At 35.5% G+C, this 72089-nt stretch overlaps 3 protein-coding genes across 19 annotated transcripts; all 3 read left to right on the forward strand.

Annotated features, from left to right (window-relative positions):
• The first annotated feature begins 11938 nt into the window (after positions 1 to 11938).
• Positions 11939 to 18048, forward strand: LOC111015167 (uncharacterized). 2 transcript variants are annotated; one of them, XM_022290095.2, is made up of 12 exons: positions 11939 to 12169; positions 12348 to 12374; positions 12584 to 12710; positions 12809 to 12942; positions 13651 to 13853; positions 14540 to 14821; positions 15514 to 15572; positions 15674 to 15710; positions 15831 to 15902; positions 16384 to 16534; positions 16616 to 16747; positions 17387 to 18048. In XM_022290095.2, exons 3-12 carry the CDS (start codon positions 12584 to 12586, stop codon positions 17762 to 17764), a joined length of 1575 nt encoding a protein of 524 aa, XP_022145787.1. In that variant the 5' UTR covers positions 11939 to 12169; positions 12348 to 12374; the 3' UTR covers positions 17765 to 18048. The 2 variants fall into 2 exon arrangements, with proteins under 2 accessions (XP_022145787.1, XP_022145786.1); XM_022290094.2 differs by lacking the exon at positions 12348 to 12374.
• A 15556-nt stretch (positions 18049 to 33604) lies between these two features.
• On the forward strand, positions 33605 to 51700 carry LOC111015172 (RNA-binding ASCH domain protein). Of its 15 annotated transcripts, none has more exons than XM_088123766.1 (11): positions 33605 to 33822; positions 34396 to 34553; positions 34798 to 34858; positions 34993 to 35041; positions 35738 to 35792; positions 35873 to 35960; positions 38294 to 38445; positions 50257 to 50450; positions 50537 to 50624; positions 50910 to 51069; positions 51144 to 51700. In XM_088123766.1, exons 1-10 carry the CDS (start codon positions 33636 to 33638, stop codon positions 51054 to 51056), a joined length of 1179 nt encoding a protein of 392 aa, XP_087979892.1. In that variant the 5' UTR covers positions 33605 to 33635; the 3' UTR covers positions 51057 to 51069; positions 51144 to 51700. The 15 variants fall into 15 exon arrangements, 12 of the variants coding, with proteins under 12 accessions (XP_087979892.1, XP_087979893.1, XP_087979894.1 ...); XM_088123767.1 differs by having other exon boundaries at positions 38327 to 38445; XM_088123768.1 differs by having other exon boundaries at positions 34489 to 34553.
• Positions 51701 to 55049: 3349 nt separating this feature from the next.
• On the forward strand, positions 55050 to 58604 carry LOC111015224 (inositol polyphosphate multikinase beta). Of its 2 annotated transcripts, none has more exons than XM_088124668.1 (2): positions 55050 to 55071; positions 57321 to 58604. In XM_088124668.1, the coding sequence occupies exon 2, from the start codon at positions 57324 to 57326 to the stop codon at positions 58227 to 58229; it is 906 nt and encodes a 301-aa protein (XP_087980794.1). In that variant the 5' UTR covers positions 55050 to 55071; positions 57321 to 57323; the 3' UTR covers positions 58230 to 58604. The 2 variants fall into 2 exon arrangements, with proteins under 2 accessions (XP_087980794.1, XP_022145873.1); XM_022290181.2 differs by lacking the exon at positions 55050 to 55071 and adding an exon at positions 56512 to 56714.
• The last annotated feature ends 13485 nt before the right edge of the window (positions 58605 to 72089 follow it).

A 72089-nucleotide genomic window follows, 5' to 3' on the forward strand; every position in this document is an offset into this window, starting at 1 on the left:
CACGATGGAAGAAATGTACGCCGAGGCAACGCGTGCTAACCGAACTGCTTCTCCCTCTATGGCTCCGGGCGCACCCGGAGAAAAGGGAGCTCCATCTATCCAACCTGGCAATCGCGAGCCCATCCCCAACGATGAGGGAGTGGATTACAGCTTGCGGGATAACGATCTGAGAAAGCATCTCACTGAAAAGAAGAAGAGAACATTTCGGGAGCCGGAAGACTCTCCTTCCTACTCCCGAGAATTCTCCAACTCGAACCTAAAGGCTCAATCAAAATACAAGCCTCTAGCACCAAAAGCTGTGATCGCTAGGGAAGAGTTCGACCTGATGAAGCATAAGTTCGACGAGCAGGTCGAGGCGCTTAAAGCCAGGTGCGAGAAGAAAGAATGTTCGCTCGACGATGGCGACTTGGGAGAATCGCCATTCACCGCGGACATCCTAGAGGCTCCAATCCCTCCGAAGTTCAAGACTCCCGCCATGAAGCCCTATGATGGGTCTAAGGACCCTAAAGACTATGTTGAGGTCTTCAAGGGCCTCATGGACTTTCAAGCGGCGACAGATGCGATCAAATGCCGCGCCTTCCAGATCGCGCTTACCGACAGCGCGCGCCTGTGGTACCGAAGACTGCCGGCCAGGTCGATCTCGACCTACTCCCAGCTAAGGAGGGAGTTCATCAGTCAGTTCTCCTCTCGGCATTATGACAGAAAGACAGCGACTCACCTTGCCACCATCAGACAGAGGGAAAGAGAAACGCTGAGGGAATATGTCACACGGTTCCAGGAAGAGCAACTTAAGGTCGCGCACTGCTCCGATGATTCGGCCATGTGCTACTTCCTCACCGGCCTGGCCGATGAGACCTTGACAGTAAAGCTTGGAGAGGAGGCTCCAGACACCTTCGCCGAAGTATTGCAGAAGGCGAAAAAAGTCATTGATGGACAGGAGTTACTCCGAACCAAAACTGGCCGACCTGAGAAGCGGATCGACCAAAAGAAGTTGAACCAGGAGACGAGGAGGCCTGATGTCAAGTCCAAGGATAAGGGTCCATCCTCCTCCATTAGCAGAACAGAGTACCGTAGGACGGAGAGCGGCCCTACCCGGAGCCAATCTTATGAACGGTACACCCCCACCACCATCCCCATCTCCGAGATACTCACGAACATCGAGGAGAGCGGGATGGAAAAACTCCTCAAGCGACCTGAGAAGCTCCGAGGAGACCCAGAAAAACGTAGCAAAGACAAGTACTGCCGCTTTCATCGAGATCACGGCCACAATACGGCAAGTTGCTGGGAATTGAAGCGCCAGATTGAAGAACTCATTCAAGACGGCTACTTCAAAAAATTTGTGGGCAAACTGAGGGCGAACTCGGTCGAAAAGAAAAAGGAAAGGAAGCGTTCAAGAACGCCGCCTCGCTGGGGTGACCGACCTGCGGTCATCAATACTATTTTCGGGGGTCCGAGCGGAGACCAGTCTAGAAATAAGAGGAAAGAGCTAACTCGCGAGGCCAGGGGCGAGGTATGCATCATCAGAGAGTAGAAGCCCACTTGCTCCATCACTTTTTGCGACGCCGACTTGGAGGGGGTCCACTTGCCTCACAACGATGCACTGGTGATCGCCCCTCTGATTGATCACGTCCTGGTCCGAAGAGTGTTGGTCGATGGAGGCGCATCTGCCAACATCTTGTCCCTCCCAACATACCTAGCATTGGGATGGACCAGGTCACAATTGAAGAGGAGTCCAACACCCTTGGTTGGATTATCTGGAGAATCGGTCTCCCCTGAAGGGTGCATCTACCTGCCGGTAACTATCGGGTAAGATGATACCCAGGTAACGCAGATGGTCGAGTTCGTGGTGATCGACGGCAGATCGGCCTATAACGCCATTTTCGGGAGACCCATCATCCACTTGTTTTGGGCCGTCCCCTCCACACTGCATCAAGTCTTGAAATACTCAACCCCGAATGGGGTGGGCATGGTCCGAGGTGAGCAAAAAGCCTCACGGGAGTGTTATGCATCCGCGCTCAAGGGATCGGCCGTATGTGCCCTGGAAGAACAAACCAATCGTGGCAAGCTGCAGGAGTCAGAGGCCGACCTGCCAAAGGAAAGCAAAAGGCAGTTCTCCCCGCCAACAGAAGAGCTCGAGCTTGTTCCTTTACTTAGTCCCGAAAAACAAGTAAGCATCGGAACCAGGCTAGGGGCCACTGACAGGGAAGAACTGATAAACTTCCTCAGGTCTAACTCGGACGTCTTCGCATGGTCTCACGAGGATATGCCTGGCATCGACCCGAAGATCATGGTGCATCGCTTCAACATAGACCCATCATTCCGACCTATAAAGCAAAAAAGAAGACCTGTAAATAAAGAGAGGAGTGATGTAATTGTTGAGGAAGTAAACAAACTCTTGAAAGCTGAATACATACGAGAAATTCTGTATCCTGGAGTGGCTCTCTAACGTGGTATTAGTTAAAAAATCCAACGGGAAGTGGAGGATGTGCGTGGACTTTACAAATCTAAATAAGGCATGCCCAAAAGATTGCTTCCCTCTTCCGAGGATCGACCAGCTCGTGGACGCAATGGCCGGGCACGAGCTACTCACCTTCATGGATGCCTACTCCGGATACAACCAAATTAAAATGCATTTGCCAGACCAAGATCACACCGCGTTCATAACAGACCAAGGTCTGTATTGCTACAAGGTGATGCCTTTTGGCCTAAAAAATGCGGGTGCGACCTACCAAAGGATGGTGAACAAAATGTTTGCCAAGCAGATCGATCGGAATATGGAAGTGTATGTGGACGACATGTTTGTCAAGAGCAAGCAGTCAAAGTCGCATCTTTCCGATCTGACCAAAGCTTTTGAAGTGCTACGCAAGTACCAAATGAAGCTCAATCCGACCAAGTGCGCTTTCGGAGTCTCCTCGGGAAAATTCCTTGGTTTCATGGTAAATAACTGTGGGATTGAGGCTAACCCAGAGAAAATAAAGGCCGTGCTCGAGATGGAGGCACCCAAGACTCTAAAGCAACTTCAGTGCCTCAATGGCAAGATTGCAGCCTTGAATAGGTTCGTGTCAAGATCGACGGACAAGTGTCTTCCGTTTTTCAAAGTTCTTGGGAAGAAGGGATCGTTCGAATGGATGGAAGAGTGTGAACAAGCGCTGGGACAGTTAAAAGATTATCTCTGCTCGGCACCTCTACTCGCGAAGCCATTACCAGGGGAAAAACTCCATTTGTACCTGGCGGTATCCGCTAGCGCCATCAGCTCAGCACTGGTCAAGCAGGAGGGTGCGAGCCAAAGCCCCGTTTATTACACCAGTAAGGCCATGACCAAGGTCGAGACCAGATATCCCCAAATGGAGAAGCTAGCCCTCGCTTTAGTCACCTCGGCCCGAAGACTTAGGCCGTACTACCAAGCGCACACGGTCGTAGTACTTACGAACTTGCCCCTGAAGAGTATCTTCCTTAAGCCTGAAACATCAGGACGTCTGATGAAGTGGGCATTGGAATTAAACGAGTACGACATCCAGTTCGAGCCCAGAACTGCGATGAAGGGACAAGCAGTGGCAGATTTCATAGCCAAGCTAACGCCACCTTTCGAGCTGAGCAAATCCGACCTCGCGTGGACAGTCTATGTCGACGGATCCTCCAACGAGAGGGGGTGCGGGGCCGGGGTCCTCTTGCTCGCACCAGGAGGCGAGCGATTTGAATATTCCTTGCGGTTTGGCTTCCGGACTTCTAATAACGAGGCCGAGTACGAGGCACTTATTACCGGTCTACGAATTGCTAGAGCGTTGGGGGCCTCTTGTATCAAGGTCTTCAGCGACTCCCAGCTGGTCGTGAGCCAGATCAAGGAAGAGTACCAAGCCAAGGACTCCCGTATGGAGAAGTATTTGGGCAAGGTCAGATCGTACCTCACCCAGTTCCGAACCTACGAAGTAAGCCGGGTTCCTCGAGCAGAAAATTCTAATGCCGATGCCTTGGCCAAATTAGCATCAGCGTACGAGACCGACCTGGCCAGGTCGGTCCCCGTTGAGATCTTGGTTAACCCCTCGATCTTGGAGCCAGATCTGATAGAGATTGGCGCTCCAGAGCCCTCATGGATGGACCCGATTATGGACTTCATTAGAGGCAATTCACCACAAGACCCCAAGGAGCGCAGAAAGTTAGCGAAGAAGGCAGCTCGGTTCATAGTCCGAGGTGGAACATTGTACCGACGTGGTTTTCCCTACCTCTACTGAGATGCCTAATCCCTGAAGAGGGCCTATACGTCCTCAGAGAAATCCACGAGGGAGTATGCGGCAATCACTCAAGCGCCCGTTCGCTGTCAGCCAAGGTGGTCTGACAAGGATACTATTGGCCGACTCTCAGCTAGGACGCCAAGAAGTTCGTTAGAACTTGCGACAATTGCCAACGCTACGGAAACGTAATCCACCAACCTCCCGAGCTGCTCACCCCCATCTCGGCCCCGTGGCCATTCGCGTAGTGGGGGGTAGACATTATTGGTCCTTTCCCTTTGGGCAAAGGCCAGACCAAGTTCGCTGTGGTTGCTGTGGACTATTTCACAAAGTGGGCCGAGGCCGAGGCGCTCTCCCACATAACGGAATCCAGAGTCACGTCCGTCATATGGACAAATATCATATGTCGCTTTGGTATACCGAAGGCCATTGTGACAGACAATGGGAAGCAGTTCGACAACGCAAAATTCAAAGATTTTTGTAGCAAGCTTGGCATAAGTCACCTTAGCTCGTCCCCTGCGCATCCGCAAGCAAATGGGCAGGTGGAGGCAGTCAATAAGATCATCAAGCGAGGCATCAAACTTAGACTGGACTCCAAGAAAGGCAGGTGGGCCGAAGAGCTACCAGAGGTTTTGGGTCATACCGGACCACCCAAAGAGAGTCGACGGGTGAGACCCCGTTCTCCCTAGCCTTCGGCTCCGAAGCTGTAGTCCCCGTTGAGATCGACATGCCATCTGATAGAGTAGAGCATTACGAGCCCACAGCAAATGGGGAAGAGCTGCTTCTCAACCTCGACTTATTGGAGGAAAGAAGAGAAATGGCCCAGGTACGCCTGGCGGAATATCAGGGCAGAATGGCCAGACATTACAACGCCCGCGTTTGACCTCGCACCTTCCGAGTCGGACATCTGGTCTTAAGGAAGGTCCAAACCCATGTGGGTACCCTTGAGCCAAACTGGGAGGGGCCGTTTGAAGTCAGGGGAATAGTCCGACCTGGGACGTACATATTGGCCGATCTTAAAGGAGACGTCTTTGCGCACCCATGGAACGCGGAGCACCTGAAGCGTTATTACCCTTGAAATGCCGAAATGGTTCTCAATGGACCTGTAAAAACTTTTTCAATAGGATTATGGTCGGAATAGATGAGATGATTTAATTTCATGCCTCCGAGTTCGACCAGAAATTAAATGGGGGCCACGGACTCCCACACGATCAAATTCCAGCAGTCGGTTAAAATTCAATCCTCCAAAACCTAAAGGTACGAGGTGCGATGCCAAAACCACTGATGAACTTAAAATTCAAACCTTCAAGGTAAAGGGGCGATGTGAAAAGTTCAGAAAAGTCAATCCTCCAAAACCTACGGGTACGAGGTGCGATGCCAAAACCACTGATGAACTTAAAATTCAAACCTTCAAGGTAAAGGGGCGATGTGAAAAGTTCAGAATGATCGAGCCTCTGAACCCGAGGGTACGAGGTGCGATATGAAAAACAGCTACGGACTTAGGATTTTAGCCTTTTAACGTTTTTAAGTTAAAGGTGCGATGCTAAAAGTCTAGGGTTGGTGCAATACATTGAATACTAGACAGAGATTCGAATTCAAAGTTTTAATAATTTTAATTGAAGTCGCGACCTCAAAGGTAAAAGGTGCGAGGTAACGTTGGCTACAGTTTAAAGAAAAAGCAAAGAAAGGAGCGATGTTGCCAACACCAAAGTAAAAACGAATAAAAGTTTCTTCATTGAATGGAGAGCAGAGTCAAGGCTTATAGACCTTGCAGCTCTGCCCTAACACTTACAAACAAAAGAGAAGAGAAGAAAGACAGAGGAAGGCCTCAGCTACGCCCGAGGTGAGGGGATCATTCGCCTTGTGACCCCAAGAGGGTGATCTCCTAAGAGCCTGTTTGAGCGCCCTCTTGAGTGGTGCCGACCTGGTCCTCTTCGAGGTCGGAGTAGTCAGAGTCCAAATCTCTGACATACTTATTCACCAACGCTTGGGGGCCAGGGGTACCCTTAGGCCTAGAAGCCCACTGCTTGGCATACTTCTTCTTCAGACCACTGAGATCGATCTGAAGGTCGGGCATGTCGGAAGTAATGCCCTTCATGAGGAACTTGAAGCCCACGTCAGAAAAGTCTTTGGCAAATCCGTCGAAGTCAGGATGTTGCCTGAAAGACTCCTCCAGCAGGGCTCCGTTGCCGAGACGCTCCTTCGCCGCCTCTAGCTCGGTAGTCGCACGCTTTAGCTCCACGTCCGTCGCCTGAAGCATGTCGTCCTTCTCCTTGAGGAGTTGGAACTTCTCCTTCTCCAGGCCCTTGGTGATGGCATGGGCGGCTCGGAGCTGGGCCTTGCGTCTGTCCTCTTCTTTCTTCAACAACTCGGCCTTCAGAATGTCCACCTCAAAGTGAGCCCTTAGCAGCTCATCCTTCATGGTGGAGGAAGCAGCCTCCAAGGCAGCAGAGAATTCCTCCTTCTCCCTCGCTGCCAGAACTTCCCTCCCATCCAGCTCGGCATTTACAGCTAGGGCCGATTGAATGGAAGCAATGAACGCCTGAGAAAAACACAAAGAAGAAAATTAGACCGAGCTACCTGTTAGGTAAATTGAGCAAAATAAAGAAACTAATCTCACCTCAGCGGCGTAGTCGATAGTCCTCTGCAGAACGGACCCCGGGTCACTTACAAATTTGGACGCTCTTCTGAGGCAGCGGTCCAAACTTGCAGCTGAGATGCGGGACACCTGGTCCCTCACCCCAGAACTTGACGGTTCAATTCTGAACCGTGCTGTCACGTCGGACGTCCCGCCCATCCTGGCTTCAGGATCGTCCACCCGATCTGCGAAGCTCGCGGGCAGGACCCCACAAGCTCCGACCTCCAAGGGGGAGGTGGTTTTCTTTTTCTTCTTCCTCCGCTTCAGAGGGGCCGCCTCCCCCACCTCCTCGCCCAAAGGCGAGACGTCCACCGCCTCGGTCTGACCCCTTGGGCGCTTCTCCCGCGAAGGACCTCCAGAAGACTCCAGCTCTATCACTGGGGTTGGATCATCAGAGGCTGGCCCTGCCACAGCAGGAGTTGCAGGTTCCGAACTCTAGGCGGCCTCGAGAGCATGGGCTCGGCCCTTGGACTTGCGCTTTACGTTACTCGCAAATCTGCAAACCATGGCTACGAAACAAAGAACAGAAAGTTAGCACAAAATCAGAGGAAAGATGGGGGGTAGCGAGCTCGGCATACCTAGTTCGGAGTTCGGCCTTGAGGTTTCAATGGGACGAACTGCGGGGTTGTAATCTAACAACCCGGACTCGAGCAGCAGCTTGTCGGTCACCAAGGTTCCGACCTTCCTGCCCCTCGGAAAGTGCTCCTTGTAATATTTCAGCGTGTCGAAGGAGGCTTGAGTAAGCTCGGGAACTGGCCGGATTGATACTGCACAAGACAAAATCCGAGTTAGACCTGAATAACAAGAAAGAAAGCTTATCATGAAAAGCAAGAACTACTTCATACCTAGGTTCCCAAACCTAGTGGGAACGTCAAAGAAGGAACGACCTGACTCGTCCTTTGCAAGCCATTCCCCAGAAGCGTAGAACCACTTCCTCACCCATCCTTTGATGGAGGTCGGCCCCTTAACTATACCTCCTACGCCTTTCCTTGCGCACATATAGTACCGACCAGGCTTCTTAGCTATCCTTTTCGCTTCGAAGCACGTGAGGAGCTGATCAACATCTAATAGCTCGACCTCTTCATTGTCCCGAGCTCGTAACCAAAAAAGGATGGCCAAAGCAAAAATGACACCCCATCCATTGGGGGCCACTTGAGCTGGAGCCAGCCCAGTTCGGAAAAGAAACTCTTGGACGAAAGGGTGAAGGGGAAGTCTGAGGCCGTACTCAAACATTTTGAAGTAGAGAGTGACCCATCCCTCTGGAGGATTGTCAGCTCTCTCCCCCTCCTCTGGAATCCTAAGGAGGATGTTTTCAGGGATAGCAAACCCCCTACGAAGGGGGCCGAGGTAGTGCTCGGGTATCCTAGAAGGGTATTCCAAACCCTGACCCGAGGTGGAAGCATCACTATCCTCCCCGTCGTCGGAGAACCTAAAGTTTTCTATCTCTTCGAGCTCGGACTCTAACCTACGAGCTAAATCCTCATCGGATCCTAAGTCGCTACTAAAAGAGGACGACATGGAAACTAATTTTTTATTTATTTTCAAATAACAAATTAAGAAGAAAAAATATTATTAAGTTGCCGTTATTTTATTAAAAAAAATACTCTTAAAATAAAAATTTTCATCAAGTTTACTATTATAATGTGATTTTCTCGCATTTTAACTGGAAAAACCCCATTTTCATTTAGAAAAGCTAAAAAATCCATCTAAAACTTTATTAAAAAAAACTATATATATATATATATATATATATATTTTGCAAAGTTGGCAATTAGAATCACACCTTGAAATCATTCGATTTGATCCATCACATTTTTAAACTTACTAAATTACGAAATTATTGTAAAATGAATCAACCATATTACTTAAATTATTATAATTGTTACAATCAAACTCTTGAATCATTGCAATTTAACACTTCTTTTTGAATTTTATAAAATTAGAGAACTAAGATTTGACTTTTAGATGGATGCCAACGTCGTCTGAAATATTTGTTTTTCTAAAATTAGAGATAAATATCCCCTTTATAAAAATAAAAACGTCACCTGTAGTAATAGTAAGTAGAAAACTTCTACTTTGAAAAAAAAAAAAAAAGAGAACAACTTGAGTGCTCGTGAAATTTGGAGATGCATGGATCTTTCCTTGATGCTTTGCCTTGGCGGCTGGCAGCAATGTAAAACAAAGGAAATTTTTACAACAAAGGAAATTACTTTTGAATACTTCAGTTAAAATCATTTTTTTATCTTTCATGTTTATGAATTTTTCAATTGTGTTTGAATTTAATTCTTTATGTTTTAATATTTTTCAATTATACCTGTTAAAATTGACTTGTGACAAGCTTAGTGAGTTCACGGAAATTTAGAGGATTTAGGTTACCGTTGGAGCAATGTTTTTAATATTTCTCTAAAATTCTAAGAAATTTTAATTTCAAATTTTATTCTTTCAGGTAACTACAAAGCTAACCTAATTTAGATAAAATATTACAAAAATAATAATTAAAAGTTGCTAATGTTATGGGTAAAATTTAACTCTATGAGTCATGCATATGAACCACACCAGTCAAGATCAAGGATGCTAATCAATGAGTTGAACCTCGAAGACAGACCTAGTTAGGACCAACCATGTGTGGCACGGGCTTGTCGACTCACTCTTGGCTCAGTCATGGCCCTAGTGGGTCGACCAACTTTAGGTCGGTAGTGACCCTGATGGACTGATCAACCTTAGCTCACTCGTGGCCTAGCAAGGATGACCAACCCATGGACTCGCTGCCCATTGCTTGGTCTGTGATCAAAGAGATGGTCTCTAAATTCGAAGCAATTCCCTCACGTGATGACAAAGCAGGCCATGAAATTTAACATCCCGTCATTTAAAGAATTCAAAAAGAAAAGATATCAGATGACTTTAGACTCTCTTCTATAAATGGAAAGAAGACTCATAATCAAGATACTCTACGGAACTCTAACTCTTGCTACGCTTCATACGAACCTGGTTGTAATATAATTTAAGCATCAAAGTGTGTATAGTAGCACAACTAGTATGTAATTTTTTTTTTTACAGGTTTAGTATAATCCCTTTATTCAGAGACGGAGTAGTGCAAATTTGACAATTCTTCTAAGTAGAATTTACGAATCAAACAACTAATAATATATATATATATATCAATGATTATAGTTAATTAATCGATGACATAGTCCTTTTTTTTTTAACAAAATTAACCTTCAAAAAGAAACAAAAGAAAATTCTTGATATCAAACTCCTAACAATCGCTTTTCTCAACCTCACAAGCCCTACGCCAAGGGAGCCAGCATAATAATTTTCATCTATGTCCCCTTGCTAAAGAAGATAACACCGCAAAGATCCTTCAAACTCATGATAACCCATGATATAGGTTAATGGGTGACATATAGTTAATCAATATGTATATGTTACTATTTGTTTTTTTTTTTTTTACATACAATATATAGGTTAATTTGGTTAGAATTAGTAATCAAAATTAATCAATAAATGGGTTAATTTATGCTATGGTTTTAACTATACAAGACTATAACTAAAAAAAAAGTAAAATATATATTTTAGTTTCTAATATTTACATTTTTTCTTTTCAAATTAGTCCTTAATCTTTTAAAAAATTCAATTTCATTCTTTATATATTTAATTTTTTGTACTAAGTTTTTATTGTCACAAAACGTTGAAATTAATTGACAAAATGATGAGCTGACGTTAAAATACACTTTATTATTTATTTTTAAAATACTTTATATTTTAACTCTATATCAGTTACCTAAAATATAAAAAAAAACTTACTCATTTTGTATTACTTAATCCATAGTAACTTCTTTCTTAAAAGAACATCATCAGTAACTTGACTTATTAACAAACTTGTAAAAATTACCATTTCAGATTTTGATATCGTGATTTTTATAACTTTTAGTAATCTAAGGACTTAATTCAGAAAAAAAAAATATCAATTTAAAAATGAAGAAATAAAAAAACATTTAACAAGGGTCAACCAAAGAAAACTAACAGTGCTGTAATATTTTTGTAAAAGAAAAAAAGGAAAAATTGCCTCTTTCAACCAGGTATTAAAGTTCTGTCGACATTTTCATAAATATCATGAATCGACATACTCCTAGTATCACAAAAAATCAATATAATATCATTATTAATATAGACATAACATTAATATTAATAATTTTTTTTTGTGAAATATTTATTACGAATTTTATATTTTTTATAAATTTTCTATAAATATCGATATCTTTAAGCTGCTTTCCATTTGTTTTGTTGCCATCTTTTAGGACTTCCTAGAGAAAGAGAGACGTGTATGACTGTTTGAAGTTTGGCTTTCTTTTCTTTCCCACTTTTGAGCTCTTTTTCTCCACATTTAATTTCCTGAATTTGAAAATTCGAACCCACCAACCAAATTTCCCTTTTCCCCAAAAGATATGACGAAGAAACTCACTCCATATATGACCAAACCCCTCATTTCACAAGAACCACTTCTTTGACTTCCAGAGGAGAAACAAATAAAACTATTTTTTTAATAAAAATATCGATAAAATGCGGTTGTCAAGTAATATTTTTGTAAAAATTTATAATAAATATTTCACTCTTTTAAGATTTATTTATATTGTTACTTGGTACAATATGTGGACAATCTTTTAGTTGAAGATAGATGTTTTAATCACTTGATTTATGCTTAATTGACTAGTAGGAAAATACTTGATCCTTTATCAATCCTACCACCATTTAAAATTTGACAATTCCTTATTTGAAAAAAAAAAATCTCTGTTTTTACCTTTTTCTCTTTTAGTTATCAAATTTATTAATATTATTGAGAATCATTGATATTATTATATGTTATCAATTTCCGTGTGATGCTATAAAAATGTCAATTCACTATTCATGACGATGTCGAACCCATTAATATTTAGAAATATGGATGAGAATGTCAACATGTCGATGAGAATTTAATCTAGTTTAACTACATTTTTTTTTTGTTTAATGTGGGAAATTCCATACGATCGCAAAAGTTGAATAACACCAAACTTCTCTCTCTCTAGATATTAAGGCCGTAATTGACAATGTGGTTTTGTTAGTCAAATCCTCTGTTTCTTTCAACTCTCTGCTCTCAACATTTTCTTTCCTTCTTTTTTCCTTTTTTGTTTTGTTTGATCATAAATATGTTTCATTTTCCGACCGATTCCCAAGTTTCCGATGTGGTTCTCTGTTCTGTCGTTTCTTTCCTGCAAACTTGGAGACTCTGATCAGAGCATCACCCACCAGCTTCTCTCTCATCCCCCAGGTACTCTCTCTCTCTCTCTAAGATTTAATTTCATGAAGTTTTTTCGGAAAAAAAAAAGTTTTAGTTATTATTGTTCCTTTCTTGTGAAATTAGTCATTCTCTGTTTATGAAACCATCTTCTTCAAGCAAAACCTTTTCACTATTTTCCCTTCTTTTCACTTTCTCCCCATTTTCTCAGCTCCCAAACATCAAACTCCATTACCAGGTTGGTTAATTTCTTTCTTTCTGTTTTTCTCTTTCATAATAATTTTCGTAAAAACTTGTTAAATCTTTTCCATTCAAGAAATACGATGTACCACCAAGGTCGTGCCGAACTACTTTCAAAGCAGTGGTCTTTTTCACGGCACAACAACGAAATTCCCCTTCTATTCCAACAAAACTTTCATATGATCTTTTTTTTTTTCCTTTTTTCAGATGATGGAATCCAGAAATGGGGTTAACAAAATGATGGTAATAATTCCTCTGGTTTGGGTGTTGGTGAGCTCAGCCTGGATTTTCCCGGAAACTGTGGGACAGAAAATTATCTCATCCCAATTAGATGGTAAAACTCAAATTAGTTTTTTACTTCAATTAATTAACTGATATAAAAGCCAAAGAATTGGGTTTAAAAATCAAAATTTGTATTTTATAATTATGCAGGAAGAGATTTGGTGCAGAGAAATGATGGGTTGGAAACAGTCAAAGAAAAAGATGATACAGTTAGAGTTGATCCTTTGAACCACTTCAAGAAATACAGAGGTGGATATAACATCACCAACAAACACTATTGGACTGTAAATTTTCTCTCTCTCCAAATAAATAACAAACTAATAATACTTAGTTTCGCCAATAAAAATTTTACAGCTATTTTTTTCTTTCTTTCGTAAAGAAATATTTCTCTTCATGCTAACTGATAGAGAGAAAAATATTATATTATTCGAAATGATAATATGACAAGTAGGAGACTATTTATGGTGTTCTTAGGTTGGGTTAGATTGAATTGTGTCGGAGACTTTGTCGATCCAACCTAATTATTTGAATTGTAAATTTATCCAACTCAAGCAATTTAAATTATAGATTTCGACCCAACTCGAATAATCTAACTCAGTCCAGCTATGAAATATTTACATTGAATTGGTTTGGTTGGAGATCATTATTCCAGGTTTTTATAAAAGAAAAAAAATAGTGAAAATATTAGTCTCAGAAGCATTTATTTACTCCGATGTCAAGTTTTCATATTTTGAAATATTATATTCCAAGAATTTGAGAAATTAGTCATTAAAATTTTTGGAGTAAAAAATTCTATAAAGAATGAAAACTAAATGAAATAGAACTAAAATAGATCACATATGCATATTCCAGTAATTAAAAAACTGGTAAATTTAGATTGTTTCAATTCAACCCAAACTCATTTTTACCTTTTAAAAATTTCATAAATCAACCTTATCTAACCCATAAAATTTTAAAATTTTTAAAATCTTCTTCTTTGTTGCTTGTTTCAGTCAACAATATTCACAGGAGTTGCAGGGTATGGAATAGGAGTGGTATGGCTTTTGTGTGGAATAGCATATGGAGGATTTTTGGGTGCAACTCTATGGTGTTGCAAGGGAAGGGCAAAGAAAAAGATGAAGAAAATGCCTCATTGTGGCCAAAAGTTTTACCTATGGACCATTCTTTTGGCTTCTTTCTTCACTATTTTAGCCATGTAAGTCCTTCAAACTTATTTCATCGCCACTATATTTGTCTAATAGGCATATTAGGTACGGATGACAAAAAAAAAAAAAAACTCGCAGGACCTTGTAGGTATCCTATCCGATAGGGTCGGGAAATCTCCAATTTGACCAAAGACGAGGTTAAACTGAGGATCCTAATCGAAGTCCCTGACCAGACGCACCCTGTTTAATATTTTAGTAATTTTAATCATTTTTATATATAATAATATTAATAGATATTAATTTTTATAAATACTTTTTAAATTTTTGTTTTTAAAAAATCCAAGTCCAATAGTCCATTTAGCCACTTTTTCTTTACTTAAAAGAAAACGTTTATATTTTTTAAAGAATTAAAATATTTATAAATCATTTTTAAAAAGATTTAAAAAACTAATCTATATATATATATACACACACACGAATACCTATTCTCCTAGCAATCCCCACCCCAAAAATTTGGGACGGGGGCGAGGATGAGGAAAAAATCTCTAATGAGACGGGGATGGGGATGACCATCCCAGCCCGACCCCATCCTATTATCATCATTGATATTATATATCATTCAGTTAACCGTGGTAGTATAAGACTAAAATGAATGAAAAAATTAGTTAAACTTTGAAAGCTATTATTATTTAATAATTTGAGTAGAATTTTGAGATGGGAATTAATTGTTGGGCAGAGTGGGATGTGGGGTGGTCATTGGAGGGAGCAGTAGATTTGATAGAGAGGCAAAGGAAGTGGTGAAGATCATAATAGAGACAGCCAATGGAGCATCAAAAACTATACAAAACACAACTTCAGCCATGAAGGACATGATCACTAACTTGGAAGCCTCCAATGGAAATGAGCAAACTTCTGCAATTTTGACTTCTACTTCTCACCAACTTGATGCTCAAGCTGCAAATATTCAATGGCATGCTACCAAGAATAGGCACTTGATCCACAAGGGCCTCAATATAGTGTATAACTCTCTCACTCTCACTCTCTCAATCTGACGTTTTCATTATATTTTCGCTAAATTATGTGGCAGATCATTGAACTTTTAGAGTTGCGAAAATTTTGATAGTTTCATCTTTGATCTTTTATTTGCTTAAAAGAATATATTCTTGTTTAACGACTTTTATTTGGAGCAAAATTGAAACAAACTAATTAAACGCTATACAAAATGTTTCTTCTTACGCTCATCTTTTAGTGTTATGAAAATTTCAATTTTATTTTCAATCTTTTAATGTTTAGAATATATTTTAACTTAGATGGTTTCTTTTCAAAAAAACAAATGAGAGAAGAATGGGATCGGAACTCAAAAAACATTAAGCCTTGAAAAATGAAAGGTTAAATTACGAGCTTGATTTATGAACTTGGTTGTTTGTCCAATAAGCCCATGGACTAGCTCCAAGGTAGTGTTTTACAAATCTCTTAATTTTCAATTTTCTATTTAATAAGTCTCTAAATTTGAAAAAAAAAATTGTTGAATGGGTCATATTGGCCTTGAAAAGTTACAAAATTTTGACTATTTAAAGACTTACGAGACACTTCTATAGTTAGAGGACTCATTCAATACAACTCTAAAAATCACAAGATTAAACTTGTAATTTAACCGTACAAATTTAGCCTAGTTTTCTATCTCTCTCTCAATTTGATGCATTGTTGCAGGTACATAGTAACCATGGTTACAATTTGCTTGAACTTGGGTGCTGTAATTGCTGTATTAGGTGGGATTTTCTGCAAGGTTTCTAATTAATTTACATAATTTATATCAAACACAGCAAGCTTTTTGACCCAACATTTCCAATTTCTTTGTTTGTTTTTGCAGTTTTTTGGATTCACAGATTACAAAGATTATTTCACATGTAACCTTCAAATCTCATGTTCCTTCTTTATTAATTAATTAATTAATTAAAACACCCACACAAATAACACAACTTCTAATTTCTTCATCCATTTCATTTCTTTTTTTCTTTTTCTTGCAGTTTCATCCTACTCTCCTGGTTTCTCACTGTTCTCTGTTGGATCTTCTTTGGCTTGTATCTTTTCTTCCACAAGTATATCTCTCTCTATACTCTATTATATTTAAACTTCAATTTTTGTGTTTTGTCCAAATTAGAAAATTTTCCACAAATAAGGTTTTTTTAGTGCCCGAAATCGATAACGTTTCACTAGTCGGATCTCTATAATCGGGGGTGTAGATGGCCACCCAACACGATAACTAATGTTACTTCCCCGAATGGGGGAAAGTCCGGTTGGTGGCTACACGCCTTGTGGGGTTTGAACTGAGGACCTATTCGGCAACAAACCCACTACACCACCACCTGTAGGTGGTTTCCAAAAATAAGTTTTTAAGATGATAACCGTTTCACTCGTCTGAATTTTACAAACGTTTCTAGAAAACAGAAAAACATGCTTAGAAGTATTGTTTATAAACTGAATTTTCAAACACAAAAAACAAAAAATAAAACGGCTATCAAATGGGTTCGGGAGAAAATAAAGTGAATTATAATGTTTGTGTGCTGTTTGATTTGTCAGTTTCTCAAGTGACACCTGCACAGCTCTTGAAATGTTTCAAGAAAATCCAAACAACAACAGCCTCAGTTCTATTCTTCCATGTGAGCAACTTCTAACTGCAAAGTCAGTTCTAACTGGTCTCAGTTCAGAGATTTATGAACTTGTCAATCAGGTAAAACTGTTAGTCTTTTTTTTTTTGTCATGAAAGAGTTTTAAAAACAGAGTAATTTGACCCTATCCTTTGTTTTTTCAGGTCAACACACAAATTGCAGTATCATATCCAGATATTTCTCTGGTTTGCAACCCTTTCTCAGCACCTCCATATTATGAATACCAACCTCAAAACTGTGCAGCAAACACCATTCGAATCGGAGACATCCCCAAGGTAAATATGTTACAATCCTACGATATTATTCACTTTATATGTGAATCCTGCATCGTTTTGCTTCGATCTTCACCTAAGAAAATCCCGTACCGATAGAAATGTTGTGTTTATCTTTATACTAAGAATATTTCTCATTTCTAAGTGAAATAGGACTATGTTAGCATTCCTAAGTTAACTAAATATATTAGCACAATAGATCCATCCATAACTATGAAATGTACGGTATATGTTCACTTTGAGCCTAAGTCTTCCTACGTGATTTTTCTTCGATTTTCACTCAAAAGCATCTTGTACCAATATAAATGTTGTCTTCGTATTCATACTAAGAATCAAATCGTTCTCATTTCAAATAGGTGTAAGACTATATTAAATTCGTGTCAAGGTAACAATAATGTTAGTACACTTTTGTTCATTTTTGGGTCAAAACCTGCAAGATTTTACTTTTTTTTTCCACCCAAAAGAGTCATGTAACAAGAAAGATCTTCTCTACTTTTAATCGATGTGGAACTATATTTGCATCACCAACGGAGAAAAAGTAAAATTTCGACTTTCCAGTAATGCTTAATGAGTTTTTAAGTTCTTCCTACGATCTACTTTTTCAACATTGACATTTAACATTTCCATCGACATTGATCTTAGGTGCTGAAGCTTCTTACATGTTCTGACGAAAGCAGCGGAGGAGGAGGGTGTGAGAATGGGCAGTTCATGTCCAACTCAGAGTACAAAACAGTGGAGGCCTACACAAACTCAATACAAGATTTCCTCAATGTGTATCCAGGCATGGAAAGCCTTGTGGAATGCCAAACAGTGAAAGATGCCTTCTCCAACATCTTGGAACACCATTGTAAGCCTTTGGACCAATATGCCCACATGGTTTGGGCAGGCCTGGCTTTTGTCTCAGTTGTTATGGTGTGCTTGGTTTTGATTTGGACAATCAAGGCCAATCTCGAGCAAAATCTCCCCAATTCTTCCCCTCCTAAGATCATGGAGATGGCAAGTCATGTAGAGATCATTTGATTACGTGACATTCTAGTTTAGGGTAAGAAGCAATCAGTGATCCGAGAATCTCGCGCAAGCGAGTTCTGGGTATGTCTAGGCTAGAGCTGAAATGGGTTTGTGCTAAATTATACCAAATGCTAATGATATGTATATAGTTTGTTTTTAATTTTGTCCATTTTGAAATTGATGGTGTATTCATTCATTGACATGACAAAAAGATGAAGGTATACTTGTAATCTCCCGACCCAAAGTCGAGGAGCATTTTAATAATAATTTTTTTAAAGGTATTATAATTTAAATAATATAGTGAGAATTCAAATATATAACTTTTCCACACTATTGACCTAAAGAAAACTTTTAAAGAGTTATTAATGAGTGCCTTTGACCAATAAAATAATGATGAAATTATTGGCCATTTTTGTAATAACTTTACAACTATGTACTATTTTGATGTAGGCAACTAATAGACTTTTCTTGAAATTCGCCGTGGAAGATGTCTTTGGCGACCAAATCCGTTTTCGTCTTCGAAGGTGTTTTTTTTTCCTTTTCTTTTCTTTTCTTTTTTTTTTTTTTTGCAACAATAAACCTAAATGTCATAGATTGAATTTCATATAAAACTTATAATATAAAATAAAATTTAATTTTACAAAAAGTACAAGAAGTTGATACAAACAAAAATTAAACAACATATTCTAAGAAGTCTCAAAATAAAAAACCTAAACATATGAAAATGTCTCATATCATCAAATTCTTCACGAGAGATAATCAACTTTTCAGAAGCTTTCGATACAGAAATCGAACGGACCTGAAAAAATAAATAACAAATAAACTTATGTTAACAAATACTTCCACAAGTTAACTCACAATTTCTATTCAAACAAACTTCCAATTCTAACTCATTCCACATAACAAACTAATTGCACATGCCATGAACTAAAAATGTTATTCTCACTTCATATGCATGAACTCAGAGTAAGCATTAAAAGTTAAATCATTAAAACAACTTTCAAATTCACAAAACTTACTATCACTAAGTCTAAAAAACATGCCCACAAACTCTATCACAATTCACTTAAAATTCAACAATGTTATCCAAAAACACTTAATAACTCAACAGTTCAAACAAACTTACCACTTCCATTCAAACAAACTTCCAATTCTAACTCATTCCACGTGTCAAACAAAACATTCAAGCTTTGCACATGCCACAAACTAAAAATGTTATTCAAGCTTTGCATATGCATGAACTCAAAGTAAGCATTAAAAGTTAACAAAAACTCATGAAAACAACTTCCAAATTCACAAAACTTACTCTCACAAAGTCTAAAAAACATTCACACAAACTCTATCACAATTCACTTAAAATTCAACAACGTTATTCAAAAACAACCCCCCCTCCCCAAAATCTCATATATCCAAAGCTAATAAAAACTCTCCCAAACAAACTTAAAATGCACAAAACTTAGTCTCACTATCAAAACTCGCAAGGTAAAATACTGCTATTCGTATGAGTCATTCCTTTACAAGTTAAGTCGTTACCATATTATGCGCAGATTCATGAGAAGCAACAGATTTTAGAGGTTTGTCGTATGACACTCTATAGAGGATACTCTATAGAGGATATTTGGCATGAAGAAAGATAGCTGCAAAGGTGTTGCAATAAGTGATATTTTAAGAGGCATAAATTTAGTATTAAAGATGTCCCAAGTGTTGGAAAAATGAACTTATAAAATTGTTGGTAAAGCCATTGTCCTTAAGCGAAATTTCGACTCGGTCATAGTACAATCAGAATTCAACTATTCGCCTCCCGAAATTAATGTAGCAACTCCAAGACACATGCAATCGTGATTAGGAGCTGGAACGGTAAAGAGAAAACAGAAGAAGAGAAGAATGAAGGGACGTGTTGTAGAAGTCAAATTCTTAAAGATACTAAACATTTAATAAGAAAACTTAAATTTGGTTATTTCAATTTTAGCAAAAGAAAACTTTTCAATTCCACAAATTTAGGACTATACTTCCTTTGGAGACTTCTTTGGAAGAAAAAATCTAGTCACCCCCATCCCACGAATGACCTAACTAGTTTTAAAATATATATATATATATATTTTTTTTTTAAAAGAAGAACTTGTTACTTGAGTATTAATATTTTTCGATTGAATTAATGCATAGTGAAATAAGGCAACACTATAGCTTATGAAAGTGAAACACTTCTTGAACTTCCAAATGCTCAAGTTCAGATCCTCACAATACTTATTCATTCCTGAATGTGTGTTGCTCCGCGATACAATTTTGTTAAAGTGTTGTTAAAGGTCATGCACACACACCTTAAATTCTTATGAGTGCTTTAGAAAGAAAAAATCTCTTATTGTTTCATGGAAGGTAACTAACCTTCACACTCATCTAAACAACTTCATCAAGTCTAAATCACGGTTGACCACTCAATAATAGACCTATGAAGTAATGAGACCTGTCATACTCATATTTCATCAAAATCATCCATCAATCGATAATAACTCATCAACCTGGCTATTGAAGTTCGACGTCCTATCTTCTTCCATTACGAGTAAATGAATATGTGAGGTAGTTGAATATGGATTGAGTCAGACCAAGCTTAAATGATAAAACGAGTCAAATTGGATATACTTATGGAATAACTCGAAATTTTGATTAGATCGAACAAAATAGTTCAAAAATGTAAAAGTTGATTAATGTTTGAGACTCTACACGTACACGTACACGTACACATACACAGAAGTTCTTGAAAAAGAAACAATAGTCAAAAGTTAAAACTATATTTCTTTATCTATGAATCTTTTCTCTTAGTATAAAAGGAAAACTAGAATGGATTTGATAGGATTATGGATTTAAATGCTACAACATGTGGCTTCATTTGACCACTTGATAATAGTTTCCACCATAGTTATCAATCTAAGGGTTTAAGTCTCATCTCCTCTGAAGCTTCTTGAATAACTTTTTTAGTTAACACTTTTGTTAAAGGATCTGTCAAGTTCCTCTCAGATCTCACAAATTCCAAATAGATTACTTCATTCCTTAAGAGTTGTTTAACTACACCATATCTAATGCGAGTATATCTTCTCTTACTATTATACGCATAATTTTTGGATACTCAATAGCAACCTGTGAACCACAATGTTAAGATACTAAGACAGATGACTTCCACAATGGAAAGTCACCTAATAGGTTTTTCAACCACACAGTTTGACCTGCTAGTTCAAGAGCTATGAATTCTGATTCCATGGTAGAGTGAACAAAACACGTCTGTTAGATGATTTTCATGAAACAGCTCATCCACCTAGAGTGAACACGTATCCACTAGTAGAACTTACTTCATCGTTATTTATCATCCAATTTGCATCACAAAAACATCTTAACACAGCAAGAAATTTGTTAAAATTCAAACACAAATTCATGGATATCTCAACCAACAATGGAGTGCATTCCAATGTTCATTACTAGGATTATGAGTGTATTGATTTAACTTACTTACAACATAAGCAATATAGGATTATGAGCATTAAGGGATGTGAATGGACAATTATGTCCTTGTTTAAAATGAAACCATGAGACCCTGTCTTTGAATATTGCACTCTCAAACTTGGGAGGAAGAATCATTGGAACTTTTTTATCTCAAATTCGAATCTTCAAGGTCAATTGGATTTTCTTTACTTTATACTCTTTTCGTCACTTATGGGGCTAGATTTTTTGTTTTTCAGGTGAATAGAGCTAAAGTTTTATGGGGTAAGACAATAATTTTTAGTTGAAAGGTTGTTGAGATTAGGGTTTCAACCCTTTCTAAATGTGGCGGTGCTGCTAATTTTTTTAAAAATGAAGATGATTGATTTTTATCTGAGAAAAGAATTTATTATTTCTTAATGAAAACTCGGGCGAATTTGCCTAAAAAATTAAGCAATTGACAAAAATAGAGACCAAAAATCGACATGATCTTCCTCGTAAATTTCTTCAATATAATTATGCAGTGGCAGGGGCAAATTTACGGGAACCCTAGGAGCTTGAGCCCCTAAAATTTATTATATATATATTATTGGTTATAATTTTAAATAAAGTTTTCTTTGGCTTGGTGGAATAAGTGTGACTTGCCCTCTTCTTGCACTTGAGTTTAATTCTTGCAATGGGCAATCTTAATCTATTTTATATAGCATAAGAATCGTTCATAAAACATATTAAAGAATCACCATTGTAGGAATCTAACTCGGATATAAGAAGGGGGCAAGGCACACTCGAGGGGGCCTCGAGCCCCCTAGGCCTCTCGTAAATACACCCATGCCATTATATAATTTCTAAAAGAAATTTCTAATTGAGATCATTCCCAAAAAATAAGGCAGAGGCCCTCGAACAAAAATCACATGAGTTTTGGCCTTTTCCTTATTTCCCAGGCAAGATCGTGCTTGAGTTATGCGTGGAAAATGTAGAGTCTATAACTTAGACAAAACTTGCATAAGTTTTTTATTATATTTTTGTCCACGGTTTTATTTTCCAGGAAACCAGAAATTCTCATCCCATTTGCAAATCGAAATCACTATTCTTTTTTTTAAAAAAAAAAATTAGCAGTCTCATCACATTTAGAAACTACTGAAACCCTAAACCTGATAACCTTTCAACTAAAAATCATCGTATAATCGTCAGAAACTACCCTTTATTTGTCGGAAAAACAAAAATCCTAGCCCTAGAAGCGACAGAAAGAGTATAAACTAGAAAAAAGTGAATTAACCTCAAATATTCAAATTTCAAATTTGAGAAAACGATCGAAATCTCATGCAAGAATCGAAAATTTGATGCAAAAGATTCCAGCGGTTCTTCCTCCAAAGTTTAAGAGCGCAAGAGTTAAAGACAAGGTCCCATGGATTCATTTAAAACAAGGGGTCATAATTGTCCAATCATATTCTTTCACGTTTCAGGAAAAAAAAAACTTTTTTGGGTTAGAAAAACTAGTCTTTTAACTTTGGGTCATTTTGGTAAATGTCCCCTCCTCCTCCTTCTGTTGTCTTTTGGCAGTCGGTCGTCGCAATCTTCCCTCTCTTCCGCGCTCATCGACTCTCCCTCCATCCCCGTTTCAGATCTACTTCTCTCAAATATATAACAAATCATTTGGTTGGGGAGGGATAGTAAGTGAAGATGGCGGCGATGAGGTAATCGATAGATGAGGAAGAGAAAAATGACCATTAAAAAGATAAAAACGATGGTAGACGATGGTCGTTGGACTAGCTTGAGCACCCATCGGGAGTGAGGAGGGAGTAGAGAAGAGAGAAGAGGGAAGACTAAACAGACGTAAAATTATTTTTAAATAATAAAATAGTTAACATTTTTAATTTATTAAAATTTGTGTTGACCACACTAAGAGAGAAAAATGCAAAAGAGATAATTATTTAAAATAATAATAAATTGTTATTTTTGAATGATTGTGAACAAATAAATAGGTTTTTATCGATTATGACCCAAGTATTTTCTCTTTAAAAAATGACATAAAAACTAACGTAGTATGTCATATTAGCTAAAAAAGGCTCAATTGCCATAGGGGCTACATGCTGGCTAACTTTTGTTCTGGCTTCATTTAGAAGTCAGCTGGAAGACTGAGAACTCCAGCTCATGCCCACATTTAAAGAAATAGCTTCTACAGCTAAATTAAGAGCTAGATTATTTGCCTTTCTTGGGACATATACAAAATGATAATTTCCAGTAGAAGGGAAGACACGAATATCCTGAATCAAAGTTCTATTTTCACCAAGGTCTTCAAACTCTCCAACAATCAATTTGATCACTGCGAGGGAGTCCGACTCAAAAACAGCCTGACAGAGATTTATGTGCTTCGCCAGCAGAGCTCCTTCCAGCAATGCAAGAATTTCGACACGGAGAGGAGAATGAATCCCAAGTCTCATTCAGTTGGTTGCCAACCAGAATGTTGCATCGACATTAATTTTACACCACCCCGAATCAGGTATCTTCCATGTGGTGATTCCAAATCCTCATTGCCGGAGGTAGGTACGCTGACGTTATTTTTCGCCCTAGTGTCTTCCCCTTTCATAATCTCTTCCAAGTAATTGTAGATTCAATTTTTCCAAAATAGAATATCAAGATAAGGCCTCGCGTTGCAAGCATGGTTTCTGTCATTTCATAAGGACCAACAAGTGACGCTCACAATCGCCAATTCTATCGTAGTAGGGCACTAGCAGGATAATGAAGCTGGTCTGGTGTATACTATTATAAAAATTGTTGTGGATTTGGAAATTTGGTAGCACCAACTTCCACAGATTTCATGCCCTTTTACAGTTGAAGAGGATATGGTCTATTGTCTCAATTGAATCCGAACACATGGGCAACAAGGTACAACCTCCATACCTCTCTTTATTAAATTTTCTCTAGTTGGGATACAATTATTATAAACTCTCCAAATGAACATCTATATCTTTGAGGGAATTTTGAGTTTCCATAGACATTTCTAGCAATCTGAGTTATAATTGTGACTCGAAAAAGCAATACTTTTTTGCATAAGTAACTTGTAGCCGCTCTCGACCGTGTAGATTCCCCTCTTCTCAAAATGCCACACCCAACAATCCACCCTTGTTTTTCTTATGGGTATTCTGACAATTTCATTAAAATCCTCTCCACTGACACTCTTTTGAGTTTATTTGTAGAGTAACACAAATGTTATGAAACTTCTCACTGAAAGTACTGAGGTTCGTAGTGATATTTATAGGTACAAGCTTGTAGGTTGTTACAATTTGAAGGCTTTAAAATAGTTGGCCTAGAAAATAGGAGGTTTCATATGGAAGAAGTTACAATGAAGAAATTACAAGATCAAATCAAATGATGACTAAGTACTTGTTTCAATATTCCCCCTCAAACTTGAGGGTGGGTTTGACTTGCATTAGATGAAATGACGATGTTCCAAGAGGTTTAGTCATACCGTCTATGATTTACTCCTTTATTGGCACGTACCTGATCTCAAGTTCTTTATCAAGAACTTTGTTCCTTACGAAGTGCAGATCAATTTCAACGTGTTTGGTGATTGCATGGTAAACATGGTTTGTTTTAGTGGCAGAGAGGTTGCCACACCATAGCATAGATTTGTGTTGTTCCTTTATCCTTATTTCATGAAGCAATGAACTTAGCCAGGTTATTTCGGCAGATGTTTGGACTAGAGATTTGTACTATATATGATTCAGAACTTGATCTTGACACGATGCATGCTCTACTTTTTTGAGGACCAAGAGACAAGATTCTCACCCAGGTAGACACAGTACCCACTAAGATTTTCTATCTTTCGGATTGCTTGCGCAATCTGCATATGAGAATGCCGAGATTGATAGGTTAGTCGCGGTGTGTATATTTAACCTCAAATATATAGTTCCTTTGAGAAACCTGAGTTTTGTTTATAAAGCTCGAAGATGGTTTTCTTTTGGATTTGAGACAAACTAATTTAGACGATTCACTGTGAATGCGATATCTGGACGAGTGTGATATAGGTAATGTAAGCTGTCGACTATACTTTGATATTCTTTTGCATTTTCGACTGCATCTTCATTTTTTTAGTATAGTTCTTTTCCAACTATCATAGGCGTTGGACTGGCCTTGAGGTTTTCCAGATTCAGCTTTTTCAGAAGGTTTGCAACATAGTTCTTTTAACTTATGAATGCCTTTCTCTGTTCTTTTAACTTCAATTCTGAGAAAATAGTGTAATTGCCCCATATCTTTCAACAAAAATTTATTGTCGAGCTCTTCTCTGAATTTTTTCATGTGTTTGCTATTATTTATTGTCACTATTATGTCATCAACATAAATTAGGAGTCATATCACACACTTCTCTGTGTTGTACATGAATAATGAATTGTCTGTCTTTGCATTTTCGAATCCTCAAGCTAGGAGCGTTGATTTCAACTTGCCATACCAATCCCTAGGGGCTTGCTTTAGGCCATAGAGGGTCTTTTCTAGCTCGCACACATAGGTAGGATACTTAGAATCGACAAACCCTTTAGGTTGGTTCATATAAATAGTCTCTTGTAACTCACCATTTAAGAACGCATTATTAATGTCAAGTTATTTGATCTCCCACCCATTGGTAACAACTATAGCGAGAATAACTTGAATGATTGGAGCCTGTACCACTAGACTAAAGAATTCTAAAAAATCAATTTCAGGTGTTTGATGAAAACCTTTAGCAACAAGCCTAGCTTTATGTCTTTGCACTATATTATTCGAATCTCTTTTCACCCTAAAAATACATTTATTTCATATAACATTAAGATTGAGTTTGTAGGGTACTAACCTCTAAGTCTTGTTTAGCATTAATGCTTCAAATTCTGATTGCATTGCCACTTTCCACTATTTGCACAGTAGGGCTTCTTCGATAGTATTTTGTTCCTTGCCAAATAGCTCCTTAGTTAAATCATGACATTGGAACTATACTTTGTAGGCACTGTATTTAAAGCTTAAAGATCCCAACTTTGTCTCTTGTCATCATTGGATGTTGATTTACTACTATTGAAGTAACTTCTATATTATCGTCTTCAACCTCTACGGGTGTCACTGTAGGCTCTAGATTACTGTCATTACGTGGTGATTTTTGCTTTTGAATATATGGAATGAGATTGTTTCCTCCCTCCATACTATCCAAGGGTGGACTAGGAGAGGAAGTTGAAACTTCAATATCGGAGACAACTGCACCAGGGGATGTCGTGGGAGAGCCTGAGACCGGATTATACCAAGCGAAGGAGGAAATATGTAACAAACATTTAGTAAAGTTAGCAAAATAGTAACCATATTTAGTTTTCTCCAATATAGTACTATAAAAAACCGGAGGTCCAATTTTAAAATGATAACTTTACTCATCTGTAATATATCTCACTACTTGCAATATATATGTGATATACATCTGATATACTACTGATATGAGTGTTTGTGCAATATATATGTGATATACATCTAATATACTACTGATATGAGTGTTTGATATACTATTAATATACTACTGATACAAGTATCTGATACACTACAAATAGAAGTAAAATTTTTTGCTATATTTGAAAATTTAAAAAACAGGCGGCATATTTTGAAATACATGAAAGATTTTTACTACCCAGTGCAATTTCTCAAAAAAAATAAAAATAAATAAAGATCACTTAAAAATAAAATAAAAAGTAAAAAGCAAAGATAAGCGCCCTCGTTGTGATTCGAACACGGGACCAAGCTTAAAGAAAAAAAATGCACTTAAAATGAAAATAATAAAAGAAAGAAAGAAGACACAGTCGTTGCTATTCTAACATAGGACGTGAAGGTCAATGTATGATTTCACGTTGAAAGGACAACCACTAGAAGGAAGAACATTTTGTTTAATGCACCATATACTTGTTGTATCTAATAAAAATCTAGCGGAGCATGTGCCTCCATGGTCCTCACGTGGATCCACCTCTGTCAGCCACTATCTCTAGGGCTGCAATATAAGCTATTTAATGCTTTCCATTGTCTGACTGTAATTGAGGAGGACCCAAGTAATCTTTATTGAAATAAAACCAACAACTTAACGGACTGTGTCCATATTTACCACGTACTTGACAAGTTGGCCTATGACCATTTTGATTTTGCTTACCTCCTCTACCACATGCTCTTCCTCCTCTGAAATTTTGATTTTTTTAGCCATTTCATTTTCCTTGTGAGTCATATCTATTTCCATAATTTTAAGTATTGCTAAAAACAACATTTACTGTGGAGTTGGTTAACTAAGAGTTTTGTGGTATCACATTGAGATGGATAAGGATCTGCTCAAAAACAACCAAAGTGGTATGAACTTCTTACTATGTAAGTTTTGGCATAGGCTTCGTAAGTTATCTTTTCCATTCAGTTAACATGTGATTGGCAACTATTCTACATCTAAACTGGTAACAATGTTAGATATAAGACTAGAATCAGAAATGGGTTCACCTGCTAGAGACAAATTATTAGTTTTTTGCTTCTTTGAGCCAAATACTCTGCCATTTTTGTGTTCCATTTGCTGTATTTTACAGGTTAACTTTTAGTTGGTTGATACGACCTTATTGGCTGATTTGTATCTGTTTTCCAACGCCTTTCACACTTCTCTTGAAGTGTCGAGGTCGAGGCTGCTACATTGATGCCACATTTTGCTCCATTGAACCGAACATCCAACCTATGGTCGGTTGTAGTCCATTCTTCAGATGCGAGATTGACAGCATAAGTAGTTGTTGCACCTTTTTTGATTGCAACAAATTCTGAGGGGATCGATTTGGTTCCAAGGATGAAACCTTCAAGCCCTTGGCCTTTGAGGACAATCAAAACCATGGATTTCCACAATAGCCAATTTACTTTACTTAGCTTGACTGCAAGTGCCATATTAAGAAGATTTCCAAATAGTACGAGTCTTCCATTGAAAGGCTACATGTTTTGTTGGCTGATCTGAATCTTCACGTTTCCTTCAGCATTGGAACCTTTAGGATTTTCGTTACTCATGATGATGCAAAAAAAAAAAAAAAACATCAAGCTGAGACTAGAGGGCTCTAATACCAAGTTTGTTTTTAGAGTAACACAAATATTATGAAACTTCTCATCGAAAGTAACAAGGTTTGTAATGATATTTATAGGTACAAGCTTGTAGGTTGTTACAATTTGAGGTCTTAAAATAATTGATTTAGAAAACAGGACATTAAGAACTAAATATAACAAGTTAGACTAAATCTTATGGTGGAAGTTACAATGAAAACGTTACCGACCAAATCAAATGATCACAAAGTACTTAGTTTTAATATCTGGAGCTCATGGTAATTTCATTTATGATCCATAGAAATAAACTCAAAATTTTTTTTTTTGTGATGAAATTCTTTTATCTAAAAAAACGAAAAAGAAAAAGGTCATATTAGCTCAGAAATCGAATTCCTGCTGCACGATTTCTTAGGCGGCAAAAAATCTGGCCCACCATTGAAGTTGTTCATTTTTTTTAATTTTAAACTGCATTTTAAAAATATTTATTTCTAAAACTATTCGAAATTGGGAATTTTGACCCCTATTATAATTCTATTTGGTTCTTTGACCCATTTTTTACAAACACTTGTCACCCTTTCATAACTTAGTTTGGACCCATTTTCATTTTTTGTCATGGTAAAATTACTAAAACATCCATGTTTTCTTTTATTAAATAAAAAGCAAAATTCTCCAATCCTACATAATCTTGGTTTTCTCCACCAATCTATCACCTTAAAACTCACGTCATTTTAATCTGGAGATTCAATTCCGATTCCCATGAACTAGAAGTTTTTTACCACTAATAATTTTCTACAAAAGAAATTATAATAATAAATACGCAAGAAACTGAGAATTGAATTTGCATAATCTTGGTACAAGATTACTTGAATAGTCGATTTAATTATAAAAAAAAATCAATATTCCATAAATTTTGGGTCAAGAATGCATGAATTCTCAGGATTTAATTTTAAAAAAGCCTCAAGATTTTAAAAATATTCAAGATGATTGTGATTAAAAAAACCCCTCAAAATTGCATTAATCTTGGACCCAGAATAGCACAATCCTAGACCGAAAAAATAAATCTTCCATCCTGGTCTAGGATTATGGAATGCCAATTCGAGATTGTGCTATCCTGGCCAGGTTTGTGCAATTTCAATTGTTTTGAAGTTGGAGATTCTATTTAAAAACTCATCCTTCCTCCTCCCTATCCAAAATTGCATATTATATTCTTCTACGGTGATAACTTCCTCAACTTCTTCTTTTCAATCGAAAAATTCACGCATCTTTTTTTGGTTAGGGTGCGTGATTTTTGGTGGATTATGTTGCGATTGGTTTAGTTATGGGAGGATTTTTTGTGGATTTTATGTTGGTTGTCAATTTGATGAAGTTAGATTTTCGAGGTTTAAGGGGAGAGATTGGTGGGAGGATATTTTTGTAATTTTACCGGAGCAAAAAACGAAAATAGGTTAAAAATTAAAATGAATGGGTCACAAATAAGATTTTTTTAAGAATGGGTCAAAATCCAAATGCATAATAAAATGGGGTAAAAAACTCAAATTTCTAAGTTATTTTAAGAAGTTCTATTTTAAAATATATTATTTTAAACTAGGAGCGTCAATTTCAACTTGTCATACCAAATCCTTGCTTTAGGTCATAAAAGGCATTTTCTAGCTTGCACACATAGGTAGGATACTTAGGATCGACAAACCCTTCAGATTGGTTCATATAAACAGTTTCTTGTAACTCACCATTTAAGAATACATTAATGTCAAGTTGTTTGATCTCCCACCCATGGGTAATAGTTAGAGTGAGAATAACTAAAATGGTTGGAGCCTCTACCAATGGACTAAAGGTTTCCAAAAAATCAATTCCAGGTGTTTGGTGAAAACATTTAGCAACATGCCTAGCTTTATGGCTTTGCATTGCACCATTCAAATCTCTTTTCACCCTAACCCAGTTATTTTCTGCGACATTAAGATTGGATTTGTAGGGTACTAACCTCCAAGTCTTGTTTAGCATTAATGATTGAAATTATGATTGCATGATCACTTTCCATTGTTTGCTCAGTAGCGTTCTTTAGCAGTATTTGGTTCCTTATCAAATAGCTCCTTAGTTAGTCATGACACTGGGAATGTACTTTGTAGGCACTCTATTTAGGCTTAAAGATCCCGGCCATGCCTCTTGTAATCATTGGATGTTGATTATTGCCATTGTAGTAACTTCTATATTACCATCCTCAACTTCTATGGATGTCACTATAGGTTCTCTATTGTTGTCATTACATCGTGAGTCCTGCTCGAAGAGTGGAATAGATGAAATGAGATTGTTTCTCCCTACATACTATCCAAGAGTGGACTAGAAAAGGAAGTTCAAACTTCAATATTGGAGACAACTGCACCAAATGATGTCGTAGGAGTGCCCGAGATCGAATTAAACCAAGTGAAGGAGTTAGACAAGGGTGCTAATGGTGTCGATGGAGAGCTAATGTTAAGGATTTGGTTTTTTGGTTGAATAGAATACATAAAGTTACCCTTAAAAGGAAAGTTAGATTCAAAATTTAATGTGTCGAGAAATATATAATTTACCCGACGAACGTAGACACCTTTACCCTTTATGTTGGTCACTGTATCCGAGAAACACACACTTGGTAGTATGGAAGTTGAACTTGTACTATTGGTAGGGATGTAAACCAGAGAAGCAAACACATCCAAATATTTTGAGAAGTTTATAGTTGAGTTTGGTTTTTGTTATTTTTTTCAAAAGGAGATAATCCATTTAAAACTGGTGTGGGCAGCCTGTTTATGAGATAGACAGTTGTATAAAAGGTCTCCCACCAATATCTCAAAGGCATGGATGCTTGAGCTAATAGGGTTAGGCCAGTTTCTACAATATGGCAGTATTTTTTTTCCTGCTCTCCCATTTTGTGCTAAGATATAAAGGCAAGAGTGTCGAAATTCAATACCACTTTGTTGAATGAAGTTTGTAAACACCCTATATTCTCCTTCCCAATTGGATTGGAGAATTTGACGGTTGTTCCAAACTTATTTTCTACAAGTGCTTTGAAAATTTTAAAGCCAACCAATGAATCTGACTTTTGTTTTAAAGGATAGACCCATGTAAATTGCTAAAATCATCAATAAAGTGAATATAGTAAAGATAACCGTTTGTTGAAGTGATAGGTGCAAGACCCCATAGATAAGTTTGAATTAAATCAAGAACATATTGAGACTAAGAAGTAGAGGTAGGAAAAGGAAGAGAGTGAGCCTTGCCAAATTCACAACAATCACAAAAAACTGAAATTTGCATTAATAGGGTGAGGAGGGTTGCATTCTTTGAATATTTGATTTAAAACTCTAGATGATGGATGACCCAAACACCTATGCCATACATTATTTGATGAGTTTAATCTATGGGGTTGGAAATGAGAAAGAAAAGTAGAGTTACTGCTAGGGACGTTGACATTTGAGTGGAGTGGTGCAGCACTTATTGGAGGAAAAGGTTTGTATTCGTTGAGTTGGTATAATCCGTTCTCAAGTCTCCCTGTTTGAGCACCTTCCCTGTGAGCTTTTCCTTCACAAAACAAGTAGAAAAGTGAAATTCAACAACTACATTGTTGTCTTGGGTGAGTTTAGACGTTAGACATACTAAGCAATTTCTTTGTAATATTTGACACATGTAAGATGTTGTCCAGTTTTAACTTTTGATGAGAGGTAGAGGGCAAGAACGTTACTGATGTGAGTGATTTTTAATTGTGTACTATTTCCTACACGCACAGTTTCCTTACCATTGTATTTAGCCTTCCAATTTAAATTTGATTGGTCCTAGGCGACATGGCTTGAGGGGCCACTATCAGTATACCATGATGGATCAACCACTATCTCTTATGTTGAAATATAAGCCATTTGATGCATTCCATTGTCTGACTATGATTGATGACCCGAGTCATCTTTATTGGAACGAAACCAACAATTTAATGCACTGTGTCCATATTTCCCACAACTTAACGCCTACCTCCTTTGCCATGTGCTCTTCCCCCTCTGAAATTTTGATTTCCTCGGCCATTTCCGTTTCCTTGTGAGTTATATCTGTTTACATAATTTTGAGTATTACCAAAGATAACATTTGCTGTGGAGTTGCCCAACTCAGAGTTTTGTGGTATTACATTAGGGTCTGCTCAAAAGCAACCAAAGTGCCATGGGTTTCTTGCTATGTAAGATTATCTTTTCCATTCAGTTGACATGTGATCGACAAGTATTCTGCATCTAAACCGAAAGTTAGATATAATACTAGAATTAGAAATGAGTTCATCTGCTAGAAACAAATTATCAGCTGTTTGCTTATTTTGAGCCAAATAGTCTGCCATTTTTGTGTTCCCTTTGCGGGTATTTTGCAGGTTAGCTTTTAGTTAGTTGATATGTGCCTTATTGGCTGATCCATATCTGTTTTCTAACGCCTTCCGCATCTCTCTTGAAGTGTTGAGGCTTACTACATCGCTTGCCATAGTTTGCTCCATTGAACTGAACATCCAACCTAAGAGAGCATGGTCGGTTGGAGTCCATCCTTTACATGCGAGATTGACAATGTAAGTAGTTGTTGCACCTTATTTGATTGCAACAAATTCTAAGGGAATTGATTTGGTTCCAAGGATGAAACCTTCAAGCCTTTGGCGTTTGAGGACAACCAAAACCATGGATTTCCACAATAGCTAATTTACTTCACTGCAAGTGCCATATTTAGAGGATTTCCAAATAGTATGAGTCTTCCATTGAAAGACTGCAAAGATTTTTTTGTACTCATGATGATGAAAAAAAAATGTAAGGCTGAGACCAGATGACTATGATATCAAGTTTGTTTGTAGAGTAACACAAATGTTATGGAACTTCTCGTGAAAGTATTGAAGTTTGTAATGAAATTTATAGGTACAAGCTTGTAGGTTGTTACAATTTGAACGCCTTAAAATAATTGCCTATACAATGAAGAAGATTAAGAGCTATATATAAGAAGCTACACCAAATCATATGGAAGAAGTTACAAGACCAAATCAAAAGAGTACTAAATACTTGTTTTAATATCTTGAAGCTTATAGTAATTTCATTTAAAATAAACTCAGCATTTCTTTTTCAGATCAAATCCTTTTTATCTCAATAAAAGAAAAAAAAGAAAAAGGTCATATCAGCCCAGAAATGGCATTCCTGCTGCACGATTTCTTAGGTGGCAAAAAATGTGGCCCACCAATCACCATTGAAGTTGTGTTTTTTTTTTTAAATTTTAAAATTTAAACTACATTTTTTTAAATATTTATTTCCAAAACTACATTATATTTTAAGGAGTTTTATTTTAAAATATATTATTTTACAACTTTCCAGAAGAAAAAGATAAAAAAATGCAGCGGCAGCAATTTTCACCTGGAGCATCGCCCGTGGAGCTCGGAGACTGTATAGAAGAGCTACTAAAGTTCACTCTCCAATCTCACATCGACGGAACCCTAGAGCATGATCTACGGTTGTCCGCCAACTTCTGCTCCCAACTTCTGTATGACGATACTCCTCATCTCAATTCTGATCGCCCTGGTACTAAACAAATATGAAGCCCTAGTTTATGATTTCCTACACGACAAAAGGAATTTGTTCTCTCTGTTGATTTTGTAATTTATTTATTGGACAAATTTCAACCAAGAAAGTACATACAACAAATGTTTGTTTTGACTGCATTTTGGAGTTACAGTGCTGGATTCGGTTTTGTTTTGTTTTTTTTTTTTTTTGTTTTTGCTATTTAGTTTAGTTTCGGTTTCTTTTTAATAATTTTTTTAGCTCAAGTTTAGGTGTTTTACTAGCTAAATTTAGGGGGATCTATTAGTTGATTTTAGGCAAAATAAATTGTCCTGCTTTGGTTTATGTGTTGATATGGTTAACAAGGGGCTTGAGAAATAATATATTCTTTTCTAACTGCAACCTTTCTATGATACTTCAAGATTGGAGAGCTTTGCTTTGCTAGTTTTTTGGGAAGGGACCTCCTTGGCCCTTGTTCTTAGGCTGTTCTTCTGTTCTTTTCTTTCTTAATGAATCGTTTTCTTATCTCAAAAAAAAAGGGGGGGCTTGAAAAATACTTCTTTTTCGCACTCAATGTTACATAGTTTTTACCAGAATGTTCCAGATTGTACAAGAATCTAGCGTTGGCTGTTTGGAAGTCAGTCTCCAAAACATCATGTGGGTCATTTGACAATATGGCATTATTAGATGACTTGGAGAACAAAGAAGAATGGGATGAGCTGATTACCCAAGGAGGAGCTGAATTAGTAAAGGCAAGTGCCTTTAATCATGAGTATTAGTCTCTTGAGTATATTAAGAGTGAGTTCGGAATGCACGTTTAGAAAAAATATTGATTAAGTAATTTCTCTAGAAAGTACTTTAAAGTGCTGTTACATATTCTTAGAATTTATATAAATACTTTTGATTATGTTAAAAATTAAATTAAGAGAATTTTTAACTATTTCAATAATCATGTCAAACACACCCTCATGTTCTCTAGATTGCTGCACAATGCAGGTTCTAAAGACAGTTAACTATGAGCTTCATGTTCAAGAGCCTTTCTTTACTCAGATAAAAGGTACTTCTATAAGATTTCATCTACATTCTTAAACTTGTGTCGGATGGGAATATGATCTTTCTTTTTTCATCCATGGGTAGTCTTGTGATATTCAGTTGGGCTAATTTTCTCATTCAATCTATTATTGGTTCTAGTTAATCTGAAGACAGTGGAAGGAAGATGTGCTGCTGGTGATTACAATCGGTATTGTCAAAAACTTTTTGATGACAAAATTACTTTCCATGGTGGTTGTGTGGTTTTTTTCTTTTTCTTTTTATTTTTCGGGAATTTTAATCTCATTGTGGTCCCTGAGCTTCCAAGATTATTTCATTTTGGTTCATGAACTTTTAGTTTTGTTCCATTTTGGTCCCTAAACTTTTAGAATTTCTATCTTAATCTTTTAAACTTTAAAAAATTAACCATTTTGGTACTTACCTTTAGTTGACCTTTTAACAGATTGCCAGTGTTTGTACTAACATGTTAATATGAGTATGTATTCAGACCGCTTAGGTTGAAGTCAAGTATTGGATAAGCAAATATTATGTGGTAAAATAATATAAATGGCCTTTTTGAATATTCAGGGACTAAAGTAGACATAAGTTCAAGGAATAAAATGATTATTCTTTCAAACTTCAGGGACCAAGATAGAATAAAGCTAAAAGTTCAGTGACCAAAATGAGATTTAAACTTTATAAATCTTTCAATTGGTACATGATTTTCTTGTTGTTATTGGTAGGCAAACTTATAGTGTAGCACAAGTACGAAATTGGACCTTATAAAGTTAAAAAAGTTTGTATTGAACTTGAAAATATAACTCAAATGTGTCAAAGTGCAACTACTCCTAGAACTAGTGTGTTATTTTATTTCTTTTAAGTTTTTTCCCCATCTCCTTTGGTTCAGAGTTCAGCCTGGAGACTTGATACTGTTCAATAAATGTTTGTTGTGTGAGGTTCAGGTATTAACTCTGTCAAATGCAAGACATTGACATTTTCTGCAGCATCCGTTGTTTCTTTACAAACTTCTTAATTACTGCAGGATGTACGTCAGTACCTGTCATTTTCTGCAATGTTGGAAGCAGAGGGTCTTGATAAAGTTCTTCCCGGAGTAAAAACCTTAAAAGATGGTAAGTTTCAAACATATAAATATATTTATTTATTTTTGTATAGGAAATAATTTTATTGATGATATGAAAATTATACCAAAAAAAAAAATGATAAAAACATATCCAATTAAATTGTATAAGAGATCCCAAACTATAATTGCAAAAGGGTGAAATATCTTTACACCAAGATAAGTAAAGCCATAAAGAGTACAGGCTCAAAAACATATATTCTGGTGATTTCTCCATGTCTTGGAAAATTCTAGCATTTGTTTGGTTTCAGAGCAACTAAATGGAAGCTCTATTGAATTTTAGCCAAACGATTTTCTTTGCCTGCTTGAAAGGGTGTTCAGTGAAGATCGAAGAAAACCAAGCAGGGACATTGTTTGGAAAAATTATCAACCAGCTAAAGGCAGAGAAAAAGTGCCTCCATACCTTTAATGAAAAGAGGCACGCAAGGAAGAAGATGTGTGTTTGAGATTTGTTGCAAAGAGGAGACCAGCTTAGAGAGATAAAACCATCCAGGGGCATATTCTTCGAAGGGGATCATGTGTGTTGAGACAAGAATGCCTAAGTTTCAAAATCAAGAACTTAACCTTTTTTGGGCATGAATTCTTCCAGATAATTTTGTAGAGCTCGTTGTTGTTGTTCCCCACACCTGCAACAAGGTTTTTGAAGTCAAAGATTGATAAGAATATTTTCCATTTCTTTCAAGGTTCCATATCCATATATCTGCTCTTTCCGAGAGCCGGAATGAAGAGATTAATGAGAATAATGTTGCCCATTCCCTAATATCTTCATCTTTGAGGTTCCTGCAAAAGTTCATCTTCCAAGAGCCATTTCAGTATCTCATGAATCTGCCACCGTTGCCTCTTTTGTCCCAGATATAGAAAATAAATGGTGAAAGGTAATGAAATGGGGTTCGGCCATGCCGAGTTTCATTCTAGAAAAGGGTTGCTACTCCATTTCCCACCTTACTTGAAGTGTTCAAGTAAATAAGTTTACCTTGTTGAAGAATGGGCTTCCAAGGACCCTTTGAGGATGAAAGGATTTTTCACCCTGACTTTAGATCAAGATACTTTGTACCATATTTTGCTGCTGTAATTTTCCTCCATAATGTAGCTTTTTCAGATTGAAATCTCCAAAGCCATGTTGCTAGCTGTGCTTAAGCTCCTCATACCCAAACTGAAGCAGATGTAGGTGAGTAAATGCAGTTATGCGTGATTACAAGCAGTCACGAGATGTTGTTATGTTGTCCACTTGCATGTTTGGTGCATGGAGATGTTTTCACATCAACTTAGGAATGGTATGGAGTAACTGCAAGGCTAAATGGACAAGGATAGGCAGTTATGTAACTGTCTCCCTAAATGGATAAGTTGGGCTTTGGCTATGTATTATTGTGTAGCCTTTCCACATCCAAACAACAAAGTCTATAAACAAGGCTTAGGTAGTTAGGATATGGATGGTGTAGCCAAGTCCCTCCTAGTGTTAGACTTGAGAGAGTCAAGTTCCTTTAGGGAGTGTTAAGCATCTCATGGAGAGGGAAATCCTTTGGGAAGGGACGTGGTTGTCTAGAATTGAAGTCAAATCTTGGTAGAGACGTTGTAATCCATCAAGGGGGTTGTTCTGATGGAAGACTTCGGTGGAATGTTGTAACCATGTAAACCATAGAGTCAAGTATGTCACAGGGCTTATGACATATGCGTGGATGTAACAATTCCTTGTTCATAGTGCAAATGAAAGAGGCTGGGAGTGAGTTTTACCGTTTGTTGGCTTGTGTGGCTTTACTATCTTGCTTATTACTCATAACATGTAGGCATACATACTAGGTGTCTTGAGCGAGTCGTGTGAATCTTGTGAGACATTGTTATGAGACTCATAACCTAAAGAGAGTTGGGAAGAGTGTTAACTCTCGCACTAACATGTGTAAAGAAACTATGATGTGAGATGGCTAGCCAACACAGGGCCTTGGTGCACGAGGGCAAAAATCTGTAGTTAGGATTTAACCCAATGATACTTGGTTTCATGGATGAAGGACACACCTAAGATTGGAGGAAATACTTGGAGTGAATTTGGGACAACTTTTTAAGGTAGTCCTTTTAAATGAAATATTTCTTTTAAAAGTACTTTAAGGATGAAACACTAAAGGAGTTTGATATAATTTGGATGGTGAAAATTGGTAATTGGTAATTAACTAAAAGCACGTATTAAGTCTTTAAATTGATAGTTAACTAAAACCACGTATTAAGACTTTTAGTATTTGGATGAATAATCAAAATGATATTGAAAATTCTTAAAACACTCCAAAAGTTAAGTTGTTAACTAGTGCCTTTTCAAAAGTTATAACTCACTCCTAGTTTCAATGGACTACGTGGTGAAACTTGCTTCAGGTGTCCAGGTATACAGAAAGTTCTATTCTGAAGAGAAAGAACTGTCCAATGGCGTGCTTGGGATCCATGTCAAAAAATCTGTTGCCCAGCCATTCATTGTTTTGTCCAGAATTATATCTGTGAGTTTGCTTACTTCCCCATTCTTCTCATAATATGTGGTAATAGCTTAAGAGCAGTGTTTTCGAGGCGCAAGGCGCAAGGCGCACCTGGAGGCGACAAGTCTTATAATCGCCTTGAGGTAAGAGGCGATACAAAGGCGACGCCTAAGTGAAGCAAGACGCACCTTAATAAATAATTACAAAATATATATAGTGCATAAATTTATAAAATAAACATAGTTTGAAAAATCAATACCAAAATGGTGTCATAGTAAATGTCAACAAGATACATAAAACAATCAAATTCTATAAGTTTAGTTCCCAATAAAGACAAACAACATTAAAATATATTAGAGTCTAGAATAGAACAACTGTAAATGTATGTGATAAAAAGTCATCATCCTCATCTAAATCTAAATTCTCTTCATCTTGGACGTCCTCACAATCTTCCATTTCCAATTCTTCTTCTTCGGTGTCATCATCATCATCACTAACCACCACCGACACTGATTTTCGAACTCTAGAAGTTGTGGGAGTGGGAATAGCAGGTGACTTTTCTTTAGATCTGGTTGATGTAGATCTAGTTTGGCTTACGGGCTCTCCAACACCACTAGCCTCGGGTATATCTCCCCATGTGAGGTCATCATCATCAAAGACTAACTAATTTTCTTCTTGACTATCTTCTTCTACGAGTGTTCCAATCAACCATTCATTACTTTCATCAATATGACCAAAGAAATCAAATCAAGTTGGTCTTGTAGGGTATAACGTTCTTTTTAAGTGTTTGGTTATATTTTACGTAAATCAAGCCATTAAGACACTTTTGCTCTAACCTACTCATCTTTTTGGAATGAATCTACAAAATTATTAAGGAATTTAGAATCAAAATTGGATTTTTATATCTTCAATTAACAATGGAACAACCAAATTATTTTCACTTACGTGTTAAAAAACACTCCAATTGCGCTCACCGCCAGAAGCGCTGCATGTTAGACTAAGGACTCTCATGGCTAACTTTCGTAAAATTGGAGCGTTAACGCCATAAAGAGACCACCATGAGTTTGCACATATTAAACAAATGATTTAGTAGTTCAAACTTAAATATGTCTATTAAAACTAAAAGTAATAAATAATGTCATTACCCGCTGTCTTAAGACCCCTCGTCCTTACAGCTACACCACTTCTAAACATGCCTTTCGCTTCATTGTACAATTCTAATTCGATTGTACATTGAGCTTGGTCTTCGATAGATGGTATCAGTCGTCCCACAACTTTAATTAGACTATCCATGACCTCAAGGTCTTGCATAATTCTCTCTTTGTTGTCATAGAAAAGAGATGGATTCAAATAATATTTGGTTGCATGTAAAGGCCGATGAAGTTGACAATCCCACCTTTTATCAACAATCTCTCAAATTGGTTTATACTTTGCCTCATTTCCATTGAAACCACTCTTAATCGCCTTTTTTGCCCTATCCATAGCTTCGTAAATATAACCCATAGTCGGTTTATCACCATCAAATAGCCTTAAAGGGCATGATGCCTTCAAAGTATATACAACTGAATTCCAAAACAATGACATCATAACGGTTTTAGTTGCTCTCTTCCCCCTTTGTGTCCTTCGCTCATCTAGAGGTGGTCCATTTCTCAGAAATAAACATCTTTCTCAAATTGGCTTTATTTCTGTGAATACTGGCTAGGGTTAAAAATAAGGTTGCAAAGCGAGTCACTGCTGGTCTTACCAGTCCATGTTGATTAGTAAATTCCCTCTGTCATGTTTAGCATATACAAGTGGTTGTAAATAAAAACACTGCCTTTCTAAGACACCTTTTAACTTGATCGATCTTTCCAATATCCTCTAAAATTAAATCTAAACAACGAGTAGTGTATGATGTCCAATATAGATGTAGTCGTTTTGCTTCTAAAAATTTTCCAGCTAGGACATAGATTGATGCATTATCCGTCACGACTTGGACAACTTTCCTCCTCCAAGCTTCTCTGCTATGCCATCAAAGAGTTGAAAAATGTTCTCTAGTTTTGATGCATGAAGATGCATCGATGGATTCCAAAAATATCGAACCAACAGATGAATGAAATAAAAAGTTGATGAGTGTCCTATCCCTCCTATTAGTCCACCCATTTGACATCAACGAACAACCATTTCTTTTCCATTCTACCTTGTGATCGGCCATTTGATTTTTTGTGTACTGTACCTATTTTTTCAAGTACGTTACTCGAGCTTCATGATAAGTAGGAGGTAACAAACCAGGACCAAATTGCCCCAAAGCTTCTAGCATCAATTCAAAACTTCTTAGGCGAACAATATTTAGAGGAATACCTGCTTGCTAGATCTATGATGAATTGTATTGTATATCCCTCACCTCTTTATCATATTTTTCAGAAATAGTTGATTGCTTCAGCCTCTTTAATCTATTTCTCTATCATCAACAACTTTACCAGGATGTTGAAAAACATATTTATCCATTGGCCCCTTTGATCTCGGTGGTTTTAACTGTGATGGATTATAAGAGCTAGTACAACTTCCTCGACCACTTTCTTTTCCTCTCCAACCGATACTACTTGCATTATCACTTGTTGTGTTTGTTCTTATTCGCTTGTTCGTTGGAGCTGATGTTGATCCACTACCACTACCACCAACTACTTCCACTCATCTTCCTCATCTTCTTCAATCAGAGTTAAATCCTCATACGTTGGGAGGATATTACTCTCTTCCCTTCTTGCGTTTGATCTTGTTGATACCCCTTAAATTCTTCTCTCACATTAGTTGGACATTTCAAACATGCTTTTATATTTCGATTTTCCCCAACCAAATGTTGTGTTGCTCGACAAATGCCACCATTAGAAATTTTTCCACAAAACATGCATTTGCAAGTGTTTGTATTTTTCGGATCATCCAATATGATATATTGCTAACCGGGATGCTTATGTTTGTTTTCACCTTCTGCCATCTTATTATAATTGAAATTTGGAATAATAAAAATTTAAATAAATAAGAGAAATATGAAGGAAAGAACCTTAGTGAAAAAGAGTCACTGTGAAGATTCAAGAAAGAATTGGTGTGAAATGAAAGAGATGAAAAAGAATAAATAAGGTAAAAGAATTAAAAAAAAACCAGAAATAAACCTTCGAAAGCCGGAGTAGGAGGGGGCGACGACAACAGACGGAGGAGGAGGCGGCAGTGGCGACAGACAGAGGAGGAGGCGGCGGCAGCGACAGATGGAGGCGACGATGGTCGAAGATTGAGGGTGAAAGTCGAGAGGTAGAGAATTGAGAAGTTAGGGTTTGGAAGTTAGGGTTTGAAGATGTAATTTGTGAGGGAGGATTTCAAACGTATTTAAGAAAAAGAAAATAAGGTAGATCGCCTCGCTTCGACGAGGCGATTGCCTTGCCTCAGGCGAGAGGCGTACCAAGGCGAGTGCTTGGGCACCTTTCAAGGCGTAGTTGGGCGAAATTGCCTTGCCTCTCGTAGGAGGCGAGCACTCGAGTGCGTCGAATCACTGTTTAAGAGTTAAGGTTTTGTAGTTTTCATTTAATTTGCCGCCTCCAAATTTTAGGATGGAAAAATTATATATAAAAAAGTTGACCATTCCTAAGAATAATTGTTTGGCTGCACTCGTGTTTGGTGAGATGGAACATGAGTGAAACTAGTGCAGGTGAACAATCGAACAACATACATTTGGAAGAAATCTCATTTATTTTTAACATCTTTTTTACTGCATGACTAAATTATTACAAACTTTTAGAAGGGTTTAAATTATATTGTTTCAAATTTAAAAGGACAAAGCTAAATTGTTAACTAAAGTTTAGAGTCTAAAATTAATACTTCACCAAAAATACAGAGACAGAAAGTGTTTTTTTCTTTTTTTTGTTTTTTTTGAACTCTATTTAGTTTATTGTGCTAAAATGGTAAGAAAAAAAAAATAAGAGAGAAACTAAGGGTGAAATCTGAAAACAAAGGATTCAATGAAAAACAGATTTGTATTTCTTATTTTCATATGTGTTTGGTAACATATTTAGAAATTAAATCTCAATTTGTGTTTAGTAATATATTTGCAAATAGTTTAGTTCAATCTAAAATAATATTAATTAATTTATTAACATTTTTGTTATAAATTTTGTAGAATTATTATATAATATTGTATCTTTTATAATAAATTATAGTTTACATATTTTAATAATAAAAAAACTAAATGAATTTATAATATGAAATAATATATTTATAAGTTTTTATATATTTTTAATGTAATTCATTATTTTAAAAGTTTAAAATTCAAAATTTGAAAACATTGGAGATATAAAAATATTATTTTCAGAATTTCCACTATTTGAATAACATAATTAACAAATCTACCTGACCAATAGATTCATGAACAAGATTGCTTATCAAATAGGCTTTTAAGTCTCTCTTTCTCCCTACCCCTTTTGACCTGCCCACCATTAATTTTATATATTAAAAATCCCATTCACTTTTGGTTATCATTAGGACCAAATGATATATATTTTTTTGACAAATTTTAGTGGGTGGGCAAGTCATTAACACATGATCAAGTTGGAGTAGGTAAAGATGCTGCTTGTTTGGTTCAGGGTTTAGGTTACAAGGGCATTCAAAACCTTATTGCCTTTCCAAACACAGAAGAAGAAGCAGTTTAGGGATTAATTTCAACTGCTAAAGCCAGTTAGTTTGACTCTCTACATGAATTTAAATGTGCTTGCTACTTATTATGTGTAAAATCCTTGCATTGCTTCTCATTCTTAATGATTATTATAATAACACCAGCACTCTGTAGTTGTTAACTTGAGCATAGTTCTAATGATCTTAAACTTAAAGAAAAAAAATTTGTTACTATTTTTCTTGCATATTCATTTGGTGGACTAGTATGTAATTTGTTTTGGTTGCTTGAAGATATAGTAATTTTTCTTAAACCTCAAGATTTTACATCTTTAGTTGAATGGAATTCTTTTTATAATAATAAATAGAAGCGAAAGAAACTGAACCGATTCGACAAATTGAATTTAATCGAGCTGGTTTGGTTCGATTTAGATCATACAAATCGAACCAAAAAAAATCCGATTTGGTTTGTTTTTAACCATAGTATCAATAATAGGGTTTCCCTTTCTTTCAGCGTCTCCCCCACCACCCCCCACGATTTAGCCTTACGATGACTCATGACCACGACTAGGGGTGAAACTTTTTCAGTTCAGTTCAATTTTCAGGCAGGGAAGAAAAATCGAAATTAGTTTGATTTAAAAGGGATGAAAACCGAATTGAATCGAAATGAACCGATTCAACATCTTTTTTATTATTATTTTTAACGGCCATTACCTTTCCATTCCAAGGAAAAAAAATGAAATTGTATTGATGACCTCAAATAAGTGTTTTCAAGGCGCAAGGCGCACCTCAAGGCGATATGTCCTTTGATCGCCTTGAGGCGAGAGGCGATAAAAAGACAATGCTTGATTGAAGCAAGGCGCGCCTTAATAAATAAATAAAAATTATATATATAGTGCATAAATTTATATAATAAACATAGTTTAAAAAATCAATACCAAAATAGTGTCATAGTAAATGTCAAGATACATAAAACAACAAAATTCTTAGTTCCCAACAAAGACAAGCATCATTCAGAAATACTGGAGTTTGGAATAGAACAAAAGTAAATGTAAGTGATCAAAGATTATCTTCCTCATCTAAATCTAAATCCTCTTCATCTTGTACATCCTCACAATCTTCTTTTTCTAATTATTCTTCTTTGGTGTCGTCATCATCATCACTAACCAGCACTGGCATTGGTGTGAAATGAAAGAGATGAAAAGGAATACATAAGATAAAAGAATAAAAAAAAAAGAAACCTTTGAGTGAGAGTGAACGTTGGAGGAGGAGGCGGCGGTGGCGACGACGATGGTCGGAAACTGCAGGTGGGTGAGTTGAGGGTGAAAGTTAAAGAGGCAGGGAGTGAGAAATTAGGGTTTGGTTATTTCTTTTTTTTTTTTTGAGGCAGAGAGAAATAGAATAGTTTCTAAACCTATTTTTTTTTAAAGAAAGAAAGAAAATGAGGCAAATCGCCTCTCGCCGTGCGCGTCGAGGGAGTGCCCGATTGAAGGTGCTCACTTGAGCATCTTGTAAGCCGCACCTGGGCGAAATCGCCTCGTCTCTCGCATGAGACTCTGGTGTGCCTTGAAATCACTTCCTCAAACTTGTTTGTGACAAACAATGTTGAAAGGTGAAGATGATCCACATAACATCTATTATTGAAGTTCCAAAGATAATGCCTTAAATTTTAGACATATTCGGTAATATTTTAAATATCTTTTCTAGTAAACAATCGTTCCAATATTGAGGTTTATAAAATCCGAACAAAAAAGTACATAATGTTTTCGAATCTATTGTCATAGGTTGAATCTCGATTTTCGTCATAATGACTCCAATTATATCACTAAACTTTAAAACTCTGCAACCAAAAAAAAAAACAGAACAAAAAACAAAAGCCAAAACAATAATTATTATTTAATATTTAGCATAAAATAAAATAGAAATAAACGATATTTGAGAGTAGAAATTAATTTTGCAGAATCGAATTTTAAATTTTAAAAATCAACTTCCATCTTCTTACATATGCTTGAGTATTAAAAACAATTAGTTCATTAAGATTCACATAACAGAATAAATAAAATTTCAAATAAATATTATAATGACGTTACTTCTTTCCTTCATCAATTTCTTCACCCATATCATTGAGAGGTTTAGATTGAAGCAAATCTTTTGCAACCCATATCATTAAGAGGTTTAGATTGAAGCAAATTTTGTGAAAAAATAAGTGCTTTTGATTTTTGAAGAGTTAATGAACTCCTAATAGAATTCAACACCCGTCCTCTAGTACTAAAAGCGGAATTAGATGGAACAGTAGATATAGGAATCCTGTAGATGTTTTAACTACTTGTGGCTAATAAACTTAAATCGAGTAGGATTTACCTTCCACCAGTTTAATAAATCAAAATCCTTATCCTCAGTACAAGTCTCATCTAGATAACGAGTCATCTCTGTTTTTTCATCATCTTGATCTTTTTTCTTACTTTGTTTATATCTATTATGAACAACAACACATACCTTATAAATTCTAATTTCCACGAGAGATACTAAAAGAGATAGATGTTATTCACTTTGACAATTTGATACTCATGTGGGTGTAGATGATTGTGTCTGGGGTGTGTTACTTTGACCCTGACATTCTTGTATGATAGTCATCACATAATTGACTTTAATGTTGCTTCAACCTTATTTGTCCACAAATTTGCACTTTTTTTCTCCAAAAATTCATGAAAGCAATAACTCACATAATTTAACTTACATGTAGGGTCAAGAACAACGACAACATATGACAACAAATTGATCTTCTCACTTGTTGGTACACTTCAATACTTGTTAAATTTTGCTTGCATGCTTGACGTCAGTTTACTCTACTAGACATTTTTATATAAAGAATATTCACGAATCATTTTCTGAACCAAACACATTTCATGGAAAAATATGTTCGAAGCCAAAGATATGAATGTAGAAAATTTTAGAGTAATATAAGAAATTTTTTTTTATGAACCTTATAAATACTTTTGCATTATCCAAATTCTCATTAGTAGGTCTGTCACCTTCTGCAATATAGTTCATGATCCTCTAATCTTTCAAAAGTTTTTTGGAACTTAATTGCTCCATCCGACATAGTGAAGGTTGAATTTGCTTCGGGTTGGGACATCCATAGTTAGACAACTCTTTGTTGAAATGTCATATTCTCTAGCGAAATCTTTAAATGTTTGCAATATTGAAAAAGATGACCTAACATGCTTCACAACATTTCTAATACGAATGATAGATACATTCAAATCCTTTAAAGCATCACAACCAACCAAATTCATGATATGAGTACAACATCTAACATAGAGAAATTCACCATCTTACACCAACACGTTTCTTTCATTTAGCTTTCTAATCAAATATGTCATTGCTTCATCATTTGAGATAGCATTATCAATGGTTATCGTAAAAATTTTATCAATGTTCCAACTTTGCAAGTATTTTTAATTGTTCTTTCTACTGTAACTCTTTTATGATTAGTTATTTGACAAAAGTTTAAAATTCTTTTGTGTAAGTTCCAATCATCATCAATGAAATAAGTTGTTATAATCATATAATTAATATTTTGAACTGAAGTTTAAGTATTAGTTGTTAAACAAACTCGTTGACCATTCCTACTTGAAGAATTTTTCAACCTTTTTTTCCTCAATGATGTACAGTTGAAAACAATCCTCTGCAACATTGATTCATAATGGAATTACAAATTTAGGATTCAATGCCTTGCAAAATTTATGAAATCTTTCGCTTTCAGCGAACTTAATGTCAATTTATCTCATATGTCCATACAAGCAAGCATCGTTTTACAATTCTCTTGATTAAACGATGTAGCTATCAAATTAGTTTCAGGATCCCCTTCTTGTTCAACATAATTCTCTGTATACTTCTTATATTTCTCTAGGTGTTTTTTCAAATTTGTTGTTCCCTTTCTTTTATAATCATATGCATATGTAGTTCTACAATATTTACAAGCAACTCTAGGAAATTTAAGATCCATATCCTTCTACCCTAACAAAATATTCTCATACATCTGAATCTTTAGAGCGTTTTCTTTTACCAAGCAATCTTACTTACTACTGGCATCAAAGTTAGGATCATCGTAGAGATGTTTACATGTACGTTAGAGATGGTCGTTGGTGCCACTGAAGATAGCCACTGTCGTTGTTGGTGGAGATAATAATAGAGAAAGGGAAAGGGGGGGGGGGGGAGGGAGGGTCGTGGTCGTGGCCGTGAGTTGTCGCAAGGCTATGCTGTGGGTTGGGGGACGCTGAAAGAAAGGGGAAACCCTATTATTGATAGTGACTTAGTTGAAAACAAATTGAACCAAATCGAACAGAATTTTTTCGGTTCGAGTCGTGTGGTCATTTAAATCGAATCAACTTGAATCGGTTCGGTTCGATTTGTTTCTTTGAATCCTAACCATGACCACGACCCTCCCCTCTCTAACCATCTCCACCAGCGACAACAGTGATCATCTCCATCGGCAGCAGCGACCATCTCCTGCATGTAGGAGATCTCTAGAGAGAAGTCATCCTTCTACCAATTTTCCCTTTTCTTTTTTGAACCTAGTTTCTTTTATTTCGCTTTCCTTGCCTAGTTGGGTAGATTTCAGTCATACTTGTTTTTTCTAATTATTTTTAGGCTTATGATACAATTCTAATTTAATTCAGCATCTCAATTGGGAATTTTTATACCCTTGAGCTTTTTCTTTCCTTGTTCTTGAGAGTTGAACTCGAAAATGATAATCCTAACCTTGTTGCTAGTAGTAAAGTAGGATTATTTGGTAAAAGAAAACTCTCTAAAGGTACAGTTCTACGAGAATATTGAGAATATTTTGTTAGAGTAGAGGATGTGATCTTGAATATTCTAGAGTTGCTTGTAAACCTTGTAGGGCTACATATGCATATGATTCTAAAAGAAATAGGACAACAAATTTGAAAAAAGTACATAGAGAAATGTAAGTAGAATACATAGGATTATCTTGAAAGAGGAGAGGATTCTGAAACTAATTTGATAGCTATATTTGGTTATTTTAGAGAATTGTAGAATGATGCTTACTTGTATCGACATATCGGATAAATTACCGTTTAAGTTTGCTGAAAGTGAAGGATTTCATAAATTTTGCAAGGCATTGAATCCCAAGTTTGTAATTCCATCACGAATCACTGTTGCAAAGGATTGTTTTCAATTGTACATGATTGAGAAAAAAAAGTTGAAAAATGCTTTAAATAGAAGTGGTCAACGAGTTTGTTTAACAACTAATACTTAAACTTCAATTCAAAATATTAATTATATGATTATAACGACTTATTTCATTGATGGTGATTGGAACTTACACAAAAGAATTTTAAACTTTTGTCAAATAACTAATCAGAAAGGAGTTACAATAGAAAGAACAATTAAAAAATACTTGCAAAGTTAGAACATTGATAAAATTTTTACGATAACCATTGATAATGCTATCTCAAATGATGAAGCAATGACATATTTGATTAGAAAGCTAAATGAAAGAAACGTGTTGGTGTAAGATGGTAAATTTCTCTATGTTAGATGTTGTACTCATATCATGAATTTGGTTGGTTGTGATGCTTTAAAGGATTTGAATGTATCTATCATTTGTATTAGAAATGTTGGGAAGTATGTTAGATCATCTTTTTCAAGATTGCAAATATTAAAGATTTTGCTAGTGAATATGTCATTTTAACAAAGAGTTGTCTAACTATGGATGTCCCAACACGAAGGAAATTCAACCTTCATTATGTCGGATGGAGCAATTAAGTTCCATGAGAATTTGGATAATGCTAAAGTACATATAGGGTTCTTGAAATTTTTTTCATATGTTACTCTAAAATTTTCTACATTCATATCTTTGACTTCGAACATATTTTTCCATGAAATGTGTTTGGTTCAGAAAACGATTCATGAATATTCTTTGTATAAAAACTTCTTGTTGAGTAAAATGACGTCAAACATGCTAGCAAAATTTAAGAAGCATCGGGATATAACAAGTGAGAAGATCAATTTGTTGTTATATGTTTTTTGACCTTATATGTAAGTTAAATTATGTGAGTTATTGTTTTCATGAATCTTTGGAAGAAAAAAGTGCAAATTTGTGGACAAATAAGGTTGAAGCAGCATTACATTGTCGATTGCGTAGTGACTATTATACAAGAATATCAGTGCCAAAAGAACTTCACCCGCAAACACAATTGTTTATACCCACAGAAGTATCAAGTTGTCAAAGTGAATATCATCGTAACTTTGCACTTTAAGGCCATCATTAACTTTTTTTGGTTGCAAACAAGTTTGAGGCCATCATAACTTCATAAGTTTTTTTTTTTTCTTGGAATGAAAAAGCTTGAATGAAAAAAAGTATGATGTTGATTCGAATTGGTCCACTTCGGTTTGATTTGGTTTTCGTCCCTTTTAAACTAACCAATTTCGATTTTTCTTCCCTTCCCTAAAATTGAACCAAACTGAAAATTTCACCTAATAATAGTTTATCTTTAGTTGTCGACGATAAAAATAAATATATTTTAGTGAAAGGAATTCGGATAAATGACTTTTAGTTAAAAATTTGTACTCTTATTTGACTATGTTATATGAAGTGTTTCATATTGTTCTTATCGAAAAATTCGATAATCACAATAAGTCTTTGAGAACACTACAAGACAAGGTCTTGCAAAAAGGAGTTAGAACTTTGAAGATTTTGTTAGTGCAGGATCGAGTGAAAAAGTCTTATACTTAATGATTGAGCCAACACTTCGTACTTCCGATTTTTATAGATTTGTCAAAGTTTGATTTATTCAATTAGATTGGCATTTCATCACTGCACTTGTGGAGCAGTAGAGGCTGGAGACTCACATGCACGATAACTCTCCAAGATATAGTGGTGCAACTCGTGTTACCGGTAGATGGTGAGCCAGTAACAGGATCGGTACATTACGATTGAAAAACCACCGTCAATTATTACTTAGTGTGACTCCATGCGACTCCTATATTAAAGGATCTAGACTTAGCTTACCATGGTTGGCTTCATAGTTCCGCAACTTAGATGACAATTCTGACGAGGACACCATTGCTACATATGCTCGTGCTTACATTTTGCAACTTATCGGTTGTAGTCTATTTGTCGATAAGTCTAATAACTTGGTCCACTTGATGTTCCTTCTATCGTTGGCTGATTTTGAGATTGCTGGACGATTCAGTTGGGGAAGAGCATGGTTGTATCGACATTTATGCAAGGCATGTCGATCTGATTCACGAGACATTGCTTGTCCGATCTTACTCCTTCAAGTATGGGCTTGGGATCGATTCCCAAGCATGACTCGAGCTCGTCGCCACATCGCGGATCATGAGATAGTGGGACAACCATTAGCTGCACGGTATGCCTATCTAACTATTTCATTGTGCCATAAAGTTAATTCTTTTAATATATACACAACTTTACAAACTTAGAGTATTATTGTAGGTGGAGAGATCAATTTTGTGTTACAGAATTATCGACATATGTATTGGTTCAGTACAGATACATGTTGGATCTTCTGACACCGGGATCGGTATGTGTTTAAATATTTAAAATTATAAATATAGCTTGATTGACTTTTGACATGATATTTTTGCCTAAAGATTTTAGATGATTTGGGAACCATATAATAAAGGATTTGCATCCCTACCAGATTACTATATGGTGCACAGTAAGTCCACTTATTTGTTTTTATTTTGTTGAGTGACATCATCCAAATAGAGTTCCTAGGCAGTTCGAGATGAAACAATCAATTCTAGATGTTCTTAGTTGGGATCCAAAGATACATGACATAGACCTTCGACGTCGGGGATGACAGGACCATACAACACCTTTTGTGGCTAGGTGGTGGATTCGTAGAGATTATATTGCTATTAGTCCTCCGGTGGACGATGATGGTGATTGCGATCTCGGATACATGAGTTGGTATTTGTCAATTACTAGACATTATATTACTCAAGAATGAGTTTGGTGCTACGGTATGTTTTTCAATTTGGCTTTACAAACTATTTGAATTTAAATATATATTTATTTTAATTCATTTTCTATGCAGACTACATGTTTTGAACAAATTAGTATCATCTCATCGTCAGAAGATATTAATAGCTTTTGTACCACTGGTGAGAGATATCTTCAAAGGCTTCATCAGTAGTGGTCTAGAGTACCTACACCTACTCACTACCCCTGGCGTAAGGACATCGTCAAATAGAGAAGGATGCTCCAAACGAGCCTGCCATTCCTGAACCTGAAGTTATGTATCATAATGTCGATGATCTCCACCTTTCACACAGACACAGGATGAGGCCAGCCCATCCACGCCTATGGTTATGATACTGACTCTTGGTTTGAGCTAGGTTCACACACCAGTACAGTATGGTTATGGCGGTCATGGACGTGGGTGTGGAGAGTATGGACAATACATCAACCCTAATGAGGATCAACAGACACCGAGAGCTCGTCGTCGACAGTCACATCGTCATCGACGACCTCTCCAATGTGAGACATATTAGATAGATTGATAGTCTATAACGCTTAATTTTGGTTATTCAGCTTTACCTTTTAGATATTAATTAATATTTTATTCATATAGTATTGATAAATTAACTATAATTCTCTAATTTTATTTAAATATATTTAAATCAAATTATAAAATAAATATAGCAAATAACTTAAAGAAGTAAAAAAAAAAACAATAATATTGGTTGGAGACGACCAAGCTATGTAATTTAAAAAAAAAAACAGCGTGGCGGTCCATGCTGTTTAATAACGAACTTGGTCGTCTCTTGACGACCAGTCTTTGCCACAGAGACGATCTGTCATTTTCAAAACATTATTTTTGAAAATAGTTTGAGAAATTGACATATATTTTCGTAATAACTTTGTCATTGTTAAAAAAAATCCAAATTTTAAGAGCCAAACTTATAATTAAAGTAAAAAAAATTACAAGATTGTATAAGATGTGCGAAAGAGACATTTCTCACTGTCGCACGTGGGAATATATACAGAAGCTTGTCATCTTCTTTCTCCACTGATTCAGTATTCATAATATTCTAAATAAATAATAATAATAATAATATTCCAAATCTTGTCCACTAATTCAATATTCCAGGATTTGGATTCCTCACGTCAAACTTTTTCATGAATATTGTCATATATATCCCTTTACCATCATATTTACAAAATTATTATTGATCACCAAAATGTTACAAAATTCAATCTCTCTTTTTTTTTTTTTTTTGTCATTTCTAAAAGTATTAACCATTCAAATAAAGGATGAGTTTGATGTTTTTTCTTTTATATTTTAATTTTGATTCCTGGTCAAAAAGATAAAATAAACTGAGTTTGAACCTAGGTGAGAGTTTTTAATACATTAACATTATTATTATTATTATTTTTTCTCTCTCAGTTGTCAAACATTTAATGACGATGAGTATAAGTTAGGTCGGTTAGAGATCTAAGTATTTTCCCAATTTAACATAAACATAGCATGTAGCAACTTGTGCATAGGGTTGGCAACGAGGTGGGGGTATCTCTATCCCCGTCCCCGTCCCCGAAAATTTGGGGGCGGGGACGAGGTGGGGAATCTCCGATCGGGGATGGGGTCTTTGTGGGGAACCCGTGTCCGACCTACAAGTTTTTTTTTTCAAATTTTACACCAAGAAGTTGCCGGAACTAAGTCGCCGCTGCTGGAACTAGGTAACCGCCAGTAGTGTGATTGTTGAAAAAGTTGAAAGAGTGAAGGTTGAAGGAAGGGGGCTAAAATACAATAAGAAATTAGGGTTAGAGGTTTGAATTTTGAAAGAGATAGGAGTTGAAGCATTGAACTTGATGGGCTTGAAGAATTATAAAAGTAATATAAAATTTAATAAATATTATTATTATTAATTTATATATATATAAATAAATAAATAACTAACGGTCCCCCGTCCTCGTCGGGAACCTGATTGGGATCCCGAGTTTGACCACATGGGTACCTCACCTGATCGGGTCGGAGATTCCCCGGTTTGACCCGTCGGGGGATAGGGTCAAATCAGGGAATCCCTGATCCCTACCTATGCATAGCTCAACTAGTTAAAGCTGTTGGATTTTAGCAAAATACACATTAGAAGAGTAAAATGATGATCTCTAAGTGCTAGAAGTTGTCCCACATCGGAAGGGTAGAATGGCAGGTGTGTTCCAACTAGGAGCTCGTGGGCTTGAGTTTTAATCATCCCAATTGAAATATTTAAGCCTGGTATGTTTTGTGTAATTGGGGTCGAGGGGGGAAATATGTGATTGTAATAATTTTTCAACCGTAGATTTTCCAGTATGGGTCGTGGTTTTTCTCCGATTTGGAGTTTTTCCACGTAAATTCTTGTGTTTTATTTATTTTATTGTTTTATTTAAATTTCTCAGTCATTTTCTACTTATTCCTGCGGTAGAAGTAGGTAATTTTTTCCCATCAAAAGCATGTATCCCGACCAAAAGGTTTTGTCTTCAAATCCGCACATCTACGTGTTTATTTAGCTAGATTGCATAAATTATATAATTATTTGATTATTCTGCACAATAACTTTTCTTCGTGTTAATCACTCTTTGCATTGAATGTTTGATTTCTCGTCCTTCTTGAATTACTTTTAAAATCAAAAAATTGGTAAACAATCTCATTTACTCGCCTAGTGTTGTAATTCGATCCTACCGTTAATTAAAATAATAATAATAATAATACTCTTCAAGTACCACAAGAAATGAAGGGAACACTTTCTAATATTGGTTCAATCTTTCTTTTATACTAGTTTCCTGTCAGATTCTCTTACAATTTTTTATTTTTTTTAATATCATGTATGTCAGTAGATCTTGAAAAAATGTTGCCTATTATTTATTTAATCTTACTTTGAATAAGGACAATCCATAGTTTTTGTTGGAAGCCTTTTATATTTAGATTTGGTTGCTTCCAAAATCTTCTTTCCAAAAGAGATATTACTTTTCCAACTAATTGAATGGTCCAAATTTTGCCCTTTTTGGTCATGAGAGAAAAAGAAGAGAGATTATGCTTTGCTTCTCTCTTTTTAATAAAGAAAAAAAATTATTGTCTCAAGAAAAAGATATTCATTTATTATTTATTCTCCATTATGTTCACTATTGTTCTACTATAGAAAAGTAATAATAAAAAAATAATTCCAATTAATTTATTAATTTGGATGTGCAAATTTGGACTTGGAAGTAAGCGTAGAGATCCATCAAGATCCTTAATCATGTTGCAATTTTTTAAGCAAATTTTAGTGTTTAATTTTTCCTATCATATATTTAAGAATATATAAATGGGATGACAGCCACGCAAGATCGGAAAAAGAATAGAGTAGAATATAATTAAATGTTAGTAAATTATTGAATATATTAAAAATTAGAGTAAAAACGTCTCAGAATTTGAGAATAGATTTTTATTTGATTCACAAGTTTAAAAACACTCGTCTTTGAAAAATAATTCTAAAAGATTTTTAATATGTTGACGTGGCATCTAACCGATATAACTATATTTATTTATATTGTTTTTAACTCAGGTGACATTGTTTTCGTTTGAAAATTCTAATCAAAGTGATTTTGATGTGTCAAAGCGAACATAGTTCAACGTAATTGACATATGTTTCGAACTAAGAGGTGGTAAATTCGAATCTCCTTCCCAACATGTTATACTAAAAAAAAGTGACTCCGATAGTCCACCATCCCAAAGCAGAAGCAAGCAACGGCTGATTCTGATTCTTGGCTTTCTGAAATTATTTTCCCATTTTTAGGTTTATTCTTTCCTTTTTTTTATTTTATTATCTGATATAAGATTTTATGGTTGAGAGTTGGTTTGGTAATTTGAAAAAATTGATGATATGGGGGCATTCTTGATTCTGAGGTTCGTGATTGGTTTTGCTTTGGCCCTGCCAATCAAAATAATTAATGCTTTGAGGTATCAAAAGGACTTGGCTAAACCCCATGCCAATCCCAACAAACAGGTATTTTCTTTTTAATTTGAAAAAAAAAAACTACCATTATAAATGTAATTCTAGGTTCTAGATTTTCGTGCTGTGGTGGTATCTAAATAAATTAGTGGTGCGAGGTCATGAGTTTGAAGCACCTCCTACTTGTTATACTAAAAAAACGTGGAATGGGAAAGAAGGAGACATTTTGAGTACTTGAGATAGAGGAGAGGAAAAATATGTATTTCCAAAGCAAAAATAAGAATTTATGACGATGTTCACAGATTCTATTAGGCTCTAGTGAATGCACACTTGAATTTGAAGTTGTGTTAACCTTGGAGAGCAACCGACGTACGTACAATTTTTCATTGTTGTGGTTATGTCAAAATTGTTTTCAAGGTAGTGGTTCATCCATAACGCACAACAATCGTTTTCTTCTAATTTCTCAATTGATCCTGACAAAAATGTCAGATACCTTAGGGACATTTTACAACTATTGTGTTTTATTTTTTCCCGGGGACTTACAATCAAATAGAAATTTATCATTAAATTTAAAGATAAAAAGTGTATTTTACCTTAAGAAATTATTTTTAAAAATTTGAAAATGGAGACGCGGGACAAGACTTATTTGAGGGTATAATGATTTCTTTTCTTCTTTTAAGAAATTGAGGGTATAATGATTTCAACCTAACTTTATTGTTTTTAATATTTCTTCCCATTAATATTAATACCTGAGCTTATCATCCACCTTCCTCCTTCATTTTATTTAATTTTTAATTTTATTTCTCTCCTTTTCAAAAAAAAAAAAAAAGAAATTATTTTTTTTAATAAAAACTTAATTGTAGTGAATGTCCTTGATCTAATGAAAAATTATGTGAGGGACGTGAAATTTTATATTTGAAAGAGATTAAAAATTGTATCTGAACTATGCATCTAATGATTATGGAATAATTTTTTGTTTTATATAGTTAGTTTCAATTTTCTTCATTTTAAAATTTCCAATTATACTCTCAATCTTCTATTTTCACCAACTATTTTAATAAAAAAAATATACATGAGACATTTTTTATTCCTTTTTTTTAAGGAAGATGAAGGGATAGATGCAAACTAGGTTTAAATTTTGTAATCCTTAAACTTTGCAACTTATTTTATTTTAAATTCATAAATTTTGGTTAAATTACAAATTAGTCCCTATACTTAAAAACGTCTAATACATTCTTAAATTTTCAATTTTGTGTTTAAAAAATTCATAAACGACACAAAATTAAAAGGTTAATATTGTATCACACACAAAATTCAATTTCATATATAATAAATCTATAAATTTAAACAACATGTAGCGTGGAAATTCAATCCTATGCTATGATAAGATCAATTTATAGAACATAAAAATTTACAACAAAACATAAAAGTTAACTTACAAATGAACAATCGAACATCGATCAGATGAAAAGATCATAGGTTCAAACCCGGAACTAAGAAACAAAGGAGAAGACTAAAAAAATTGTGATGTTTTCTTGAGTGGAGATGCGGCAGATGCAGCAGCCGCCGCCCACTGCAGCGTCCATATTCAATGGAAATTAAAAGCAACACAGAAAAAAACGAAAACAAAAATGCGAAAATAAATCCTCTTTCCATCCGTCATTAGATTACCACTTCTTTTTCTCCTTCCGCGCATGGTAAATTTTCCCTCTCCTCTCGCTCTGGATTTCTTTTTTCCTTCTCTAATTCTTCATTTCATTTTCTGCTGATCCTTACTCTGAACTTTGTTCTGTGGTACTTTGTGTTTGATTCGCTATATGCTAAATGAATGGCCGCCCATTTTGAACTGAATAATTTTGCTGACCACGACCCTTTTGATTGCCCTAAATTTTACTTTGAATCTGGAAATGGAGACGCCTTCTTGTTCCCTTGATTGATCATGCCCATGAGTTTTGAGATCAGGATTTGTAATTGCTTCGATTGCTTTTACAATGTTTGATTTCCTTGTTCTTGTTTCTCTATTTCTCTCGGGAAATGGATGTTGAGAGCGGTTGATTTGCAGTTTCTACTTTTAGGGATTTAATAATGTGTGGCGTGGATTGTTCATAGTTCTTTTTGGGTTTGATTTTGATCTTTGCTATTAACCTCAAGAACAGATGGTGTGTTGCAAAATTCAAGTTCATGTTAATCCCTGTTTGGCTGTGGAGCCTATTTCTTTTGTCTGATCTGAATGTTGCTTTTGTTACAAAATGCAATTGCTTTTTTACAATTATTATAGCTGCCATTCATTGTACTACTTGTAGGCCATGTTTAAGATCCCGGATCATCAAGTTGCTGGCCATCAAGCCAGTAATGGAATGATTGGTCCTCTTATAGATGATTCGGGGCTCTTCTTCAAGCCTCTGCAGAAGGACGACCGGGGATCGAAGGAGGTCGCTTTCTACAAATCATTATTTTCAAACACCAGTGTTCCAGATAACATTCGTGCGTTCTTCCCGGCCTTCCATGGAACTCAGCTTATTCCTGCCTCGGACGGTTCTGGCTTGCATCCCCACCTTGTTTTGCAGGATCTCGTTTCGAGTTATGTCAATCCGTCGATTATGGATATTAAGATTGGTTCCAGGACTTGGTATCCACAAGCTTCTGAGGATTACATCCAGAGGTGCTTTAAAAAGGATAGAGAAACGTCCAGCTTGGCTCTGGGGTTTAGGCTGTCTGGTTTGCAGATTCATGTGAGCCAAAAAGTTGGATACTGGAAGCCAGAGAGGAGATCTCTGCAGAACTTATCGGCCGAGGATGTTAAGTTGATTCTAAAGAAGTACGTTTCTTCAAACGCTCCAGATTCTGATGCCGATGAACCCGATTGCGTTTTTGCATCATCAGTTTATGGTGGTTCAAATGGAGTTTTGGCACAACTATTGGAGCTGAAGACATGGTTTGAAGATCAGACGATTTACCATTTCTATTCTAGCTCAGTGTTGATGGTGTACGATAAGGAAACCACGCTGGAAACTAAGTCGAATGCAGCAATAAAACTCGTTGACTTTGCACACATCGTCGAAAGCGGAGGTGTCATTGATCATAATTTCTTGGGCGGGCTCTGTTCTTTGATCAAGCTTATCTCAGAGATTTTGAGCGATGGACACAACTGCCCGGCCAAAACTTGCCCGCCATGCTCTGATGAGGATTCGAATGGCAACAACCACAGGTGAGCAGAATATTAAGGTTCAAACATATTGTTTATGGAGGAGGATTAAATCAGTCTTCCAATCCTGAATAATAATCCCACATGCTTTATCATATGAAATAAAATTTTCTGACTTATTGGGACTTACTGGATTCAATCTGTTGAGTCATTGATCAGCCCTTTGGCCAAATTGGTTTCTTAAGATTTCTTTGTAATTAATTTCATGTGGGTTCTTTCATTTCTGCAGCCTTGAAAGAGTTGAACCAATACTGGTTGCTTAGTTTGTTTTGTTTTGTTTTGTTTACTGTTGTTTCTGCATTATTTCATACACAGTATTGTTTTAAATCCACAGCAGATCTTGTTGTGCAGATAATAAATTATTGTTGGTTTTTTGCTTTTATTGTTTTGGAATATTGATGGATGTTCTATTTACTTTTTGATGAGCACAATTGGGAATAAATGGTGTACTTCAAGAATATATTCTGTAAGGATGTGATGGAAAATGAAATAGAGAAATAGTACCTGGGATTTGGTTCTTAAGGCCTGAGATTTGGTTCCTTTAAGGGGCCGTTTGGTAATTTCTTATTTTCTGTTCTCATTTTTTATTTTAAAAGCTTTTAGTAACTGTTTTTTTTTTTAAATTGAAAGGAAAAATAAAAACATGGTTAATAATCATTTCTTGTTTTTAGTTCTCTAAATTTTAAACTTAAAATTAAAAAGTAAAGGTTTTATGTAAAAATTAATTTTTCAAATTAAATATTCAAAGTTTTCATATTATTTTTTTTTCTTGATATTGTTTATGCATTTTGCAAGTAAAAAGTGATAAAATAATATTTTTCTCAATAGAAAAATTGAAAATAGAAACTAGAAACAAGAAATTTGATTCTATTATTTTAAAAATTTCTATATGACTTTAAGATAAAGAAGAGAGGGAATAATTATGAAACGTTTATATTTCTTTAAAAATTGAAAATGAGAAACAATTCCAATTTGGTTTCTAATTTTTCACCGTACATAATTGTTGTGTCATGTAAGATTCATTAGCTTGACATCAACAATGCATTTTTTTTTATATATGTAAGTATTTGGGCCAGTTTACACATACCTCAACTAATTTCATGGGACAATCATCTGATCCTACAACATTTGATATCGGAAAACACATGAATTACTAATTATAATATCCTTTACGCCATGTGCCTAGGTGTTAGGTACAACTCCCGCATCTCGCCTTGAATAGGCAAGGCAAAGTCAGGAAGGCGTTCACTTTCCCTTTAGAGCTTCTTTTTTATTATTTAAAAATAATTATAAAAAAACTCTAAAATTGAAAAAATCAGAAGATCGAGTAAAGTAATTAAGCTCACTTTCTCTAAACCAAGTCTCCCTCTCACCCTATTTCTTCCCATATTATATATATTTAGGAATTTTTTATATATAGTGCACCTCGTAAAATGCCTGCAGTTTCTTTTTTTGCATCGTGCTTTAAGTACCAAAGAGTTATTGTGCTTTTATTGCACCTTGATTTAAAAAAACACGAGTGCATCTCTTCTTTTTAAGTACAACATGCGTGTGGGGGTGGGGAATCAAACTCACAACCTCTTAGTTGGAGATATATGTCAATTACCGCTTAGCTATGGTCACTTTGGCTTAATGCATCTGACTTTTTTTTGTAGATGAAAAGTTCATTTATGTAGAAGATATCATTGTAACTAGTAGTTGCATACGAGCATAAATTGATTTGTTAAGGTCCCATTTGAAATGAGTGTGTGTTTAATCAATTTTCTTTTTTCAAATAAGCTTACTTTCTCTCCATTTCTTCGGTATATTACCATTCTTATAAACACACTAAGTTCTAAGTCAATTTCAGACACAAATAACAAGTTTTCAAAAATTACTTTCTTTTTTAGTTTTTGAAATTTGGCTTAATATTTTTAAAAATGTTTTTAAAAAAGTAGACAACAAATCGAAGAGTACACCGTGTTTATAAGGTAAATTTTAAATAAAATGGTTATCAAAAAGTAAAAATCATACATGTTTGATAACTTTAAAAAAAATTTATTTTTCAAAAGTTAGAGAGTGAAAGAGATATCCTAAAGAGAGTGAAATCTATGTAAAGGTAATGAAAGTAAAAGTTCGAATAGATAGAGAGAAATTTGAGAGATAAAAAGAAAAAAAATTAGAGATAGAAAAGTTAGATAATAAGTGATATATAGTGAGAATATTAGTTGAAGAAAGAGATATTTTAGAGAGAAAAAAGTTAGAGATAAAAGAGAATTTCTAGAGAGAAAAGTTTTAAACAAAAATAGGAATTTGAGAGAGAGAGTAAAACTCAACAGAGAGAAAATAAATTAGAAAGAAAAAGAAAAAGTTATATTCAAAAAATTTAAAGAGAAAAAAATCTATACCGATTAAAGTTAGATATATATTTGTGGGAGAAAATAAATTAGAAAGAGAAAGCAAATATAGAGAGTGAAATTTTATAAAGGAAAAGCAAATATCGAGAGCCAAATTTTACAAAGGAAAGTTTGAGAAAAATAATAATTCTAAGAGAGAGAAAAGTGAGAGTGATATTTGAGAAGGGAATGAAAGAATATAAGGATGAAAATTTTAGAGAAAATGTGAAACGAAAGTCTATGAAATGAAAATTTTAGACAAAAATAAAAAAACAAATTTTAGAGAGAGAAAAGTAAATTTTTTAGAGAGAATTTTTTTAGCCAGAAATGTTAAAATGGAAAAAATTTGTTCAAAGCTAGATGGGTATACTTTTTCTTTTTCTTTTTTTTTTTTTAAATTTACTTATAATTTCCAATTTCAAAAATGTTTTTAAAAAAAAATAAAAAATTGAAATTGAATGGATTATAAAAAATCATATTTTTCAAAACCCCAAAAGCAGAAAATGAAATTCTTGTTGGTGATCTCTGCATTTTTTAGTTTTCAAATTTGACTTTATATTTTGAAAGGTAGATAACAAAAATACAAAACACATATTTAGAAAATTGCAAAAATTGCATATTTTTTTCCAAATCTTTTTTGGGAAAGTGGCTTTCCCCCGTGGATTATTCATGCCAACTGAGAAGGACAGCCTGTTTTCTGTGGAACTGATGGCCTTCCTATCCTTGAAAAAAGAGAGAGAGAGAAAAAAAAAAAACAAATCTAAGCTTAATTTTCAAAAAGAGAAAAAGTTATTAATTAAGAACTAAATAATTAAATTTAGATTATTAGCACCTAAAGTCCTTTTATTAGCTCGTAAATTCATTCGTTGATTATTTAAGTTGAAAGAAAGAGGGTTAACAGCCTGAAAGAAAATAATAATAAGAAGTAAAATAACGCATTTTAAAAAATAGCAAAAATATTATATATTGTAGCAATGGCAAACTAACCGTTGTTGTACAATATTCTATTTTATTTTGAAAAAAATTTCCCCCCGAAATAAAAGAGTCGGACAAATGCTTAATTTTACGAAAATTATAAAAGAGACCAGTAGTTTTTGGTTATATTATCACAATTGAAACGTTTTAAGTTTTGTAGGGAATTTTATGTGATTGTAATAATTTTTTACCGACCATAATTTTTCTCTGGTTTAGAGTTAGATAAATTCTTTTGTTTTTGTTTTTTAATTTTTTTGTTTATTCCATTTGGAATTCAGGCCTCTAATGATTGGATAAACATAAGAGAGAAAATGGCCCAGACCAAATAAGTTGGACATGGCCCATGGCCCATGAATAATTTAGATATATGAGTTTACCCAAAGGGAAATGTAAACTATGTTTGGTGTAAAAGTTTTTTCAACTCAATAAAAGCACTGATATTCTTGAAAAATAAAAGCAAATAAAAAAGAAAAAGGAAACTCAATACACACCAGAGTTAACAATAATCCATTAGTAAACATAAAACTGTAGAAACATACAATTCAATGGAAGAATATAATAAAGGCAATAAACAACACAACCAAAGTCAACAATCAATTAGTAACACATAGAAAAAATTTAAGTATCAAGTTTTAAATTCCTAAATGATATTCAACGTCTCCAAAAATAGAGTATAAGATAGGTCATCACCCATCATTATTTTTCAAAAAAAAAAAAAAAGAAAAATTCTATTTCTCAATTCTTTCTTAATTGTGAAACATTTAATGATGGTAAGCACAGTCATTACCAATCAAATTTTTAGTATTTTCTATTTCAAAATTGCAGCTAAAATAAATAATAGAATATTGTCTATGGTATTTGTTTCACCTATATAATTAGGTTCCCAACTGCCCAACTTCACCCACAACCATACAAAGTATAATTTAACTTTTAAAAAGAAAATTTGAACATAGAAGCTCATTTTCTTAAAAACATTTGTTAATATATTTTTAAAATTAGGAAATTTGTAATGAGTAGTTAAATTTTTGTCCTATTGGTAAATATGACAACTTCTTTTAGATTTTGCTGACAAATTAATTATTTGAATTCTTATTTTTCGTATTTTTTATTATTCCAATTTTACCTAAGTTATAACCGCTTTATCTTATACAAAATTATAACGGATGTACCTAATATATCATTTATATTGTATGTTAGGTATATCGATTATAACTACTTTACTTCATATATCATTTATGACTGATATTCCTAGTATGTAGTATATAAAGGTATATAAATTAACTGATATACCTTATATGAAATATATCTCAAGGTATATTAGTGATATACCTTAATACACTTCATAGGAGGTGTATATTACTGATATACTTTATATGAAGTATATAAGTAATAAATGATATGTTAAGTGTACCAATTAACTGAATTGATGTACTTCATAGTAGGTATATCACATGGTCATTCATCCAACATTTTCATCGGGTTCTGATAGAGAGATTTTATGATCTTATCTAAAATCTCTAATTTTGAGTAACATTGCACTTTCAACCCAAAAGTTTCAAATCATTTTTTTTCATTTATCAGCATTCTTATCAGGTATATAAATGGTATATCAGCACGCAAGTATATCAATAATATATAAAATTAGGTCTGTCAATGATATATCAAATTATGTATTATCAACGGTATATCAACACTCATATATATCAGTAATTAAATAAGGTATATCAATGATACATCAGAGGCTCAATGGTATATTAACGGTATATTAGCACACATATATACCAATGATTAAATAAAAAAAATATTTGTCATATTTATTAATATTTAAATTTTGGCAAAATATTGGAAACCTATTTTTTGGTTTTTTAGTTATTATAATATTACTATTTCAAAATTTTAGATATATCAATGGTATATCAAATAAGTATATGAGCAATCATATAACGATATATCGTAATAATTGATTTACCATAGAATGTACTACATTCTAGGTATATCAATTATTACTGATGTACCTTATACGGAGTAAATCATTTATAATGATTGGATTGAGTGTTATTTGTGGGTAAATTAGATTTTTTTTTTTAATTATGCATGAGCTTGACCTCTAAATTTTGCTATTATTTTTTTGTATGCAGGGATGTTCATGGGCGTGGATGGAGACGGCCAAAGTTTCCCCATCCATACCACCTATTTAACTCCCGTTCCCACGAAATTCTCCCCATAATTTTACGGAGATCGTGGTGGAGATTCCTCGTACGAAATTCGTGGAGATCGAGTTCCCCGTGGGAGAATTTTCTCATTTCTATTTTTTTATTTTTAAAATTTGTTTTCAATAAATAATTCTGCCTAAAGAATTTTTATATAATTGCTTAAGTTACTAAACTTAGAAGCCTCATTTTCAAGGGCTAATTCTCCCAAAGAAAAATTAATACATGACTTTTTTAATATATTGTATATATAAAGGGGATAATGGAATTATTTTTTAGTGTGTATATATATTTTTCAAAAAATGATGGTGGTAGGAATCGGGTAATGGGGACGTACGAGGAACGTTTTTTTCCATCCTTGTCTCCATTTAGGTGGCATGGAAAAATTTGCGGAGAATCTAAATGGGGATTCCCTGCCCCATTTAGATGCGTCCCCGCAAGGACAAGACCTTACCGATAAAATAGACATCTCTAGACATATAAAAATATTGACATGTCGATAGAAATTTAATACAATGAAGCTACAAGAACACTCGAACGGTAATCCGAAATCAAACTCGACACAAACTAATACATTTTGACATATTCTACTACTCCCAATCATAACAAATTTGAGTAGCTAGTATATTTCCGATACACAAAAAGGCACTTCCAAACACAACACAATCACATTCATTCCAAATAAAAGAGAGGTATGGGACAGAGAATATAGTTTCAGAGAAAGATTCCAAAAGGCATTAAAATGCAGACTCTTTTTTTCTTCTCTCTCTCTCTAAGAGAATGAAGAGAGAGAAATGTGTTTTGGTAGCATGTTGGTGGCAGAAGGAATATTAGAGAGAAAAAAGATGGTGTCTGCAACCACAGAGAATAGTTTCAGAGAAGAAAAGATTCCACAGCCAAAAAAAAGACCCAACTTTTCAGGACTCTCTGCAACTGATTATTTAGTTATGTTATGTGGCATTGTCACCAGGCTTTCTCGTGATTATTATTACAATAATTTTTTACTTTTACCCCACCAGTCAAAACCCCACCACTCTCTTATCTTATCCACGCACTGTTTTCTCTCTGTCACTAAGTTAAAAGTTACTTTATGGGTGAAAAATTCTTTCTCGTCCATTTGGGATTTGACTTTTTTCTCATATATCATCATTTGGCTCATATACATACTCTTCTCGTCTCTCTCATTCTCCATATGTTTCTTCTTGTTTGTTTTCTTTTTGCATGAAAAAAAAATTTACTTTGCTAATTTTTCCTTATTTGAAGTTTAATACTTGTTTCATTCATTTACTTATTCATTTACTTTTGGCTTTGATTCATTTTCGTTCTTGTAATTTCAAAATATTCGTTTTAATCCTTATACTTTTGTTCGTTTTAGTCTTTATGTTTTCGAAAATGTTCCTTTAGGTCTATGTATTTAAAAGAAAGTGACTATTTTGGTCCATTCATTTTCATTTTTATCTTATTTGTTTTGATTAAAATTTTAGCATGACACTTGTAGCAATAAATTTATATTAAAGAGTTCCTATATCGTATATAAGTTATGAGTTTAAATTTTATACATAGGGACCAAAATAGCCACTTTTATAAAGTACAGGGACCATAACAAAGTACAAGGACTAAAACGAACAAAAGTTCAAAGTATATATTACTTGTGTCGTTTCTGTGCTTTTCTCTATATCTCTTATTATTGTGGTTGATTGTATTTTTCACTTACGAATTGTGGAAGGGGAAAATATTATTGGTAAGTAAATTTTCCCAACAAGTGGTATTAGAGTTGAAGGGTTGCAGCATCATGGGAGACAAATATCAAGCACACCATTACTATATGATGGGGTCCTGAAGTTCAGTAGAGAGAATTTCCGTTTTTAGAATATGCAAGTATAGAATCTTCTTACATGCAAGAAGATACACAAGACTTTGGGGGAGGGACCAGCATGGATGACTGACAAGGATTGGAATGAGATGGATGACTAGCCCGTTGCAAACATCAGAATGTCTTTATCAATCAGGGTATGCAGTCTCGTGGCGAAAGAGAAGACTGCGAAAGAATTGTTGTAGGCGTTGCAAGACAGGTATGAGAAACCTTCTGCCAATACAAAAATACTTCAATGGACGATGTATTTTAATATCCACATGGAGGAGGGAACTTCGGTGAATTCCCCACATTAATGAGCTCACCGAATCTTGAACAAATTAGAAGGGGTGGGTATCAAGATCGATGAGGAGGTAAAGGTTATGAGGTTGGTGACATTTTTGCCTCACAGTTGGGAGACGATGAAGATCGCAGTGTCGAATTCATTAGGGGAAAATAGTTTGAAATTTTTAACTATTTGTGATGTCGCCTTATCTGAGGAAGCCCGTAGAAAATTAGGGAAAATGTCTGCATCTACTTCAGGGGCAGAAAACATAGTTGAATAAGCTTTGGTAGCTCAGAACAGTATAATGTGAAGCAACAGCGTAGGAATAACATGGGTAGTGGGAGTTCTAGTGGAGAAGTTGAATGTTTTTACTGCCATAAGAAAGGTCACTTCAAGAAAATTGCAGGGAGCTTAAGAAGGATCGAGAAAATGAGGACACTCTAAATTACGTGTCAGTGGATATGTTAGCGTGTATTGAGGGTAACACAACACATGTATAACAATCATCATAGTGGGAAGTAGACAGTGTAGCTTCGATGCATGTATCTTCAGATTAGAGTTGGTTCACGTCCCTCATTATAGGCAGTTATGGCATGATGAGGACGGGGAACGAGAGACTCTTCAAGGTCAGAGGAATTGGGGAGGTGCGTCTAAGGACCGATGGTAAGATCGAGTTAGTTTTGCATGTTTTTAGGTATGTACCCAATTTTAAAATGAATTTGATATCAGCGAGAAAACTGGATGATGAGGGCCACAGAAGTGAGTTTGAAGAAAATAGGTGGAAACTCATGAGGGGATCCGAGGTAGTGGTTGTTGGCCACAGAGAAGCTTCAGTGTAAGTATTGAGGTTCGGCGTTGCCAAATGATCAGAGAGACAAGTTATGCACAGGGCTGCAGATAGTTCATAGGGAGACTTGAAAGAACTAGCAGCACTGACAGTCAAGACATTTTAGGAGAATCTACCATTAGCTTAAGTACAACAGCTGAGAAGTAGAGGAAAGAGAAAGGGGAATACTCAATGAGGTGTTCAGTAGATTGTCAGGATAAAGCCTCAGTTGTCAGACAGATTAGCAAGCTGATGAAGCCGCGAAGGCGAAAGAGTGCATTAAAGAGGAAGAAAAATCTTTCTTCAGGAGCCGTTGGGTGCGAGTGAAGAAAGAAGGACCACTAAATTCGAGTGGGAGCACATGGTTGCATCTCTTACGTCTAGGAGACAAGACCACATAGGATTGCTCAGTCTAGGGCAATCACAGATGGAGCCTTGGTTGGTGCCAAGAAGAAGTTAGAAACTGTAGATGCAATGGGAGTTGAGCTTTGATTCGTGTCAAGAAGATGTTTATCAGTTAGAAGCTGTTGGTGCAGTCAGAACTGAGTCATGAGGGTCACTGTTGTTGTAGTGGAAGGCGAAATTCTTGTTTTGTTTCTAAGTGGGAGATTGTTGGGAAATTTGGTGGAGCCAAAACATGTAATGGGCCAAAACATTATGGGCCACCATCATTATATACATGTATGTGTTACAAACTTTTGTTTTAGGTTTGGCCGTGAGTTAAAAAAAGGAACCAAAAAGGTGTGTGGCGGTGTGGTGTGTAGTTGCGCAAAATCACAGTGGCGACAGTGAAGTTCTTTGGCAGAAAAGAAAAGGAGAACAAAGGTTTTGTAGTTTGTTATCGGTAGCCCATTCTCTTGAGGTTAGTAAGGTTGTTCATTTTGTATTCCTAAGTAGTTATCATCGTAGTGCTTAGAAGCTAGGTGGCCATTATTGTGGCATCGAGAGAGAGTTTTGGAGAGCGATTGTGAGGCTCATTGTATTTATCCCAATATCATAGTAGAACCCATTGTCGTGAAAAACTGGACGTAGCCCATAATTGGGGTGAACTAGTATAAATTGCTTGTGTCGTTTCTGTGCTTTTATCTATATCTCTTACTATTGTGGTTGATTATGTTTCTCACTGACGAACTGTGGAAGAGGAAAATATTATTGGTAAATAAATTTTCCCAACACAAATGAAATTAGAATTGTTATGTGATTGAAAGATTCTACAATGGTGGAAGTTGAGAGAGAGCTACTTTTTTTTTATAGCTTAAATGTTAGTAGTTTTTGTGATATTTAGACTCGATTTATGAACCTATCTAAACATTTTGCAGTAATTGAGCAATTCAAAGAACTTAAAGAAATTGAGGAGTATTTTGAGAAATTCAAACATCTTGACAACTAAATGTTGAATAGCTGTAGAGGCATTAATGAAGCTCATTGTTAGATTTTAAGGTGTGAAAGAAAGTGAAAGTTAAAATAAATTTATTAACATATATGTTGTGAATATGTTTATTTCTTTAATGGTTTTATTTCTTTATTCATTAAACTTGAAGTTATTGATTTAAACGAAAAATTGTTTCTTTATTTTGTTAAGGTTACAAAGTTGCACATTTGTAACTTTGAATGTGCTAAGTTACAAGATGGAAGATATTAGACAAGAAGTCATTTGTAACTTTGTATGTGCTAAGTTACAAGGTGGAAGATACTTCAAGGCAATTGTGGAAGACATTAGACAAGAAGTATAAGCTGGAAGATGTTGGTACTAAGAAATTCCTTGTTGGAAAATTCTTAAATTATAAAATGGTTGATACCAAGTTGGTAGTCAATCAATTGGAAGAATTGCAAATTACCATTAGTGATTTGCAAAGTGAATGATTGGTCATTAGTGAACTATTCCAAGTTGATGTTGTGATTGAGAAATTGCCTCCTGCTTGGAGAGAATCTAAATGCTATCTCAAACACAAGTGAAATGAGTTGTCCATGGAGAATTTTACTGTGAATCTCCAAATTGAAAAGAACAATAGAAAGGGGGACAAAAAGCCACAGAAATTTGAAGCTAAAACACATATTGCTGAAGCCACAAGGCTTCATCCCAAGAAGAACCAATCAAAGACAAAGAACATGAATCTTGGGCAAAGAAATGATGCTAACAAGCGCATTCATGGCATATGCTGGATCTGTGGTAAGAGTAGCCATATAGCTGCAAATTGTAGACACAAGAAGGGACAAAGCTCCAACAACTAGGCCAACATTATGGAAGATGACAAACTAATAACTGTCATTTCTGAGGTAAATATGGCTTCTGATACCAAAGGCTGGTGGATTGATACTGGTGCTACTAGGTACGTTTGTGGGGACAAATCATTGTTTACTACTTATGAGAAGTTAGATGGCAGTGATAAACTGTACTTGGGAAATGCTTCAACAACCTCAGTGGAAGGCAGAGAAAAAGCCTGGTGAAATGAACTTCTGGAAAGATACTTACCCTCACAAATGTGTGGCATATGCTAGAGATTTAAAAGAATCTTGTGTCAGGAGCCCTACTAAATAAAAACGGGTTCAAACTTGTATTTGAGTTAGATAAGTTTATTCTGACTAAGGGGGATATGTATGTGGGAAAGGGCTATTTGAATGATAGCGTGTACGAATTGAATGTACTGACACAAATGCCCAAGAATAATAATAATAATGACTATTTTGCTTATATTGTTGAGTTGTGTGATGTATGTCTTTCTAGGTTGGGGCAGGTTGATAACTCTCAGATAGAGAGCGTTTAACAGGCTATTTGGGGTATTTATTGTGTGAAAATGTGAAGGTCTGTAGCAATAAACTTAAGAAAAAGGGAGAGTAAATCGAGTGGGCCCTAAACTCTTGCAATTTCTAAATGTCTCTATTTTTTATGATTAAATGCTCAATAGTTGATAGTTATTTCACGGGTAGCTGAATTCAGATAAGGATGAGAGGCGTGCTGCCAAGTATGGAAAAAAAAAGTACTGGTGAGTAGCCTGCAGCTTGTCTGGATGCTCCAGAGCGTATAACAGTGGAGTAACTTCCTGAGCTGGAAATATTACCACGTCCGTACAACATTCAAGGGGTGTCCTAATTTTAAAGGAGCCGATATTTAAGGAAATGAAGCCCTAGTCGACAAGAGAAGAGATTCTTGACCCATTTTGGGAGGTAGCATCGATTGGAGGGAACATTCTCTCGTTGACAGAGGTGATTTTCATTGAAGAAGGAGCTGGAGGGTACCTGTAGGGCTCGTGGGTTACACTGTACACTTGAGGAAACTTCTTATTCTCTGCTATCACCTTCGACAATGATTTCTCCTTCATTCATTGTTATTTCCTTATCCCATTTTATTATGAACTAACCTTCACCTTCAGGGAGGGGATTGTCTTAACACTTGCTGTATTATTCGTTGTTTGCTATGTTCAACTTCAAATACTGTTTAATGGAAGTGTGCGTAATTTTTCCATCTCACTAAGCTTGTGTGGCCTACTTGATTAGTGTGTTAACTTGCTTGAGGCTCGAGAGAGTCCTTGTTGAGTAGCTTTACTTCCTTTAGATGTAGTATTCCTTGTTGAAGTAAGAGGATTAATACCCAGAGATGGGGTTCATCATACAACGCCTATAAATCGTTTGTAACGCATATTTTAGCTACGATAGGAATCAGGATGAAATGTACCAAGGGTATCTTGGGAAAGAGCTGTGAGGATTTGGCCAGCACTGGTTTGAAGTGTTGAGCGGTAGTGTTCTTTCGAGTGAAAAAAGCAGCAAGTGGAGATCTCCCCCCCCCCCCCTCCTCGATTTAATCATCAGTCGCATTCCTCGCATCTTTCTTACCTTCTTTGCCGGTTGCTACTGGTGTGTTGAGATTCTCTTCAGCCGAGTCTTTGTTGTTTGTTTACTACCATTTAGTCACAGAAATAGAGCCAATATAGCAACTATTATTTTCTTTCTTTTCTTTTCTTGGGTAATTCGAAATTACCAAGTCCGATTTTAAATCGTAATCCCTATGAAGACGACCTTGTTTTTATGCTACGATTGACTATTTATTTTATACTTGCACTTATTTTCCTAGTAGTTGTGGAAAGCGAACACATGTCAATTATCATTTTTTACAAAATGGTAAGTTTAGAACTATTGCCTAATTTTAACATTGATAATAGACACAAATGTGAAGTTTGTGTTGAACCAAAGTTTTCTAGAAAATCATTTTTATCTGTGTAAAGAAGTAATGAGTTACTTGATTTAATCCACAGTGATGTATGTGTTTTGAGAAGTACTCCCACAAGAGGTGGTAAGAGATACTTTGTCACATTCATTGATGATTGTAGTAAATATTGCTATGTATATTTATTACATAGTAAAGATGAGACCTTAGATGTTTTCAAAACATAAAAGACAGAAGTTGAAAATCAACTTGAGAAGAAAATAAAAGTGCTTAGATCAGATAGAGATGGTGAATATGAATGAATCATCATCACTTTCTGAATTTTGTGAAGTTAATGGTATAATCCATCAAACTACAGCACCTTATACACCACAACAAAGTGATGTAGCTGAAAGAAAGAATCGAACTTTGAAGGACGTGGTCAATTGCATGTTAAATAGTTCAAGTTTACCCAATAATTTGTGGGGGGAGGCTTTACTTACATCAAATTTTATCTTAAATAAAATTCCACATAAAAGACTAATAAGTCACCTTATAAAATGTGGAAAATGATGTTACCATCATATAAAATACTGAAAGTGTGGGGTGTTTGGCAAAGGTACAAGTTTCTTTACCAAAAATGACAAAACTTAGACCTAAGACAGTTGATGTTGTCTTTATAGGTTATGTTATGCATAGTGCTGTTTATAGATTATTGGTGATTAAATCAGATATACCTGACATTAATCGTAATACTATCAAGGAATCTATTGAAGCTAAATTTTTTGAGAATATATTTCCTTTTAAAGAAAAAAGACCAAAAGGTAATGGTACCAAAAGAAATCATGAGACTAGTTCTTCGAAAGGCCGTCAAAACGATAAGGAGACTGAGATTGAACCTAGATAAGCAAAGAGATAAGAAAGCTACTTCCTCTGGACCTGATTTCATAACTTTTATGATAGATGGGGAGCCTCAAAATCTTTAAGAAGCTGTGTCATCTTCAGATACACCTTATTGGAGAGAAGCTATCAATAGTGAGATAGAATTCATTTTGCGTAACAATACCTGGGTATTGGTTGATTTACCTCCTGGCAGTAAACCAATTGGAAGTAAATGGATTTTCAAAAGAAAGCTAAAAGCTGATGACAATATTGATAAATATAAAGCCCGTTTAGTAGTTAAAGACTATCGTAAAAAAAAA

The sequence above is a fragment of the Momordica charantia genome (assembly GCF_013281855.1).
Source record: "Momordica charantia cultivar OHB3-1 chromosome 5 unlocalized genomic scaffold, Mcharantia_2.0 BLBB01000005.1, whole genome shotgun sequence".
Taxonomy (NCBI): Eukaryota; Viridiplantae; Streptophyta; class Magnoliopsida; order Cucurbitales; family Cucurbitaceae; genus Momordica; species Momordica charantia.

Excerpts from the sequence above, each read along its gene's own strand:
- LOC111015167 (XM_022290095.2), top strand. The coding sequence starts at position 12,584 with ATGATGGAATCCAGAAATGGGGTTAACAAAATGATGGTAATAATTCCT. Across the intron at positions 13,854-14,539 it reads TTCTTCACTATTTTAGCCAT|AGTGGGATGTGGGGTGGTCA; the intron begins GTAAGTCCTTCA and ends ATTGTTGGGCAG. Across the intron at positions 14,822-15,513 it reads CACAAGGGCCTCAATATAGT|GTACATAGTAACCATGGTTA; the intron begins GTATAACTCTCT and ends GCATTGTTGCAG.
- LOC111015172 (XM_088123766.1), top strand. The coding sequence starts at position 33,636 with ATGCAGCGGCAGCAATTTTCACCTGGAGCATCGCCCGTGGAGCTCGGA. Across the intron at positions 34,554-34,797 it reads GAGGAGCTGAATTAGTAAAG|GTTCTAAAGACAGTTAACTA; the intron begins GCAAGTGCCTTT and ends TGCACAATGCAG. Across the intron at positions 34,859-34,992 it reads TTTCTTTACTCAGATAAAAG|TTAATCTGAAGACAGTGGAA; the intron begins GTACTTCTATAA and ends TATTGGTTCTAG.